This window comes from Miscanthus floridulus, chromosome 12 (genome assembly GCF_019320115.1).
Source record: "Miscanthus floridulus cultivar M001 chromosome 12, ASM1932011v1, whole genome shotgun sequence".
Lineage (NCBI taxonomy): Eukaryota > Viridiplantae > Streptophyta > Magnoliopsida > Poales > Poaceae > Miscanthus > Miscanthus floridulus.
The window spans coordinates 9,880,607-9,952,695 of NC_089591.1; the positions used below are offsets into that span (position 1 = coordinate 9,880,607).

At 42.6% G+C, this 72,089-nt stretch overlaps 1 protein-coding gene across 1 annotated transcript; it reads left to right on the top strand.

Moving 5' to 3' along the window:
- The first annotated feature begins 16,714 nt into the window (after positions 1 to 16,714).
- LOC136498494 (ribulose bisphosphate carboxylase large chain) lies at positions 16,715 to 17,647 on the top strand. The gene is given in 1 exon segment (XM_066494416.1): positions 16,715 to 17,647. A coding segment is annotated over 1 exon segment (696 nt). The 3' UTR covers positions 17,411 to 17,647.
- The last annotated feature ends 54,442 nt before the right edge of the window (positions 17,648 to 72,089 follow it).

Consider the following 72,089-nt stretch of genomic DNA (forward strand, 5'->3'; position numbering starts at 1 on the left):
TTGGACCACAACACCTTCACCATCACTTCAAAATTATGAACTAGAGATCATAATCATTGCTTGACATCTCCATCTTAAGTACAAAACCACTACTTAACTTGTGACTAACACCGGGGGTGTTACAGAAGATCTGACGCCAATTGAAAGACTCTGGAAAGCTTCCATTATTTCATTGATGCCTTCTCATGGCTTCAGAGTATTCCTAAAGAATAGACGAGGGGGTAGTTGACCAAGGCCGAATTGATAGGCCACAAAAGAGGGGTTCTAGAATTCATAAGTTGAAAGATTATCTGGGAGACAAGCACCAATAGCCATTTTGCCACGACCATGGTGAAATTCGGCAGGTAGCACGCAAGGTTTGATGATGCATCTTAAAATTACAGTAGTTGTTTCTTCTAAAAAGCCTGATTCAAACTAAAATTTAACTAGCAGAACTAGCTCATTATCTTCATCTTCATCATAAGGCAGCTAGGCCAAGATGTTTGCATCAAACCCTTTGTAAAATTTCTTAAAAAGGTGGCCTATATCAACAGCAATTGTTATGGCTGATGCAGCTTAACCATAATTCATACACTATCGAGTTCTTCCTTCTTTTCCTTTATAATCTTCAACAAAGTTGGAAGAAGGGAAGCTCAGATTCCTGAGATTGGGTCTTACAATCTTATGCATGTACAAATTCAACCATAATAGTATCAACTACCAAGGGCCACTGATGGTGTGCACTGGTTCATTTTTTAGCAATTGGGCAGCTACTTGGTGCATTAGATGATAAGTAGATCCAAGCAGATATTTTCCAAGGGGGATTTCATTACCGATTGCTAAATGCTCTGCCAAGTATTTATGATCATAGGTTGGACCATAGGAAGACCCACAAAAGATGAATTTTTCTAGCCACATATTCAAGAAAGCTACATGTTCTCTATCATCAATAGTCGATCCATCCCCAATATTAGTCAAAATGTAACTTGCCCATCCTGTGTAGTCTGATATTTTAGCTAATTTCTTGAATCCAGCACTTAAGAGATCATATGGTTGCATTGATCCTATTATAAGGCCGATTAACATGTAAATGTCGGCCAAAGCAATGGTCATTGGACCGTGACAAAAAACGAAAGCATTCAAAGTATTGGACCAAAAATAAGATGTAGAGATCAGAAGTGAATCATTTATCTCCATTCTAGACAATGAGAGTGTTAGGCATTGGTTTAAATCATAAATTTCCCAATCTCCAGCTTTCTTTTCTGATACCCTACAGAACCAATCTCTCCATCCTTTAGGTATTTTGGGCTAGTTTTTAAAAGGAGTTTTGGTGTCCTAGGAAGATAACTCTATTATAGATTGTTTGAAGGGGATTCGATTGGTTTTTTGGTTGATAAAATCAGATTGATTAGGATTGCCCATAGGTCCAACATAATAGGTATTAGGAACAACAGCTGATGGAATAAAATTTCATTCCTCATTTCCTAGAAACCAGTTGGGATGAATTTAAGAAGAAAGGAAATACAGAGTAGCGGCTAATACTTAAAAGACAGAAATCTAAAGGCATACCTCAGGAACATGATTGTTGGTCGCCATTGCAGCCAAAATGGATCTAAATCTGAGGAAGGTTGTAGAAAGGTGGCTTGAACAACAGTTTGCTAGAGCAGAAGATCAGCTAGGGTAAGGCTTTAGTGGTGGTAGTTTTAACTATTCAAAGAGAAAAGGGGAAAGTAAGTAGGCCGAGCTAGTTGGAAATGATACTGTTGGGGTATTATATAGAATTTGGCCCAAGAACTTAGGAGTCATGTGTATATTTCAGAATGAGCAGTCACAATACGATGAGCAGATAAATAGAAATTTTAGAATAAAATTATTTTTGTCCCAAAATTGGGGGGCATGTGTTTACACTAAAATTTGGGAAGAAGAATGTGGGAACTCAAAGCTTTTTAGGATTATGTCATCAAGGAATTAATTAGATGTGAATCGGTATCAGCTGATTTAAATGCGATGTCAGAATCAACTATTTTATAGATGACGCCAGCAGACGGTGTCAATGGGCTATGCTTGAATGGCGCTAGGAAGATGTGTCGGACTCTATAAATAAGGAAAATTAGGGTCCAAGTTATTATTAAGTTAATAAGTTTTCTTTTATTCCAAGAATTGTAATGAGTCATATTTGAGTAGGATTCATGTTTAGGTTCTGGGTATAAATATTAGACCATGGTTATTGTACAAAAAAATGAACACTCAATCAATACAATCTTTCTGACTTTCGCCATCGTATTAGGAGTAGGAGTACTATAGATCTCGGTGAATTCTTCATCAAATAGGGCTACATCGACTGATCGACCTCTAGCTTGCTTGTGAGTACCATCACTACTTGTATTGTGCTTGTAAAGCTGCATCAGCTGATTGATCTTTTATGAGCCATAATATAAGTTAGTTATCGATCTGTATCATTGTTTGTAAGGCTGCATCAGCTGATTGATCTCTTACGAATCATAATATAGATCAAAGTTATCAATCTTGTATTAAATAACTTGTTGTCTAATACAATATCACCAGTTATTGAATTTGCTAAGATTAGTAAGATTTTTCTTGCTATTTTTGGTTGATTAACCAGTTATGGATCTTGTTATAATTAATGTTTTATTATTTATAACAAATCACCCTATTGAGATAGAGATAGATCAGCATCATATCATCTTAATTGGTCGTCCTTTGATCTGGTCACGCTTTAAATCTTATGATTGATGGCTTAATTCCACTAGATCAGCTGTTTTATCTATATTCCAATCTAACATAGTATGCATCCAAAGTCATGTTTCAATCTTGAATAAACTCAATAGTTAATGAGATTTAATCTAATGACACTACCATAACTGCATTGATCCGATCGAACCTCACTTGTAAGACTTTAGATTAGAAATTATCGATTAGTGGTCTTGTTCATGATCAAGATATGTACTATGTTTGTTTGCTATGACTACATCGGCTATTTTAGCCGATTTGCCTATACTCTCACGCATATAGCTTGTTTTTATAAATCTGTCAACATATAGATGGTTTTATAGATTTTAGCCGATTTGCCTATACTCTATTAGTTTGTTATCATTATCATAGCTGCATCAATCTGATCAAACCTCACTGTTAATGATAATTGATTAGATTCAAACTGTTTGTAGATTCATTTATATTAGACAGTCAATTTGTTCGCATGTTGTACTCTTTTCATCAAACTTATCGGCTCAACACTTTATATCAATCATGTTCCATTTAACCAATAATCCTTGATTTAAAGGTCTTCATTTCATGGATACGCCGGATATCAACTATTTAGTCGATAGCCATATTGAATTGGCTATCTAGCCGTACATTTGGAACTATCTGGTGCAACACCGACATGTTCCACTTTAAATTACTGATAAGATTTTCTCTCCTTGTCAATTGTAGGTCAAATTGACTGGCACATCATTGGGTTTTCAGAATTGGTTGGTTCTGTGTTGAAGCCAAATAGATCTCTGGTTTCGTTCCACTCAGATCATCGGGCTTGCTATGTGTTGATCACATCACCACATTTTTGTGTCAACAATACTAAACTTCACTCCAATCTTTCTCCATTAGCAACAAGAGCTTCTCTATCTATCGGCCCTTGATGAGTAAGCTTAGGTATACTGCTTTGGTTGCAAAGCAGCAAGCACCCTTCTAATGCGTTATTAGGCTGCTTGGAGCCTTCTCACTTAGTAAGCCACCTTCGGCCTACCTATTTACTCATCTAAACTCGTCACACAATGAAGTGCTTTTGAAAACCTTCCCTGAAAAAGTGGGTATAGTCTTCTATTGCCATGTACATATCAGTGGGCAGTGGGATAAGTTGAAGCATGCCAGAACCTTCTTTAATAGTGAGCCATACCGACTAGCTCCTAGCAAGGGCTTCAAGATCACAGTAAGCCAGCCCTGACACCTTTCAACATTTAGAATGAGAAGTTCGCATTCAAATAATTTATATATTATAATTGTCATGTCAACGCAAGAGATCTATTCTATTTGATCTATGGCGGTATTCGGAATTAAGAACCCGCAAACCAATCAATGGTTAATCGTAATATAGTGGATTTATCACATAATGGAAAAAGGGGACAAAGTCTTTCTGAAACACTTCGTTCCTCGCATTTGACGGGTGGAGTTCGAACCACCAGTCCAACATCTCCGCCGACCACTCACTTTGCTCGGATTAACTCAACAAAGTCTGCTTTCACCCACCTGGGTAGGCAGCTGAGTGCCTATACAAGATGGAAATTGATTCGGTGTTACAATGCCACTACCACCGAGATTGATCCCCATGTCACCTTTCAAGAACAGTAGATCTCTCACACTTATTAGATGTACTAGAGTATAGGACTTGGTGAGAGGTTGAACTAATATGCATGTGCGCACAGTAGATGGGGAACAAAGCCTCTCTCTGTTGTTCTTTCGTACGCTCACCTAATAAGTCTTTTGGCTTAGCTATATGTAGACCCTAGCATGGATTGCTCCTTACCTAGCTCCCCATGCTAACTATCAACTCTCCCTGGCTTGCAGGGAACATAATCCGTTAATTACCTTGCTTAGGATAGCAGTCGTAAACCATATCAACTTCCCATGACGTGTGGGTCCTGATATGGAAATGTGAGCTACTTGGACTTATGGAATTTTAAGCAGCATGCTGCTTGTACATCTATTTGTAACAAAATAGCAGAGACATGATCCTTTTGCTCAGGCCTCAGGTTGGTTTGTGTCCTGCATGCAGATCGTGTACTTCTCCTTTGAATCATTGTATCTCCTCATCTGCTTATCTCTTCATTTGAATTATTTTATCTCATCAACCTGTTCAAATATAACTCTAGTAATTTTATATTGGTTGATACTACCTTCTAGTTTACAAGCCTTGGTCTAGGTCATGTAGTGGAGAATCGAGATGCCATGTAGAACAAAGAGGTGCTGGTCTGGGCATATTTACATGGGAACCAACTCTATGACAGCTATGTTACATGCACACCCCCATTTTTATGGCTTAGTTACACGTATAAGAGTCTGCTTGCTCTCATGTTTAGTTGTGTATCCATTTTGGGGCTTTACTCTTTCATGATGGAATGAGGAGCTAGAGTTGATTTGAGGTAGTGGATTAAGTAGTGATGGGTAACCTCAAGTTGACTTGTTTCATAGGGTAGAAGCTTTAGTTGATTTGCGGTAGCAGCGGCAAGCTTGTGTCGACTGCAGACAACTTGAACCCGTTAGCAACCGTAGTGCGAAGCAGCTTGAACTAACTTGTCCTAGCCATTGGTTGGCTCCTGTCGACTTGAACTAGCAAAGAGAAGCTCATGTCGACCTATGGGGGCAGTAACATGATCACGTTGACTCTTATCAGTCTCAAGCCTAAACAGCACTTATTGAAACTTCAAGAAAGCTCAAACTTGATGAGTGCTAATTAAGCATAATTCAAGTCAGGCATGCTAGTATGAAGAATCAAAAAATTGCAAATTAGCTGGCTCAAAGAAAGTTCAAACTGACCTATACAGCCTATTATCATATTTTATCAAACTTCTATGAACCAAGTCTCACAGAAACTAGAGGAATAAAGGTAAAAAGTAGGCCAAATCAACCTTCTAAAATATGAATTTGTGGCACGCAATCATTTGAGCTTCCAAAAATGTCATATTAGGTATAAAGGAACCTCGATTAGCTTTTTATAAACCTTGAAAAGAAATGAAACAAGATTGGACGTGGCTTAGGCTTTTCGTGCACTAACACATGTCAAGACTAGTACAACTTTACTACTCATGACTGGCATAGCTTTTTCTTTTCCTGTACTAACTCGTGTCACTCATGAACATGTACTAATCAGTTAAGACATTCAAATTCCAAATTGAACAGATTCAATAGAAGAACTCACAGCCAAAACAAGCGAAAGAGGAAGGGCTGCACATGGATTGCCTTTTTTCCTAACTATCAGAAGGTTGTTGCTGTCCTTTTCGCATTGGATTTCTTTCATGAGACTCAGAAATCAAGAGGATGGGAACGACTACTGCTCAAATGCATCGAACTAAAAAGGAGGTCTCAACTAGAGCCATTAGCGGAGGAAATCTTTCTGCCAGGATCTAGAAAGGTTCGTGCCAATGACTTCTGTCACAATCCTGATCTTAAAACAACATTATCCATTTCATAGGCGAGGGTAGGGGAGAAGCAAGCCAAACCTCTGATCGACCCAGACACATAAAAAATTCTCGGTGTCGAGAGAAAGATGAGATTCAGTAAGTAATTCAGTGAGTGCTTTCTTTTATAAGAAGAGCATCGGCTTGGAAGAAGGAAATGAAATACGAACAACCGCGCTGGTCGTAATAGATCGACTTGAATGTGTCTTCTTGCTCCAGCATTCAAGTTCCATTTCAAGGAAGGACGACGTACCATGATACTTTCTATTTTGTCGAGCCCTGCTTTGGTCTCTGGTTTGATGGTTGTACGTGCTAAAAATCTAGTACATTCGGTTTTGTTTCCCATCCTAGTCTTTTGCGACACTTATGGTTCACTTATTTTGTTAGGTCTTGACTTCTCCGCTATGATCTTCCTAGTAGTTCATATAGGAGCTATTGCCATTTCATTCCTATTCGTGGTTATGATGTTCAATATTCAAATAGCAGAGATTCACGAAGAAGTATTGCGCTATTTACCAGTGAGTGGTATTATTGGACTGATCTTTTGGTGGGAAATGTACTTCATTTTAGATAGTGAAACCATTCCATTACTACCAACCCATAGAAATACGACCTCCCTAGGATATACGGTTTATGCTGGAAAGGTACGAAGTTGGACTAATTTGGAAACATTGGGCAATTTACTTTATACCTACTATTCCGTCTCGGTTTTGGTTTCTAGTTTGATTTTATTAGTAGCTATGATTGGTGCTATAGTATTGACTATGCATAGGACTACAAAGGTGAAAAGATAGGCTGTATTTTGATGAAATGCCTTGGATTTTAGGAGGACTATAATGAGGAGGCTGAGAGCTAGCACGAAAACAGTGATTCTTGAACGGCTGAGAATCACAGCAAAGAACAGAACACCTCGTTCCCATTTCTCTTTTTGTATGGGGAAGTCCATGTGGACCCACTCCCAAAGTCTCTCCTCCTGGGCCAAATTTAGCGAGCTCCTACCCGTAGTGGCCCCCTACATTGAAACTGTAGTTGAAACTACGGGGAGTGTACTGATGCCACAAAGGCCTTAGGTTTGATTGGACTTCTTTTCCAATTGTTTTTATCTAAAGGCTGAATTTACTTGTTTATAGGTTGTTCCTATCCTGTAATTCAATACACTATTCTAAGGCCTGTTGCCTATACAAGATATCAAGTTTCTAGTACAATCAGCTTTGGTTATCGCTATACCCTCCCTAGACAAATGATTTGATTCAACCCACTCTACTACTGGTACAGTAGCACCCTGCCTTAGTAATCGCATAGGCACCCAGGAACCTTACTTAGTAAAGAAGGAGACTCCCCAACAAGACTACTAGCTGGTATGGAGGGACTAGCTTTGCTTGCTTCCTAGTCAAATATGCCCTATCCATCTTACTTTAATATGGAATGGTATATATATAAATATCCTTCCTGCAAAACTGAGAAGGTCTTAAGGTCTACACGTGATAAATACGTCTAATACTATGATAGGAGAACTACTAACTTCCGCCATCTGCATTAGTTATGTTAGCGTAGGTAGGCGGTTCTCATGCCAAAGGGGAAGATCTCGCTCAGCCAAGTGCACAACCTGAGTAAGTACACTTATCGAGGAGTGATAGGGCAACAAAGTTTTAGGCAAAAAAGGTTTAGGTGGCTATGGGTGATATGGGGAATCTAACAATTAATTGATAATGATTCAGCGTGGTGTGCATTGGTAGCTTCAAGACAAAGGCATTTTCCATATGTAAGCCACAATTTTCGTATCTTATTCTTCTGAACCAGGAAAAGCGTTCTGGTAAGGAGTATGAAAGAAGAGTACGAAAAAGGAAGTCAAAAGTGGTAGATCTAGGACATGCCAATTTCTTTCTCATAATTCACATCGCCGTGCATGGTTTTCTCAAGATCATATTTAATTAAAGAAGAACAAGATTGAGAAGAAGATAAAATGAACTTAAGTCCTCGTCTCAAGAGAGGGATGAGTTGAAATTCGTTCTGGACTTGTGCACGTAAAAAGGCTTTCACGTTTGTAAAGAGAAGAAATGGATAGAGCAAAAAAGAACATAGAAAAAGAATAGGCCTGATTTGACTCATCTGCTCGTGGGATTGACGATACTGCTACCCGGCTACACTAAAAGAGGGAAGCGAATATCCTAAAGATTCTTTCCTTTGTTGTCTCACTATCAGAGCATGCGAGAGAGACCAATAATACTCTCTTTGGCGGCTTAGACTTACTCATTTTGGCGATGTCTGGCACCCGCGCAGGAAGGGTTGAATTGTCTGAATTTCACTCTGTGAAATAATGGATCTAACGTTAGGGCTTAGTTACTCCATCCCTCTAGCTGGAAATACTTGAACCTGAGTAATTAGCTTCCTTAAGCCAGGTCCATGTTCATATTTATGGAGCTAAATCAAATGGTAACTAGATTCATTCCATAGCATGGGATTCTGTAAGAGGATCTCTAAATAATATCTACACATCAGTTTGAGTTCGATATTGAAAAGTCCTCTCAAGTTGACTATTTTTGGATAAATGGGTCCTGTCAAACTGTTGTGACTGGCATCAAAATATGAAAGGCTTGTTAGATTACCAATACTATGTTAGCATTATCAAGACTGCAATCTATCACAATTTTGAGATGCTCTATAATTATAGATACCAAGAAAACATGATTATCTATAAATTGAGGACTTGGTCCAGAAGTAAGAAAATAGGTGTGAAATTCTAGGCTAGGGTTAGCAAGGAATTGTTTGGGCTGACTGAGGATATAGAGCTGATGGAGCTACCTTTGCAAGGGCGCAAATTCACTTGGAACAATGCTGTGTCAGCTGCTAAGTTAGACAAATTCCTTTTTACAATAGACTAGGATTAAATGTTGTATACCCATGCTGTTGCGACAGCCCCTTCCTAGATATGGTTCAGACCATATTCCTTTGTTGCTGGAGTGTGAGACTGAACTGTTCAAAGGGTTTTTTAAGTTTGAAAGATCATGGTTTCAACAAGAAGACTTTATTCAAAGGATGGAGGTGTCATGCACTGTTGTTAAAAGGAGAATTGGGGAAGCCTTTTGAGTAATTTACAATAGATGACAAAGTGTTTTAGGGGTGGAGTGCAAATGTGAATAGAGAGATTAGGAGAACAAAGGAAGAATTGTTGACTAGTCTGGATAAGTTGGAGCTTTAGCAAGAAGAGAGGGAATTCGAGCAAGAGTGGGAGTGAGTTGATTACTGATTTCACTGGGGTTCCCCTACCATCTAGAGAGAGTTGTCGCTAGGTCCTCGAAAAAAGAATCTACCATAAAAGAGATGGTGTAGCACCTAGTTTTAAGAACAAAACCAGATACACACCATATGTGAGCCCAGGAAGTCAAATCTCACATATAGCTACAAATAAGGGTAATATCGAAAGACAATGCTCAATATATTACATGCCTAGTATAAAGGATATAACCTTAGACAATAAACAGCGGAAAGACAACTCCGATCTTTGGGTGAAGACTCCAATACCACAAGGAGAACTGACTGGTTGATCACAATCCTAATTCCTCCAAACTCGAGCAATCTGGTACCCATCTGGGATTTGTATCCAAATAAAAAATATATATAAAGCAAGCATAAGTACATGTCGTACTCAACAAATATAACATGGGGTTCATGAGGCTCAAAAGGCTAACACTGGTTTAACAATGATTATCTTTTAATGAGTCATCTTTTAGCAATTGAGTAGCAACAAGTTTATTCACAAGCCCATATAAACACATGATCAGGTAAACATGAATAATGAATAGCATAAATAGTCATCATTAATGAGCATCTTTATCATTGGTATCATTAGTGTTCATCATCTATTCCATAAGGGTCCAAGGCCACTCATGACCATAAGCACGACTGATATACCAGTTTTATAGTCTGCAGAGGTTTTATATTTTCACTGTGAGTCATGATTTACCCTTTCATCTGAGGTGATCTGCCTCTTGACCCACTACCTAGGAAGGTCGGTAGGGTTCACTATAAAGCCTTTCAAAGGTTCGTCTAACAAGTTAGGGCCGCTAAGGTTTCCCCATCAATAAGCATGAACCCCCCTCTAAGGAGTGACTAACAAAATACCAAGAAACCAAAGTGCACCCTCTTGGTAGGCTGAGATCATACCTATCGGAGCCCCTCTTGCACCATAAAGGTAACCACTAACATGCTAGAAAAGGTCCTCATACTAAGCTAAAGCCAGAGCCATGTGGCCCTCATAGCTGTAATGTAAGTCCTAGATGTTCGCTTATAGATAAGTCCTTAGGGAGAGGAATCTATAGCATCATAAATATAGCCCAATGCTCTAGCCCCCTTGTTCCATGTTGCTAAAAAGCAACTTTTAGTGTTTATTGCATATACCATTAGTTAAGTTACAAGATCATGGCTTTAGTTGAGCGCTAGCATCATACTACCCAATGCAATAACCCATAGGTGACAAGGTACAGAGTAACAAAGTACTAGGAAATCCTTAGTGGTAATTAGGGTAGACACATGTAGTATGATAAGTGATTAATAGTGAATAGGTAATAAGGATAATCCCATGCTATACTTGCCTTAAACTCTGATCCTTCTTTCAATCCAAATGTTTAAAGATCTGCTTCTTGATTCACCACGTATAGCTCACCGACTGGACATGATCATAAAGCACCACACAAGCATCCAAAAAAACATGCATAGCATTCAAACATAACTATATTAGAACAATACATTAATCAGTGAAAAAGAATTTGAAGTCAAATCTACGCGTTGGTACAATCACACAGACGCAAAAAGCACACTAATCGGAGCTATGGTGAAAAAGATACATCTACCAATATATTTGCTTTATAAAAGTGAACCAAGAGCTTTATTAATTTTAACTATATAAAAGGATGTATAAGATTTTTCAAAGAAATACCTGAGTTGTATTAAGTCAAAATTCACATTTGCATTTAGAAGACAAAAGTAGAATTAATCATATTTTATTTATAAGTCTAGTTGCATAATTATTATTCAAGTTAGAGTTTAACCCATGAAATTCCAAAGCTAGTGATATGATAAATATTTTTACTAATGTGTAGATTACGTCACAACTTGAACGGATCAAATCAGATTTAAAACATAGAAGATATGAATTAAACAAGATTTCCTTTAATAAAATAATAGATTAAATCTAACCTTGAATTTTAAAAGTTGAAATCATATCTAATAGTAGTATGAGCATGTAGATTATGGAATTACGAACCTAACGCAAGTTGAATGGGTAAAAACGGAGCTAAAACGAAGAAGCTATAAAATAATGAAGATAGTGCAAAACTGTAAATAACTAGATCTTATTTTTCCCTTTTAAACAAATAAAAACTGAATTTTACAAAAGATTGGACTACAGGTACTATTTTGAGAAAACCCAGGGGCTAGAACAAGAAAAATAAGGGCCTGGTTATAATTACTTTACACGGACACTAGACGGCGGGTTGATTTCGAGGAAACATAGGGGCCTTTGTGCTAAAGGGTGCACAGTTAGTAGGGGAGGGTGATGTGGCTACCAGGCAGCACAACGGGAGTGGGGGCAGATGGTGCACTAGCTATGGGCTCACAGAGCTAGCATCCGTGCATGTGGTCTATGGTGCATGATGGACCGGTTATGAAGGGGTATGCGGGGTTCTAATCTAGATCATTGATCGCAGATCGGGCGGTGCAGATCAAATGGGGAAATGAAAGTCACCAGAGCAGCACTATGCATGGCGGCGCCATGGTTGATAGCGAGAAGCTCGCCGGTGATTAGTGAAAGGGTGATTCTAGCTGCAAAACTCGACGGGGGAAGCACGGGAAGAAAGAGTGGGCGATGATGAACTCACCTAGGGGGTTATCATCGACAGTGAGCATAGAAGGGGCATAGGACACGGCGGAGCAGATGGCGATGGTGGTGCTAGGGTTCCACGACGATAGCATGGCTTGACGCAAGACAGCGTGATCTAGGGTTGGATGGGGTGGCACGGCGTTCAGCTTTTTAAGGGGCGGTTGGCTTGGTCCGCATGGTGAGACATAGAGACGTGGCAGCAGCAAACACTCGGTGCGGCGGGGAGAGTCCAGGAAGGAGATGTCTGAAGGCAGAAGACGACGTAGTGTTGACACGTGGGCCTGGTTTGTCGGTGAGAGAAGAGACGGGGTCGAGGTGTCAGAGGGAAAGAGGGGAAAGAGGCGCAGCGCGGGTGCGCTACTAGGCCGACTAGGCCAGGGGCGTGGGGCTGGGCCGAGCTAGGAGGGCGCTTGGATTGGCTCGGCCCACATGGGGAAATGAGGGGAAGAAGGAGAGAGCAAGCCAGGGTAGGCCTTTGGGCCAGGAATGAGAGAAGGAGATTTTTCCATTTTCCAAATCCTTTTCTATTTTGTTTTCAAAACCAAATTCTAATGTAAACCAAATCAAATTCGAATATGGTTTAAAATAAACTTTTCGATTCAAGTAAAATGTGAAATTTTGGTAAGTTTTCCAAAAACATTTTTTACAACTTTTTAAATTCTTTTATTTTCAAATTCTCTTTTTCTTTCTTTTATTTTACTTCAATGCCATTTTTTTAATTTCATTTTCAAAAGCATTTTGAGTTCATTATGAATTTTGGATTCAACCACTCATTGCAATAAATCAAATGCACTGGCATGTATGCACAAACAAGTTGCTAAACCTTATGATAAATCTTAATTTAATGAAAATTTATTATTTCCCCTTGTTTTCATGAGCATAAAAATACAAAATTAAATCACTTTAGCTCTATTTCAAGAGAAGCAAATTTTAGGGTGTTATAGATGGAGATTGACCAACCACCCTTAAATAAAAAACAATTATTTGTAGGCAGGAACATCTATAGAAGTGAACCTTGGCATGCATGTTTTCTTTGACCTTAGCGGCCTTTTTCATTGGAAAGAACATTTCTCCCTTTTTCTGCTGTGTGTTTCTCCACCAGAATCCTCATAGTACTAAGTCGTGGCTTATAAGCTAGCCCCTACTCCTTGCCCCAAACAAAAGTACTTGTTTTGACCGACCTATTACGAGCCAAAAGTAGTACACACAAGAGTGAAGTCATGGCAACAACCATACTAGATTGTATTTTGAGAATATCCTAATAATTTTAGCTTATTTCCTTGCTTTCTCAAAATACCCTATTTTACATGGATCGACTTGGTAACCTACCTCTACTGGTTTGTAATTTCCATATCTTTAGGAAAGACCGGATCATAACATGAATTTCTGGGCTTACTTAGAAGATGTTGATCGAAGTACTCTATATCCCTCTTATGGGGCTAAGCCCACAATTAGGCTGTGAGATGGAATTAATATTTTCAATTGTATCTAATAGAATTCATTTGAAGGCTTTCCTTGGAAAAACCTACGCCCACCATAAAAAAAGTATCCCTTTTTCTTTCTCTTTTCGGGAGCAGAGCTAAAAAATAAAATCAAATAAAATAGTTACTCTATGATGATGACTAGATTGAGTTCAATGGATATGAAGGATATAAATATGCTATTTGCTGCTATTCCATCTATTTGTGCATCAAGTCTGAAGAAGATCTCAATCTATAATGAAGAAATGATAGTAGCTCATTGTTTTATAGGCTTTCTCATATTCAGTTGGAATAGCTTAGGTAAGACTTTCAAAGAAACTCTCGACGGGACAATTGAGTCTATTCAGGAAGAATTGCAGCAATTTTTCAATCCCAACGAAGTCATTTCGGAGGAATCCAATGAACAACAATGGTTACTTAGGGTTAGCTTGCGAATTTGCAGCACCATAGTAGAATCATTACCAATGGCACACTGTGCGCCTAAGTGCAAAAAAATAGTGCAAGCTTTGTTATGCCGAAACCTAAATGTCAAGTCAGCAATAGTTCTAAATGCCACTTCATCCTATCACATCCGTCTTCAGGAAGATATAATCACTAGTTTTCACTTTTCAATGAGTGAAATATTTGTATCCGAGTCTATGGTAGAAGCTTCTAATGTAGAACAAATTCAAGGAGAGGCGTTCATACCCATAGACCTAATTCGAGAAGGCTTGATAGTCCTAAGAAAGGTGAGGGTGGGGGGTTCTATTTTTGAAGAATATGGAAGAGAAATAGAATCTCATTCATGTGTTCATGCTAACAGAAGAGTGGATCCAATACACATACATAAGGCATCTATTGTTCTTAACAGCGATGGCTATTCATTTAAGTCTTTGGGTAAAACCACTAGATCTTCAACAAGGTGGAATTCTCGTTTAGTATAATAGTAGTAGACGGCAGTAGATCCTACAACGATAAGCTCTTCAATGGCAAGTTCGATTGCACCCCATCTCTACTTCGAGAAAAAAGTTCTATCCTTGGATTCGCAATAGCAGCAAAGAAAAAGGAAGGGGCGGGTCCGATTAGATTATCATCCTCATCCGAATCAGAATTATCTACTTGAACAGATTCAATGTGTTCATCATGGGAAATGAGATGTTGTTGTTTAGTAGGCTGATCCCTTTCTTCGATAGACTACTCCTCGGATCCAACTATTGCGTATATGACCTTAGTATCAGGCACTACGAAATCCACTATGGAAACAACATTCTGAATCCTAATCCTAAAAGGCACTATGTATGTGAATGGTGAGTAACATTCGTCCTCCAACACTCGATTTCCTGAGATCAAGTTCACCTCGCCCGTTTTCACCACTAGCAACCCATGAAGGGGATTTTTGGTGGGTGGTGTTACCCCGCCCGATAGAGATATTATGCCGGTGAATATAACAAGCTGAGTCAGAAGAAGATTGGTCCATGGAGCATTGTCGGTCTCACTGACTTGCTAAGGCTATCTTCCTTAAAAACAATCCCTTATTAGTTCCAATAAGCAAGAAATTGACTTTCTTTATAGTATAGTGCTTTCGATTTCGAAACCAAGTTCAAAGAAAGAGGATCTTCATTGGGGACAATATAGGAAGGAGCCAGGGCCATTCTATTCGGGACTGATTATGCGAGCACTTCTCGACCTCCTGATTATACCTTTTTGAAGGTTATAGGTTGTTTATGCTTTGCTTGTCTACGTCCTTACACAAATCGCTTCAAGATCGTTACCCTGTGTTTCTCTGGGTTATTCTCCTCACGGGACACAAGTGTCTGCCCGGATGTACATCAGTCGACATGTGGTGTTCAATGAACAAGTTTTTCTCTCCCTTTGCTAAATTATCCTCTCCTGTCTCTCCTATTACCAGCTCCATTTCTTCAACCTCATCCCTTCTCCAAGTACTTATTCCTTTCACTACTCCTACTACTGATTCATCTTCCCCCACTTCTCTTGTATCTTCTACTTCCCCCTTCTCCTCCTCCTATTCATCCCATGGTGACTAGAAATCATGATAACACTCGCATTGTTAGGAAAAGCGAGAAAGTACTTTCGAAGCATCCTTCTACCTGCCTTGGCACCATATATCTGAATTAGTTAGTATATTGTAAAGATGATTTGGCTTGCAACCATAAGCCAATCATTTTTTCTAAGATCTCATGTGCGAGCCTTTCTTTCCCTACCTTGTTCAATCCAGAAATCAGATATTTTTAGCTCTGAGAGCGATGGGATGGAAAACCAATCGAAATGACTATAGATAAGATTTTGGTACCTTTATCAAGTTGGGTTGTAACATCAACGTTGGTTGGCTATTGTTGAAAAATCAAGTTAGTAAGGTGAAAAAGCATTCTCTTGAATGAGCATCGGGTTCTTTTATTCTTGCATCTTCGATTGGGCAGATCTTATTTTATGTTAGCTTTTGAAATGAAAAGTAATCCCAGTTTCGTTACTTTTGTTAAGCCGCCCGCCCAGTGCTTTAATTGATAGAGAAATCCAGAAACAGCCAAAATTAAGGTCAAAATTTCAATCCTTGGTTAGTAGTAGGGCCTACTAAAGTCTTGTGTTATGTATGACATTAGCTCTTTGAAAAGGCACATATGCACATCATGGATCCTTTCTTTATCTGGATGGAGGCCGCTAAGGTTGGGAACAGAGCCAATTAAGGTGCTACATCTGGCTAAATACTGCCTGTATGTGTACCCGTATTGCCTCTTCCTTTGCTTAGTGCACTCGCACCAGAGCTTCAATGTTGATGTGCTTTGTCAAATCTCTATAGCTTACTTGCCTTAAAAACCACTCTTGCTTCCTAGCCTCAAAGAGCACCCATGAAGCCTCTATCCGTTGTTTAGTCCCCGCCTGCCCTTCTTGCATATGAGGGAATAAAACTCACTAAAAGTGTAGCCAGGATAACTTGATTTTCTTGTCCCAGCTCTCACGGGAAACAGATTACGCTTTCACGTAGAAAATGGAAGGTCTTCGCTATATATAAAAGAGCTCTTTACCCTTGGCAATAGAGCAGCGCCTACGTACAGTACCTTTTATCCTTTTTTTTATTTAATGAGTTGATATTATATTAATTGAATATCTTTTTTTTAGATTTTGGCAAAGGTTTCATTTATGCCTAATCCATATCGAGTAGACCCTATCATTGTGAGAATTCTTAATTCATGACTTGTACGGAGGGACTTATATCACCACAAACAGAAACTAAAGCAAGTGTTGGATTTAAAGCTGGTGTTAAGGATTATAAATTGACTTACTACACCTCAGAGTACAAAACCAATGATACTAATATCTTGGCAGCATTCCGAGTAACTCCTCAGCTTGAGGTTCCACTTGAAGAAGCAGGGGCTGCAATAGCTACGGAATCTTCTACTAGTACATGGACAACTATTGGGACTGATGGACTTACTAGTCTTGATCATTACAAAGGATGTTGCTATCACATCGAGCCCATTCCTAGGGAGGCAGACCAATATATTTGTTATGTAGCTTATCCATTAGACCTATTTGAAGGGGGTTCTGTTACTAACATGTTTACTTCCATTGTGGGTAACATATTTGGTTTCAAAGTCTTACGCGCTCTACATTTGGAGGATCTACAAATTCCCCCTTATTGAAAAACTTTCCAAGGTCCGCCTCACGGTATCCAAGTTGAAAGGGATAAGTTGAACAAGTACGGTCGTCCTTTATTGGGATGTACTATTAAACCAAAATTGGGATTATCCGCAAAAAATTACGGTAGAGCGTGTTATGAGTGTCTACGCGGTGGACTTGATTTTACCAAAGATGATGAAAACGTAAACTCACAACCATTTATGCGCTGGAGAGACCGTTTTGTCTTTTGTGCCGAAGCAATTTAAAAAGCATAAGCTAAACTGGTGAAATCAAGGGGCATTACTTGAATGCGACTGCAGATGCGAAGAAATGATTAAGAGAGCTGTATTTGCAAGGGAATTAGGGGTTCCTATTGTAATGCATGACTACTTAACAGGAGGCGCAAATACTACTTTGGCTCATTATTGCCGCGACAACGGCCTACTTCTTCACATTCACCGAGCAATGCATGCAGTTATTGATAGACAGAAAAATCATGGTATGCATTTCCGTGTATTAGCTAAAGCATTGCGTATGTCGGGGGGAGATCATATCCACGACGTTATAGTAGGTAAGTTAGAAGGGGAACGCGAAATAACTTTAGGTTTTGTTGATTTATTGCGCGATGATTTTATTGAAAAAGATCGTTCTCGCGGTATCTTTTTCACTCAGGACTGGGTATCCATGCCAGGTGTTATACCGGTGGCTTCAGGGGGTATTCATGTTTGGCATATGCCAGCTCTGACCGAAATCTTTGGAGACGATTCCATATTACAATTTGGTGGAGGAACTTTAGGAGATCCTTGGGGAAATGCACCTAGTCCAGCAGCTAATCGTGTGGCTTTAGGAGCCTGTGTACAAGCTCATAACAAAGGGTGCGATCTTGCTCATGAAGGTAATGAAATTATCAAAGAAGCTTGCAAATGGAGTCCTAAACTAGGCGTAGCTTGTGAAGTATGGAAGGCGATCAAATTTGAGTTCAAGCCAAGCCAGTGGATACCATAGATTAAGTAGATAAAACTAGATATAAAGAAGGTCTAAATAAAATAAAAAACAAGAAAAATAGAAAGATAAAAAATAAATTATGAAATGAAGTAATTCTTCTTTATTCTTCTAATTGAGCCGAATTTAAATAGATCTTGATACGGTCATGAGACTTTACAAAAATTGAGATTGTGTGGGTGTTCAGTCACCCAATCTCCTCCTTTTTGGTTCTAGCTGGTTAGAGCAGAAGACTAAAAATCCCCTTTTGCTTAGCGCGTTGGACTCCAAATCCTAACAGAGTGGTTTGAATCCACCTCAGAAAGAGAGCAAGCTAGAATGAAACCTAATGAAAGTTGTGCTTGTCTAGGAAGACTGCTGCACTCCCTACGGGTAGTAGCAAGAGAGTGAAGAACAAACGATCCTCAAAACTCAAAAGTAAGCAGTGAATGAGTCCGACTCGAGTTCGTGGGTCAAAGGCGAAAGGCAGATTCGGAAAGGATAGGATCCTCCTATCATGATGATTAAGGGAAGAGTGAATTGAAAGAGATAGAGATGGTTCTTTTCTTTTGTTCGGGAGACAACCATTGTAGATTCCAGCCGAGAAGACCAGGAAAAGAGAAGGATAAAGAATGTCATATATCTCAGGAGCTAGATCACTTCCCGATGAACAAGTAAGAATTGCCTCAACAAAAATGGATGGAATTGGACCGAAAAAAGCCATTCAGCTTCGTTATCGATTAGGTATCAGTGGGAACATCAAGATTCATGAGTTAACTAAGTATCAGATCGACCAAATTGAACAAATGATAGCTCAAGATCATGTTGTTCATTGGGAATTGAAGAGGGGAGAACGAGCAGACATCGAACGATTAATTTCTATTTCTCGTTATCGTGGAATTCGTCATCAAGATGGATCGCCATTACGCGGTCAACGAACTCATACTAATGCAAGGACTGCTCGCAAGCAAATTCGGAAATGAAAGAAGGCTACCGAAAGAACAAGCAACGGATTGAGCGCTCATCCCTTGCGCCTGCGCATACGTTTTCTTGCTCCTTGGTACTTGTCATTTGAGGAAATGTTCAATAGTTCTTTTTTTCTTTTTCGTTCGATGTCTTGAACCGCTTACTAATCACGTATACGTATAGTACCCTTCGCCACTCCACGTCTGGCCCGTCTTGGTCTCGCTCACTTCGCCCGCCTATCGTATCGGTTCGGCTTCGTCCGTCAAGCGACAGCTTCACTATCGCTCATGACTGGTAGTTGTCTCTATGTAGTAGTCGGCCTTTGTTAAGCTTCGCCAGAAGCGACTAGTCGCTTCCCGAATGCCTCTTTCTTGTACTAATTAATGTGTATGGTCTAGTCTTTCCAATGCCTCTTTCCTTGCCGCCAACGCACGCTAGATGGAGAGTAAGCAAGCTACCTTGCTTGCATTCGTGAAACGGTAGCTTCCGCGCCCTTCCTGCCTGCAGAAATTGATGTGAATGATCGTGTCTTCGACATCAATTTCAGTCTGATTAGATATGTCATTGAAACAAATCTGTTTTGTCTTTGTTTTATTTTCGGATGATAAGGATGAGCCAGCCGATCCTAACATAATTTTGGAGGAGCCGGACGACGAAGCCTCAAAATCTGATAAGGATGTCTCCAACGCAACCAGACTGCAACTATATATTTTTTAGGGGTCAGGAGGGAAAAAAGATATGTTGTTTCCTATTAGTCCCAAGTGGATACCCCCTGCTTCCATGGTCTGCTTATTAAGGAAGAGATGCAGGAGGACCTAGGGCCTGAGCAAGTTGGGTTGGGGTATAGAGCCATAAGCATGGTGGGGTGATAGAGGATGTGCTCATCAGTTCATAGTTGGGTATGATATTCTCATGGATTGTTGGGAACATCCTCTATATTTGAAATATGCCTTTCTAGGAGCATTATGATCTGTAGCTCAAATGGCCTCTTATGAAGTCTCTATTGGTCTTATTCTTATTGTGCGCCTTGTGAGCATGTTTGGATCCACAAAGGCAATTGCTCGAATCTTCCCCTAACCTAGCCTAGGAACGGACCGGAGGGAACCGCAGCATGAGGAATGTCCGCATCTCGTCGCAAGGCTCGTTTTAGTTTTGGGTCATAGTGCGGGCAGTGTAGTTCGAGGCACAAGGGTCCAGGTACTACCCAGGTGCGAAGAACCCCAGAGGTGACTGCATTGAGCAAAAATGTCACTCACCAGCCTAAACGATGAGCAAACACTCGAACTTGAGAGCAAGGGATCACCCAACAAATGGACGAGCTCCAAGGAGGGAGGAGAGAGGGAGGCAAGAACCATGCTTTTAGAGAAGTGGCGGTCTGAATCCACTCTGAAAAAAGAAAATAATTGACTAAGCTATGCCTTAAGGGGGGCTCCACACAGAACAGGACCATGGCCTTCTTGTCTGGATGATAGATCGGCCATATGAGTACTCTGGGACACTCCAAACTAAGATCGGACCGTCCAATAAACATAGGCTGCTCTCTGGTTTTGGCTATAATTCAACGGACACTCCGCCAAAATGACAGATCATCCGACAAATGATGAACAACACTTGTGCAAACATATTGGGATCGATTCCTAGGGCATCCAGACTCTGAATCGAGTGTGGTTTGATCCTATGGCTTTCTAGTGACGTAGGGATACTTCTCCAAGTGTTGGATGTGCCATGCATGGGCTGTGGGGAGCTCGACCTTGTCAATGGTGGAAACCACCATGGATGAGACATGGAGCTCATGGGAAAGCTTGCTAGGGTTAGGGAGGATGAAGATGAACATCGGGGATGTTCTCACCATGCAATTGGTGAATTTTACCTACAACAGTTTGCCTTGGTATGGCCTGAGGAAGGAGATCGAGCTTCGGGACACCATGTGCTCGAGGTTGAAGATGATGGCTTGTGCTTGGGGGCCTCCTCCTCCAACTCTAGCAAGGTCTACGACACCATGGTGGAGCAGCTCGCCGACATGCTCCAGTAGCAGGGCATCCTCCTCCTCCTTTCCTTCTCTTCTTCTTCTTTCTTCTCCTCTCCTCTTCTCTTCTCTCCTTTGTCTCTTCTCTATTGGCTAAACGTGAATGAATGAGAGTGAGAGAGGGAGAGGGCTGGTGGTGGTTGTTTTGTATGTGAGTGGTGCCAATGACAAGTGGGTCCATGTGTGGTGTGTGTGTGACACCGCATCAAACAGCATGAGATAGGTGACGATCGAATTTGATGAATAGTCCACCAGAGGCATTGGACGATCTGTCGATGCCCGACCGTGTCTGATAGACTGACTAGCTATGCAAGGGTTTTAGTGGACACTCTATCATGATGGCGGACACTACATCAGTGCACAGGTTGGCCAAGATTATCCTAAGCCTGTGAGATGTCTTGATAGACAATCCGGTGGTGATGTCGGACGATCCACCAAAACTAGCAGTGCTCGGATTTGGGTTGGCCTAGGCACAAGTTGAATTCTAATTTGGACTAAGATGCACATGATGCTCAGCAAGTTCACAAGTAACATTGAAGATTTTGATTAATAGAATTGTTAGATGCATTTTTATGCTAAAGGTGCCTGTGAACTATTGTAGTGATTTTTGGGTCGTTACAACTCTTCCCCCCTTGGAAAAACCTCATCCTCAAGATTCAAGAAAGGTTGAGGTGATGGAAGACATCAAGGTAATTTAGAGTAGGATACATGTGTCAAGAATTCCAAAGTTGACAAGGTGACTTTGAGAGTAGAGTTTAGTTGGACAAGGGTGTCTCTCAAAGAAGAGTGCATTTAGCATGGACTGGTATAGGAAATGACAAGCAAGTTTATATCATCCATGCAATAAGGATAGAATGGACTAGACATCAAAGAATGATTTATTGGAGTCCCTTACTGCAGCAAGGAATATATTTGGAAGGAGCATCACTTTCAATAAGAAGGTCCATCGATGAGTTGTTACAATGGTCGTGATGATTCCTTTGATACTCGAGGGCATCCATAAGTGTTGGTATTTATTCACTTGTCACTTGTTTTAGTAGTCACCTAATGTATGTCTACATCTCTTAACAATACTTTACCAGGTTGTCATCCCTAGTGATAATTCCAGAGATGCTTGTTGGTACTACCTAGTATTACTACTAAAGTAGTTCTTTATTATTTTATGTGACTAGGAAGAATGTATACATATATATGAATGAACATAATCTACAAGCTCATAGATAATATACCATTGTAGCACTTCACCTGGGAGTATTCCAAGTATCGTTACTTACATTTTTACCACAGGGAAGGTTTGGCATGGACATTGTCGACAAAATATGGTCGGTAGTCTACCTAGGGGTATGCCCAAGGTAGTAGATTGTCAGCAGACAGATGCGCAAGCCACAAACAAGACGGTGACGCAAGACAGACACGAGGTTTTATCCAGGTTTGGCCACCAAGAAGGCGTAATACCTACGTCCCGCGTCTGATTGTATTGTTGTATGTCAATGAGAGATGTTTTTTAGAGGGGTCCCCTGCCCGCCTTATATAGTCTGGGGGTAGGGTTACAGATCTGGAAACTAATCCTAGTCAGTTATAATTGCCATAGGTGGCCAGATAAGGATTCCTATTCTAACCAACCAAGATCTTGCTTGATCGCCAAATCTGTCTTGACTCCTTGCACGGGACTCTAAACAGGTTGGCCGGGCCACGCGTCATCTTTTGGTGGACCGGACCCACTGATCCGGGCTGGCCCAAGCTTAGCCGTAAGGGTATAGGGGTTAATACCCCCACAGCTAGTCCCCGAGCACCATGTATTATGCTGTGACACGCCATTTAAACCTTCTCCAAATAGTGAGGCTTGAGTTCTTGACATCTCTGACCACCGTTGTCGCTGGAGAAGTAAGTTGTCCGAAGAATGTATGGTGCTCTTAAGAAAAAAGAAAAAGATTTCCGTCCTATGAAGTGTGCCCACTTGTATTTCTGAAAAGAAATGTAAGTGCATCTTGAAGCGTAGCATCCTTGATCATCAGAGGCGTAGGGGTCGAAAAACAAACACATTCACCGCAAGGTGAAGTGTGCCCACTTAGTCCCTGAGCCTGGTAGTAGGTGACGTAGGCACTTGGTGCTAGGGTCTAAAAGGAATCCCTAGTTAAGTTAAGAACCCAATCATCGTACAAGCAATACGAGATGCACCGACAGGTGCATCGTACTGATGTAGTCCCCGGGCTTGCTGGAAGGCGAAGTATGAGCCTTGTAGCAAGGTCTAAATAAATGTATCTCAACTATATGTGAGTACAAATCACATGTAGCCGAGGAGAACGATCTCCAAGCAATGGTCGGGACAGTTCCAGAGCATGATAGTAATCCTTACAATCAGTCAAAGCATAGGGGTCGATTAAATAAACACATTCACCACAAGGTGAAGTGTGCCCACTTAGTCCCCGAGCCTGGTAGTAGGTGACATAGGCACGTGGTGCCAGGGTCTAAAAAGAATTTCCACTGGAGTTAAGAATCCAATCGTTGTACAGGGGATATGAGATGCATCGGCAGGTGCATCATACCGATGTAGTCCCCGAGCTTGCTGGAAGGCGAAGTATGAGCCTTGTAGCAAGGTCTAAATAAATGTCTCTCAACTGTATGTGAGTACAAATCACATGTAGCCAAGGAGAGTGGTCTCCGAGTAGAGGTCAGGACAGTCCCCGAGCATGCTAGTGGTCGGCGCAGTCCCCGAGCACGGTAGTGGTCGGAGCAGTCCCCGAGCACGGCAGTGGTCAGAGTAGTCCCCGAGCATGGTAGTGGTCGGAGCAGTCCCTGAACACGGCAATGGTCTGAGCAGTCCCCGAGCACGATAATGGTCGGAGCAGTTCCCGAGCATTATAGTGGTCGGAGCAGTACCTGAGCACGGCAGTGGTCTGGGCAGTCTCCGAGCATGGTAATGGTCAGAGCAGTCCCCGAGCATGGTAGTGGTCTGGACCATCCTTTAGCACAAGACATGCAGCGAAGAAACAAATGCCGCCTGTATTATTATTTGGTATATTTATTTATCTTCTTACTCTGTCAAGTCCAATCTAACACATCTGGTCCAAAAAGCAGACGGGTATAGCATGTCATACTGTCTTGTTGCCCTTTCTAGCAAACAGTCGCTTGGCACCTGTAAGGAGGTGCGTTAGTGTGGGCCCTCTCACACTAGCAATGAAGAGGCGTGTACACTGGTAATGAAGGGGCATGTTTATTGGTGTAGATCTCAAGGTTGTGAAAACAACCATCCATGGCACGTGTGCACGTCTCCCAAGAATCTTGGGCGGACGAAACGGCGGAACTCTTGGTTATTTATAATATAGAACTGGTAAGTTACTTTTTACCGATCCCCATTATCATTCGCCAGCGCAGCCTTCTTCTTCCTCTTGCCAAACCCTATACCTTTGAAATCATCACCAATCACCCCTCCACCGTATCCACCCCTTTAGCAAGGACAGATTAATGGTGAAGAGAGACACCCAGAAGAAAGCCGGAGTCATGGTGAAGGAGTGGTGAAAGTCAAGGAGCAACGAGCAGACCATCGAAGACCTCGTCACCATGGGAGTGCTCCACAATAAGGCACTCGCAGGATGGCGCGGTCGGAAGGAGAAAGCTACCCCGATCCACAACCAGGTGAGATTGTGGTTTTTGAGGATTTCTTCAAGTGGGGTTTTGGGGTTCCAGTGCACCCTTTCCTTCAGGGGCTCTATTTGTATTATGAGATTGGGATTTGCAATCTGCATCCCAACTCGATTCTTCTTGTCTCCACCTTCATCCATCTTTGCGAAGCATATGGTGGCTTCTAGCCCCATTTCGACCTCTTTTGCCATCTGTTTTGTCTGTGAAAGAAAGGAAGCAGCGGCTCAAAGATAGCCGGAGGCGTATACCTCAATCTGCGTGACGGAATGAAGGCCTAGTACTTGCACTGCCCTTGGAACACATCGCTGGACGACTGGTACAAGAAGTGGTTTGACATCCGTGAAGAGCCGAACACGATCACCCTGTGCGACGTGGGGTTCATTCTAGAGAAGAAGAACAGCTGGTCGGAGAAGCCCGAGCACTTGGAACAGATCACAGAACTACTTGGGATGATCCTGTGGGAGAAACTGGATGGTCCAAGCGTGGCTGGGAACTTCATTAGCCGAAGGATCCAGCCCTGCTAGAGGAGGGTACATCCTGGCTATGAATACGAGGGTAGCGCAGATCCAACAAGGACCAGGAAAGAGGCGCTTGACAAGATCGAAGTCAAAGCTAGGATTGGAGAGCTATTCAACTTAGCCGATCCAAATTATGTCAGATTGAGCGACATCGAGCATGCCTTCAAGCTGGCCCAACCTCCCCCAAAGGTAAATTATGTTGCCTTGTACCCATAGAGTTATGTTGTAACAAAAACTTACTGTGTTGTCGAATGTATGTTTCTCAGAGTAATGGTCATGACAGAGCAACAGTGTTCATGTCTCCACCCCCTGGTGTGGATTGGCCTCAAGTTGTCAGCTCAACCGCCTAGACCAGCGCCAGGATCGAAGACGTCGACTAGGCTGTACTTGGGGTTGGGAAGGAGGCAATGGCCAGGGCTGCTGGCAAGCGGCCGGTGGCCAGCAAGCATCATCAGGCCATCTTCCCACTGTCAGATGATGAAACAGAGGATGCAGACATCTTCTGACTCGTCCCTCGAAAGAGGAGGAGACAACTGGAGTCGATGGAGCTAGGTGGCTCCTCCATGCCGGTGGGACTCGCATCACCGACCACTGCAATGTTGAGGACAAGCAGCAAAGGGGTTGAGCATCAAGCCTCGGCACCGGTACTGGTCATGGAAAGAGACCCGGTGGCACCCGTAGAGCACATGGAGCAAGCACAGACGAAGAGACGTGCCTTCGCCACATCATTCCATGCTTCCAAGCTATAAGTATCTATAACCTTGATGTAAGCTTTCAATTTATATTGAATACTATTGTCTTCTGAACTTATCTCTGATATATTAGGTCGGTGTCCACCGAAAATCCCGACCAGCTAGCCAGGTGTGGCTTGGCTTCACCAGCAATGGCAGAGAGAACTGCCTAGCAGCCAGCTATGGAGGAATTTATAGAAGAAAATCCACTGGAGCCTCAACAGACAAGCGGCCAGACTACAGTCCCCGAGCAGCTAGTCAAGAAGAGAGCCAAGCCAAGTACAAGTGCTCCGAGCACTAACCCTACTGAGGGGGATACTTCGGTGCTAAGGGGACCAGACCAAGCCAAGGAGCAGCAGCCGGAGGTGGCACAAAGCACGCTTGCCGATGCTACGGCTCATGGAAAAGCCATAGTGATTGTAGAGACTACAAACTCTAGACCAGCGCCGCTTCCTGAACAAGAGGCCGAAGAGGACGAAGTAGAAGAGGTCCTGGGCCATCCCTAAGACAAACGACAACATGTATATGTGTCGCGCTGGTGGAACGACCAGTGGGTTATGCATGAGGAAATCCCAGAGGTCGAAGAGACCCTAAAAGTTGAATGAGCGGCAAAACGTCTGGTGACGGAAGTCCAGGTATGTTTGGCTTGACCACTTGATCCTGTTATTCAGTCGAATTGTCTGACTTAGCTTGTTTACATGTAGGACTTGATGAAGGCCGCAAAGTACCAAAAAAAGTGCTTCGACCAGATTGAGGGGATCATAGCAAGCAATAGAGAACTGGCGGCCGAGGTGGAATGCTTGCACCACCAACTTGAAGTCGCCGACCAGGAGAGGACGGAGCAAGAGGCACAAAATCAGAACCTGGTCACCCAGCTCAGTAACAAAGAGCAGGAAAAAACAAGTAAGTTGTCATTTTATCACAGCAAGTGCATGACATGTGTTATTGCATTGTTGGTAGTAACAGCTGTAGTGCAGGCTTAGAAGCTGAAGTAGTCCATCTCCAAGAGGAAAATAGTCGTGTGGCCGCAGAGTGTGGTTGCCTGAAGGAGGACAATGAGAAACTGGCGCGCGACCAGTCTCAACTCTAGGACCGCACAACTAAGATGAAGGAGGAACTGAAAAGTAAGTGTTCTAGACCACCTTGCTCATTCTGTTGCCTGCCTTATCTTGCCGTGCCGTTACATTTTAATGTCTTGTACGGTTTGCAGTTTTAAAGTCAATGCCAAGAAACATCTAGAAGCCATGATGAAAGATCATGATGGCTAGAAGGCGCGATGCCTAGAGACCACTGAGGATCGGGACACATGGAAGAACTAGTGCCAGGAAGTGGCAACTGGCATTTTGCCCGTCCTCAACCTTATCGACCCAGCGCTTACAGAGGAAGCGCCAAGGACACCATAGCTCGGACTGGTCGAGAGATGCCATAAGGCATGGGGATGGTTCCAAGAGTTCGTGAAGGAGGCGGGTGAGTACATAGGTGCACATGTGCTAAGCATGGTGCATGCCCACTACCCCCTGATCGATCTCAAGCGCCTGGAGGCTGGATACCCGAAGGAGGTAGACCCAGACAAGGCTGAGGAGCTTCAGATGACCTAGCTAGACCTATCATCAAAGATAATTGGTGACATTAACCTGTGTGGAGGTGGGACAGCACCTGTACAGGGTATGCCATCGACAAGTTACCTATACAGCCCTAGTTTGCCATGTGGTCGGAGTGTGAGGTGCATGACCTGTGCACACATAGACGCAGACAAGTCAAACTAGGGGGGACCTACCGATCACCCGTAGCGTAGAGAGCAGATCCCATGCACGCATTGGGAGGAAACGGAGACAGGGCCTGCTCCAAAAACCATAGAAGGAATGGTGGTCGGCTTTTTCTGGCTAAGTTAGAATAGCCATAAAATTCAAAGTGACACATTAGAGTGGTCGGAGAAATCATAATAGCTTTATTGAAGTAAATTGAAAGTACAAGAGGAGTACATATCTTAGTAGTTAAGCATAGAAACATCTAGGCTTGTCGATATGCCATGAAATTGGTATGTTCATACCGTCCAGGTGAGCTAACCTATAAGACGTTGGTCGTGTGACATCCTTGATCATGAAGGGCCCCTCCCATGGGGTTGCGAGTTTATGGACACCAGCCTAATTCATCTTCCACTTCAGGACTAGGTCCCCGACCACGAAGAACCACTCTTTAACATTCTTGTTGTAGTACCTGCGCAAAACAACAAGGTATTTGGCTGTACGTACACAAGAATCGAGCCACTTCTCTTTTGCACTATTCACTTCTAGCTCCCATACTTCATTGACCTTGCCTTCATCGAAGTTCTCTACCCGTGCTGATCTGAAAGCTATATCTGCTAGGAGGACTACCTCAGCGCCATAAACCATAAAGTATGGTGAGACACCGGTGTTACGACTGGGCTGAGTTCTGAGACCCCAAACCATGGCTGGCAACTCTTTGAGCCATCTTCCGGGAGCTTTGTCATTTTCTCTATACATCCTCTTCTTCAATGAGTCCAAGATCATGCCATTTGCCTGCTCAACTTGTCCATTAGCTCTAGGGTGCGCCACCAAGACATATTTTACTACTATGCTCCTTTCATCGTAGAAGTCCCAAAAAGCATTCCTGGTGAACTGAGTACCTAGATCAGTGATGATGCTATTGGGTATGCCGAAACGGTGGATGACCTGGTCGAGGAACGTGACAGCCTTTTCTGAGGATGCTTGTACTAGAGGCATGTATTCTATCCACTTAGAAAATTTGTCGATCAGCACAAAGACGCATGTAAATTTCCCAGGAGCCGGTTTGTAGGGCCCGATCATATCCAGTCCCCAACATGCGAAGGGCCAAGAGGCTGGTATTGTCTAGATCTCATGTGCTGGTACGTGGATTCTCTTGGCGAAGAACTAATAACCCTCACAGTGGTAGACTAGCTTCTCTGTGTCGGCTACTGCTGATGGCCAATAGAACCCTACTTGGAAAGCCTTACCGACCAGCATTCTTGAGGCTGCGTGGTTGCCGTAGGAGCCAGAGTGGATTTGGTCCAGGAGATGTTCACCATCCTCCTGGGTTATACACTTCATCAAGATTTCATCCTTTGCGTTCTTGCGCCATAACTTGCCATCGACAAGCAGGTACTGCTTACTATGACACATTAGTCGCTCGTTTTCTATCCGATCAGTGTAACCGCTGCCATCTGTTAGGTACTTGATGAAAGGTATTCTCTAGTCGGGCTCATGAGTGGTCGGAGGCAGCTCGGTGGTGCTTGACGCCAGAACTGTAGCCACCAATTGCTGGTCTGGAGGCTTGTTGACTGTGGAATCGTCCTCTTCGATGGAAGGCATGAGCAGGTCTTGGACGAATATGCCATGTGGGACTTTGGCTCGGGATGATCCTAACTTTGACAGCGCATCCACTGCTTGATTTTTGTCCCAGACCACGTATATGTACTCGATGCCATAGAACCTGCCTTCTAGCTTTCTGATCGATTTGCAGTATGCATCCATCTTTTCACTGGTCGTGTCCCAGTCCTTGTTGAGTTGGTTGATGACCAGAGCCGAGTCTCCATAGACATAGAGATGTTTAACGCCGAGCTCAACTGCAATGCGCAAACCATGTAGGCATGCTTCGTACTCGACGGCATTATTAGATGCTGGGAAATAAATCCTGAGAACATACCGGAGCTGCTCCTTGGATGGTGACACGAAAAGGACTCCTGCTCCCGCACTATCAATGTTTAGAGAGCCATCGAAGTACATCATCCAATACTCGTCGGACCCTGGAGAGGCGGGCGTGCTTAAGTCTGTCCACTCGACGATGAAATCGACGAGTGCTTGAGACTTGATTGTAGTACGGCTTGCAAATTCCAAGGAGAAGGGGCATAGCTCCATTGCCCATTTGATGATGCACCTGTTCGCATCCTTGTTGCTAATGATGTCTCGCAGAGGGTACTCAGTCATGACCACCACATGATATCCGTTGAAGTAATGTTTCAACTTTCGGGATGTTATTAGTATGGCGTAGATCAACTTCTAAATCTGTGGGTACCTGGTCTTGGACTCATTGAGTACCTCACTGATGAAATAGATTGGTCGCTATACCTTGTAGATGTGGCCGGGCTCGTCACGCTCGACCACCATGGCCGTGGAGACCACTCAATTAGTAGCCGCAATGTAGAGCAAGAGTGTTTCATCTTCTCTACGAGCAGTGAGGACCGGAGGTGACATAAGGTATTGTTTCAGCTGTGTGAAGGCAGCGTCTGCTTCCTCTGACCACTCAAACTTTTCGGATGCTTTGAGCAGTTTAAAGAATGGTAATCCTTTTTCGCCTAATCTTGATATGAAACGGCTGAGGGCGGCCATGCATCTGGTAAGCTTCTGAACATCCTTCACCTTTTTGGGCGGCTTCATGTCCAAGACAGCTTTGACTTTCTCTGGGTTAGGGCGTATGCCATCATGACTGACGACGTTGCCAAGTAGTATGCCAGAAGGAACACCAAAGATGCACTTTTTTGGGTTTAATTTCCATTGGAATGTGTTAAGGGCTGCAAAGGTGCATTCTAGGTTGTCAATGAGAGTATGTGCTTCCTTGGTTTTGACAACTATATCATCAACATAAGCCTCGATGAGGTCGTCTTTTATCTCATCTTTGAGGCAGGCCTGTATAGCGTGTTGGTAGGTAGCCCCGGCGTTCTTGAGCCCGAACGACATGGTTGTGTAGCAGTAGGCGCCGAAAGGCATGATAAAAGATGTCTTGATCTGGTCGTCCTTTTTCAAAGCGATCTGGTGATAACCAGAGTAGCAATCGAGAAAGGAAAGTAGCTCGCAACCGGCGGTTGAATCTACGACCTCGTCTATGCAAGGTAAGCCGAAGGGGTCCTTAGGGCAGTGTTTGTTGAGATCAGTGTAATCAACACACATTCTCCATTCATTATTCTTTTTGCATACAAGAACCGGGTTGGCTAACCACTCCTAATGATACACTTCTTTGATAAATCCATAACTTCTACCCTAATCGCCTCCTTTTTGTCATGAGCGAACCGTCATAGCTTCTGCTTGATAGGTTTGGCCTTGCCGTTGACATTCAAGGAGTGCTCGATCAAGTTCTGAGGTACACCGGGCATGTCAGCAGGTTTCCATGCGAACACATCCATGTTGCTTCTTAAGAACCTGACGAGCGCGTCTTCCTATTTGGGATCTAGGTTGGCCCCGATAAGGGCCGTTTTACTGGGATCACCGTCGACCAGCTGGATCACCTTGTGCTCCTTGGACTTGATGTTCTTGCATGGAGCATCGAGCTCTGGGATCTCTAGGTGGTCGGCCGAGGTCTTCTTGGCGTCGAGCCATGCGAATAGAGAGGTCGTGAGCCTCTGCTATTTTGAAACTGTCATCCTCGTAGGTATAAGCTGCGTACACGTTGCCTCGGAGGGTTAGAACTCCTTTCTCGGTAGGCATCTTGAGCACAAGATACCTATAATGAGGTATGGCCATGAACTTGGTGAGCGACGGTCGACCAAGAATAGCATGGTAGGTGCCGTCGAAGTCAGCGACCATGAAGTTGACGTAGTCAGTGCGGAAGTGGTCTGGGGTCCCAAATTGCATAGGTAGCGTGATCTGCCCAAGAGGTGTAGAGCCCTATCCGGGGAGAACGCCCCAAAACTGTGCCTCGTATGGCTTGAGGTCCGCCTAGGCTATCTTCAGGGTGGGCAGACTATTTTTGAACAGTATATCGATAGAGCTGCCGCCGTCGATCAGTACTCTATCGAACTGAACCTTGTTCATACAGGGATCGAGGACCAAGGGAAAACATCCTAGCTTAGGTATTGCGGCCCATTGGTCCTATCTACTGAAGGAGATTTTGTGGTGAGACCATGGAGGGAGCCGTGGATCAGTGAGGAGGTTGTCAGTGTTGGCCACATTCAAGCAAGCATGGGCGAGCATCTTGTGTTCTTGTTTGGTCTCGATGGACACTTTGCCTCTGATGATGGTGTGCACGCGATCGGTTGGCTTGATGTACTTGTGACAAGGATCTACGTCTTCATCGTCGTTATCCTCGTTGCGCTGTTCCCCTGCGTCGTTAGGCTTGTCAGATGTATCCGGAGCCTATTGACACGTGTAGATAGACTTGAGAATGCGGCAATTCTCCATGGTATGGTTTGACTTAGGATGGAGCTGGTAGGGCCCTTTCAATGCTTTAGCGTAGTCATCTTCGTAGTTATGATGTCCGCCACCTTTTTTAATGGTGTTGACCTCGCCGTCGTCTTCCCGAGCACGCTTGCCCTTGTAATCATCATGGCGGTTACGCCACTGATTACGTTGGTCGCGGTGGTCACGGGAGTCATTGCGCTGGTTGCGGCGGTCAAAATTATCGTTCCAACCACGATTGCCGCGGTAGTCATCGTGGTGTGGGGGATGGTCGGAGCATGGAACCCTTGCTACTTCTTCAATAATTATCTTTTTAGCGTCGTCGGTGTCCGCATATTTCTTAGTGGTGGCCAGGAGCGCTGTGACCGATTCAGGTCTCTTATGGAGGACCTTGTCCCTTAGGGCATCGTGGAAGCGGAGGCCAGTGATGATAGCCTTGATTGCCTCGTTGTCAGAGATTGATGGGACCTTGATGCGCATCTCCAAGAAACACCGGATATACTCGTGCAGTGGCTCATCTTTTCGATCTCGAATCCGTTGTAGATCATATTTGTTGCCGGGTTGTTTGCAAGTAGCAATGAAGTTGTCGACGAAGGCTTGCTTGAGCTCTTGCCAAGAATCAAAGTAGTTCGCCGGCAAGCTGACCAGCCATTGGTGACCTGCATGGCCAACAGTGACTGGGAAGTAGTTAGACATGACGTGCTCATCAGCCATGGCTGATTTGCATGTAGTTTCATAGAGCATGACCCATAATTCAGGGTTCTCCTTACCGTCGTACTTCTGAAGTTTCTCGAGCTTGAAGTTCTTGGGCCATATGACTTGGCGAAGGTGTGGAGTAAACTGCTTCAAACCTGGCGGGCCATGGGCAGTGTCATATTCCATATGGCGATAACTTTCATGGGATGCTCGGTCATTGGCTCTCTGGTTGATGCGATCACGCAGATCATGTTCCCCGAGATAGCGGGGAAGATCGTTATTGCCATCACGGTGATCCTGGTTGCCATCCTGATTAACCCTGCGACCGTGGTGACCACGGCGATTATCACAGTTATCTCAGCGGTTGTCATCCCGAACGTCGCGGCGATTGTCCTCCCGATGGTGGTTGTCGTCCCGACCACCATCATGACCACTGTTTCCGCCTTGACGGTTGTCTGATGGGTTGTTGTTGCACGAGCCATGTTGGTTGGGTGGCTGTGAGTGACTTGAGTATTGGCGGCTGTGGCTTGATTCGATTGAAACGGATGGAGCCTGGGCTTGATTCACCATCTCTGCAGTCTGAGCCATAGCTACCGTCAGATAAGCTTGTATATCATCGCGAACTACCTAGGTTTTGGGGGTGTTGGGTAGCCGTTGCATTGTCACCATGGCGACGGCTACGTTGGCGCTTGGAGTCCTAAAGACCTGTTTGTCCCCCACCCTGTCGAAAGCATGGTTGAGGTCGCGTGGCTGGACCCTTATGCGTCGTGCCTCCTCTTATGCTTCAGCTTTGATTTGCCAGTGATTAAACTGGTCAATATTGCGTGCCTCACGTGCAATCCTTTCTTGTTCTATTTCGCCAACTGCTGGCGGTTCGTCATTGCTGACAACATTGATCAAATCCCCTCGCCTTGGCGGGAAAGACAGGAATTGTGGGAACCCCAGGGCATGGTCTGCGATATCTAGATCATATTCGATGCCTTCATCGTCGTGATGCTAGAGCTCGGTGTGGATGGAGGCATTAGATGCGATGTCAGACGAGGAGCTGGAGTCACCCTCTTGGACCGTGTGGATGGATCCTTCTTGGTAATCCTCAATCCGGATCATGTTGACAAGTTGCGTGGCTTCGGCCAAGGTCGATGTACAAGACACAGATCTGAGGAGCGCTGTATATTATACATGTAGTTGAAGGCAATGTTTCGCAGGCCATAGGGCTAGACCTGGTAGTTCTCTATCGAGGCTTTGCACTCAGAGAGCCGGAGTCCCATCGCGGAGGCTGGCCAGCGATGAGTGGAGCACCCTTCAGGAGTAGATATGACCACGAGATCTGTACCAAGTCATGCGGGACGACTGGCCCGAGCGGGTCGGGGTAGATCTATTGTGGGGAGCAGTTACCTGTTCATTAGGTTGACTTTGAATTGCACTTACCAGAGCTAGGGTTTTGGTAAGTTTGGTGCCGACCCGATCGATGGAGTCGAGCAGGTCGGTGTTGTCGATCTGCTTCCCTTCATAGTGGGGAAGCGGACAACAAGTGGTCGACGTGGCTGAAGATGATGTAGGCGTGGTCGGAGCCAGATGTACCGTGGTAGGAGCCCGATCCATCATGGTCAGAGCCATATCCTCCGTGGTCGGAGCCGTAGCCAATGTAGGTGAAGCAGTGGTCAGTGTAGACTGAATCCACGCCTCCTCCATGGTCATGGCGATGAAATCGTCGGAGCTGGTGGTCTAGGTGATCTGGTCGATGGTGAACATGAGGCCGTTCGGCATAGCCGTGGAGCCGGGGATGATGACCATCTTGTTTGCTTAGAGAGCAGTACGCACACCCCCTACCTGGCGTGCCACTGTCAATAAAATATGGTCGGCAGTCTACCTAGGGGTATGCCCAAGGTAGTAGATTGTCGGCAGACAGATGTGCAAGCCACAAACAAGATGGTGACGCAAGACAGACATGAGGTTTTATCCAGGTTTGGCCGCCAAGAAGGCGTAATACCTACGTCCTGTGTCTGATTGTATTACTGTATGTCAATGAGAGATGTTTTTTAGAGGGGTCCCCTACCCGCCTTATATAGTCTGGGGGGCAGGGTTACAGATCTAGAAACTAATCCTAGTCAGTTACAATTGCCATAGGTGGCCGGATAAGGATTCCTATTCTAACCGACCAAGATCTTGCTTGATCGCCAAATCTGCCTTGACTCCTTGCGCGGGACTCCGAACAGGTTGGCCGGGCCACGCATCATTTTTTGGTGGACCAGACCCACTGATCCGGGCCAGCCCAAGCTTAGCCATAAGGGTATAGGGGTTAATACCCCCACACAGTTCACCTCCTATGAACTAACCAGACGCTAGACATCAGAGTCCGATGCAGCGTCCGGTCACCCTTTTTCCAGCAAATCTTCAAAGTCCTTCATGCTGCCTGTTCCCAATCAAATCCCAACTCTAATAAGATCCAAATAAACACCAATTGGGACTGATGTGAGTGACCTCTCTCAAACACTCAAGTTTTTCAAAAATATTTTGCCTTTGGCTATAATTCTTTTTAAGAAAATAGGCAATAAGAGGGCAATTGAAGATAAACAACAAAGCAACATTCATGCATATGCAATGCAAAACTTGAAAATAAATCTAGTTGCTTGTCAAGTTTGATCCAAGGTTAAGCTTCTTCACACGCTTTACGGCGGTTATCTTAACCATGTTAGACAAGCCCTATATGCATTACCAAAAATTAAACATGTTGTATATTACAATGCAATGCAAGGGACAACACAAGCTCATTTTTTAGTGAAGTTACTAAAATCAAGAACATTGAGCTCATTCCGCAATCGACAAAAAGTCGCCTCATCTAGTGGTTTAGTGAAGATATCCGCCAATTGATCCTTGGTCCTTACACCTTCTAATGATATATCATTTTTAGCAACATGATCTCTAAGAAAGTGATGGCGGATATCTATGTGCTTGGTACGAGAGTGTTGAACTTGATTATTTGCAAGTTTTACCGCACTTTCATTGTCGCATAAAAGAGGTACTTTTTCTAGAACTACACCATAGTCTAGCAAAGTTTGCTTCATGTAAAGTATTTGTGCACAACAAGCACCCGCGGCAATGTATTCCACTTTGGCGGTGGACAAGTCCACACTATTTTGTTTCTTGGAGGACCAAGACACAAGTGATCTACCAAGCAAATGGCATCCTCCGGATATGCTTTTTCTATAAACTTTGCAACTGGCATAATTCGAATCAGAATAGCCAACTAATTCAAATATAGCTCCTTTCAGATACCAAAGGCCAATGCTTGCTGTATGCTTAAGATACCTAAGGATTCTTTTTATGGCAATTAAGTGAGTTTCCTTAGGATTAGCTTGAAATCTTGCACACATACACACACTAAACATTATGTCAGGCCTACATGTGGTTAAATATAACAAGCTACCTTTCATAGAGAGGTAGATAGTTTGATCAACTGTGTTACCTCCCTCATCTAGGCTGAGATGTCCATTAGTTAGCATTGGTGTCTTGATTGGCTTACATTCATCCATCTTGAATCTCTTGAGAAGATCATTTGTATATTTCTCTTGAGAGATGAAAATCCCTTCTCTCATTTGCTTGACTTGAAAACCAAGAAAGAATGTAAGCTCTCCAATCATTGACATCTCGAACTCCTTTTACATCAATTCACCAAACTCTTTGCAAGAATCTTCATTTGATGATCCAAAGATGATATCATCAACATACACTTAACAAATGAAGATGTGCCATCAAGCTTCTTGGTGAATAGTGTGATGTCGACCTTCCCGATGGTGAAGCCCTTCTCAATGAGGAAGTCCCGAAGGCGCTCATACCAAGCTCTTGGGGCTTGCTTAAGCCCATATAATGCCTTGGACAACCTATAAACATGATTGGGATATCTAGGGTCTTCAAACCCGAGAGGTTGATCAACATAGACTAGTTCATTAATAAAGCCATTTAAAAATGCACTTTTCATATCCATTTGATATAATTTCATTTCATGATGTGATGCATATACAAGGAGGATATGAATGGCTTCTAGTCTTGCAACCGGTGCAAAGGTCTCTCCAAAATCTAATCCTTCAACTTGAGAGAACAACTTTGCAACTAGTCTTGCCTTGTTCCTCACAACTATGCCTTGATCATCTTGCTTGTTGCAGAACACCCACTTTGTTCCAATGACTCTTGCACCTTTTGGCCGCTCTTCAAGAGTCCAAACTTCATTGCAGGTGAAGTTGTTCAACTCTTCATGCATGGCATTTGTCCAATCTGGATCTTGAAGAGCTTCTTCTACCTTGGTAGGCTCATAGCAAGAGACAAAAGAGTGATGAGCAATAATGAAGCAAGTTTTTGTGAGCGAGTCATTACACCCTTTGATGGACTCCCTATGATGAGATCTTGTAGTAGAGGTGTATTTCTTCTATTGACCACTTGAGGAGAAGGTTGTGGAGCATCAACATCTTGTGCTTGTACCACCATTTGATCATGGGAGACATGAGTATCTTCATTTTCTACTCTCCCATCTTTATCACAATCTTGTGGCACACTTGATGAAGAAGGTGGATCAATCACTTGTACATCATCTTCATCATCTTTAGGCTTGATGTCTCCAACCAGAATGTTCTTCATAGCCTCCCTTAATGGTTCATCACCTACATCATCAAGATTCTCATGTGCTCCTTGGGAGCCGTTAGATTCATCAAATTACACATCATATGTTTCTCCAACCAAGCCGGTGGCATGATTAAATACTCTATATGCTTTGGACTTTGATGAGTAACCAACAAGAAAACCAATATCACAACATCTTTGAAACTTCCCTAGGTGTTACCGCTTCTTGTAGATGTAGCATTTGCAACCAAACACCCTAAAGAAAGAGACATCTAGCTTCTTCCCATTGAGCAACTCAAAAGGTGTCTTTCCAAGGAACTTTTGAAGGAATAGGCGGTTGGATGCATAGAATGCGGTGTTGATAGCTTCCGCCCATAGAGCTTCGGGGGTGTTGTACTCATCTAGCATTGTTCTTGTAAGAGTGATCAATGTCCGGTTCTTTCTCTCAACTACACCATTTTGTTGAGGAGTATATGTTGCGGAGACCTCATGCTTGATCCCAACTTCATCACAATAGGCTTCTATGTTTGTGTCATCAAATTCCTTCCCATTGTCACTTCTAATCTTCTTGAGCTTCACTTCAAATTCATTTTGTGCTCTCTTGGCAAACTTGTTGAAGCAAGATGCAACTTCGGATTTGTCATGAAGGAAGAATACCCATGTATATCTTGAATAGTCATCAACAATCACAAGACAATAAAAATTTCCTCCCAAACTCTTGTATGTTGTTGGTCCAAATAAATCCATGTGAAGGAGTTCGAGCACTCTTGTGGTTGACATGAAAGCTTTGGTTGGATGAGTATTTGCAACTTGCTTGCCGGCTTGACATGCACTACAAAGCTTGTCCTTCTCAAACTTCACATCCTTCAACCCTCTCACCAAATCATTCTTCATTAGCTTCTTGACTGAGCTCATCCCAACATGAGCAAGTCTTCTATGCCATAGGCAAGTCTTCAAATTTGCATCTTCGGAGGTGAAATCCACTAGATATAGGTTGTTGTATCTAAATCCTTTGAATATCACTTGATCATCATCCTTCTTAGATACAACAACTTCCTTCTCGGTGAACAAGCATTGGAAGCCAAGATCACACAATTGTCCAATGGATAGCAAGTTGAAGCTCAATGAAGCAACATATAGCACATTTGAGATAGAATGATCATTTGATATTGCCACTTTGCCCAATCCTTTAACCTTGCCCTTTGAATTATCTCCAAATGTGATTCTTTCTTGTCCATCTACTTCTTCATCTAGTGAGGTGAACATACGAGGATCACCGGTCATATGTTGTGTGCAACCACTATCAATAACCCAATAACTTCCACCGGTCTTGTAGTTCACCTACACACAAGATATCAAGCTTTAGGAACCCAAACTTGTTGAGGGCCCTTCACCTTCTCAACAAGTGACTTTGCAACTCAAATTGTCTGAGGCCTATTCTTGTTGTGAGGTCCTAAGAATATGACTTTCATTTTCCCACTAGAATCCTTTCTAAGCATGTAGTGAGCATTGAAGGCAAAAGGTCTAGCATGCTTGGGCAAGGGTTGTGGTGGAGGAGTTTGGCACTCATGGGCAAAGTGACCTTCTTGACCACACTCAAAACATCTCTTTGGCTTTGGCTTTGACTTGTATTGTTGCTGAGCTTGAGCCTTCTTCTCTTGGTTTGCTAAATACCCAATGCAACTTCTATCCATCCTCATGATGGTGTTCATAAGTAGCTCACTTTGTAGATACTTGCATCTTGTGAACTTGCTCAATCCAGTCTTGAGATGCTCTTTCTCCAATTTGAGCTTCTTGTTTTCTTCCTTGATAGCATCATTGTTTTTCTCTTCCTTGAGCTTCTTGTTCTCTTCTTTGAGCTTCTCATTCTCAAGGATCAAGTCACCATCATGATCAAGAGTTTCTTGCACAATAGTGTTGTGGCTTTTGATCTCTTCAAGATCTTTCTTAAGCTTTTCATTGTCATTCTTGAGCTTGACAAACTCATCATAATCATCGGCCTCAACCACTTGCTTGCCCTTGCTACTAGAACTTTGCTCAATGCTCTCAATGATCAACTCATCACATGATGTAGCTATATCAATCTTAACAACATTGTTAGTAGCATCATGTGGCTCATTAGATAAGAATTCTTGAGCAATAACAAGATTATCATGATTGATCTTTAGAGTTGTATATTCTTCTTTTAGCTTGTTATGGCTAGTGATAAGCTCATTGTGTATCCTCTCAAGTTTATCATGTTTATCTCTAAGCTCTTTCTTAGAAGATTTGAGCTCCTTGAGTTTGGATGATATAGCATCATTTGCTTCTCTAAGCTCAATACTAGCCTTTTCTGCCATATCACATTTTGCTAAAAGTGAATCATTCTTAGCTTCTAGCTTTTCATTCTTAGCTCTAGTCTTTATAATGATCTTAGTGTATTGTTTTAGCAATCTAGCAAGATCATCATAAGAAAGTGATTCAAATTCATCATCATCACTATCGCTATCATCATTACTAGCATGTTCATCACCACTACTATCATCATCATTTGATACCTTGTGTTCACCCTTGGCCATAAGACAGGTGTGTAGAGGATGATGGCGGTGGTGGCAGTGAAGATGATGAAGAGTCAATAACAATTGCGGCCACCTTCTCGTTGTCACTGTCATCATCGGATGAGCCACTAGATGAATCAATGTTCATGAGCCAATCACCGACGATGTATGCCTTTCCACTCTTCTTCTTCTTGTGGAAGTCTTTCTTCTTGCCATCTCTCTTCTTGTATGGCTTGTTTTTCTTCTTCTCATCTTCTTCTTCATTACTTGAGTCATCTTTCTTGCCCTTGTACTTGTTCTTGAACTTGTCTTTCTTAGGCTTGGTGCATTGGTGTGCTAGATGACCAAGTTCTCCACAATTGTAGCAATCCATCTCGAAGATTGGCTTCCTTCTAGAGCTAGTGAAAAACTTCTTCTTGCCATCGAACTTGATGCCACTCTTGTTGAGCTTCTTTAGCATCTTGGTGGTTTTTCTCACCATGAGAGCAAGACTTGCATCATCAACTTCATCATCACTTGAGCTCTCATACTCAAGTCTTGCTTTGCCCTTCTCTTGGCTAGTTTTGAATGCTAAGTCCTTTTCTTTCTTCTTTGTAGAGGATGAGCCATCTTGAGGTGTGATGTACATGTACATCTCATGAGCATTGATCTTTCCCAAGATTTGTGTCGGTGTAGCGATGGAAAGATCACCTTGATGAAGCACGGTCACAATATGCCCATATTTTTCAATGGGGAGGACACTCAAGATCTTTCTTACAACATCGGATGGTTGCATTTGAGTGAGTCCAAGCCCATTGACTTCCTCTACAAGAACATTCAAGCATGAATACATTTCATTAGCACATTCTTTAGGAAGGATCTCAAAGGAGTTAAGCTTTTTCGTGACAAGATGATAGTGTTCCTCACGCTCACTCTTTGTTCCCTCATGGAGCGCACAAACGTCCGACCATAGTGCATGGGTGTCTTTGTGGTTCCTCACCCAGTTAAACACATATTTGCAAAGGCCTCTAAAGATGGTGTTTCGAGCCTTTGCATTCCATTTCTCGTAATTCACCTCATTGCCTTGTAGGTTAGTAGCATCCCATGGTTTTGGGAAGCCTTGTGAGGTGGCTCTAAGTATTCCAACATCTAGAGCTTCTAAGTATGCCTCCATGTGAATTTTCCAATATGGAAAATCACCCCCTCAAAGATAGGAGGAGGTCCATCCCATGAGACATCTTTCTCTAGGCAGTTAAGCCTAAATACGTGAGCATGAGGCTCCGATACCAATTGAAAGGATCAAGATGCCTGAGAGGAGGTGAATTGGGCTAATTCTAAATTTCTTTGCAATAATTAAATCCAATGGTTATCCCAATTAACCCCTTGTGCCTTGAAAGTGTTTCTAATGTTCTACCACACAAAAAGTCTTGCAACCTAAGTTCCAATCCTACTCTAGCAAGGCAATTCTATGAATGTAAAGACAAGTATTGAATTGCTCAAAGTAAAGAGAGAAGGAGGAACACGGCAATGTTTTACTGAGGTATCGGAGAATCCCCACTCCCCACTAGTCCTCGTTGGAGCACCCACGCAAGGGTGTAGCTCCCCCTTGATCTAGACAAGGATCAAGTGCTTTCTACGGGTTGATTCTTTGACACTCCATCGCGGTGATTCAACCACAATCGCTCACAACTTGAGTTGGGTCATCCACAAGCTTCGCTGGATGATCACCAAGCTCCCAATCACCACCAAGCCATCTAGGTGATGGCAATCACCAAGAGTAACAAGCACGAACTCTCACTTGACCACAACAAGCCTAATGAGAAGGGTGGATGCACACTTTGCTACTCTTGATCTCACTAATGAGGGCTCTCTTTGGGATTCTCAAATCTCAATCGCCTCACAAGGACCTTGCTCTTCTTGGCACTCTTAATGGTGTTTCTCAACTGTTGAAATGAGCAAAGGTGCCCCCACACACGAATGGATGAAGTATTTATAACATGGGCTAAAAAATGAACCATTATGTGCCTCTGCGGGGTGACTGGACGCTTCGGTCATGTTGACCAGATGCGCTAGTCAGTTCACCCTGAATTCTAGTGACAAATGGTGACCGGATGCTAGACAGCGTCCGGTCATCACTAACCGGATGCATTCGGTCGTGATTTCCCCTCTCTGGAACCTTACTACAGTCGACCAGACGCTGGCCCTCAATGTTTGGTCACTTCACCTCTTAGCGTTTGGTCACTTCTAGATGACTTCACCTTGATCAAATGAATAGATCGAACTTTGCGCTAGCGTCTGGTCACACCGAAGCCAGTGTCCAGTCAGTATTTGACCCTCCATTCACTTCCAATTTTCGATCGTACGTGAATGAAGTTTGATCCAATGGATCTAAGGGCTTTTAAGGAGCTACCTAGTGCTAGGTTTAGCAAGTGTGCACCACACCTAACCCACTAGACTCACCTAGGTCAAGCTACCCATCCATACCCCCCTTAATAGTATGGCCAAAGGAAAAATATAGTCCTAAACTACTCTAAGTGTCTCTTCAACACCAAACGACACTTAGAACTAGTCCATCCTTAACCTTGTCATCCATCCTTTGAAAACCAAAATGATTTCCATCGTAGGGGCATGACCACCATGATAGCCCAATCGATCTCCATTACCATGACCTAACTTAATTGTCTCTGCAAAACACACGTTAGTCATAGTAATCACGTATTGTCATTAATCACCGAAACCCAACTAGGGGCCTAGATGCTTTCACTATGTTCTTCCTCAACCACGTGGCTAAAGTGTATGATAGACAACCATATGCTCTGATACCCGATGTGGGGACCCAACACATTAATTCACTTAAATCGAGTGTCATCCACTTGACTAGCTCAATTTAAGCAAAACCAACACCATGAGGCCCCTAGGAGCGCACTTGGCAACTCCTCTTTAGGATTAGGTTGAGTATCATACCACGATAGCCTCCACATCTCAAGATTACATCTTATCATCGGAGCACATAATAATTCAGTGGAAAATATATATTACAAGTCTTATTGAACATTCTAAATTAATTATACAACCTAATACTAAATGTAGCATGAACCAAAAGACTCTCTTACTAACACCGCTATGCTATGGATCAATTATATATCTAGTAACTAGTGGTCGCCTTGCCCATGGGCATAGCCACCATAGCTTGGACGGCACATGCCATTCACCCACTTTGCCACCAATGATAGGGTGAGATGGCCACCATTGTCCTATACCTGCAAAACAACTTAACTGCAACACCATGAGTACATTGCATACTCGATGGACTTAATTCCAACATATAATATTTGGTGGATGCATAGGGTGATTATCAGGCATTTGTATAAGTGAGGAAGGCAATCATGTTCATTAAGAATATGACATGCTATGCTCAACATAGAAGTATAGGTATTTATCATTATAACAGAAGTGCTCATAGTCCATCATTCAAGCTGCCATGGGTATAGAGAGGAAGAACAACCAAATAGTTCCATCCTGAGGGACCCTAGACTTTCAAGACCCTACAGAGGTGTACAACTGTACCCACACGAAAGGATGGGACAAACCACCATACCTCGTGCATGAGAGTAAGGGTTGTCTCACGCCTTCCAACCTTTCCCTAATCTAGCCTGATTGTCACATGAAAGGTTTGACTAGATGCCTAGGTTAGGTTTCCACCATCTTCCTAGTACCTCGGGTTAGGCTTCTGTACTATAACGGGTCCCTAGTTTGTTACGTACACCATCTTCCCAACACCATCCTCCTTTCAAGTTTCATGGATAGACAGGTCACAATTAGGTACTTGGCTTCTCGACCCCATCCATGACATGTGGTCTATATAGGTGGTTGCTCGGACTTATGTATCCCGCTACATGGTCCTTACTACTCCATGAGCTATGTCATCTAAGATCCCACACTCACGGTGACCTACCCTTCGCATGAGCAAGATATCCAAATTATCATCAAGATTATCATATTAGGGATATTAGTCCTTAGCCAGATTAGTTAGGTAAATCAAGTTGTACCCTCATTGGTTTTAGTGGTTAATTATCTAGGTGTAGCATCCTACACGCGCGAGTATGAGTTCCCTTCTCATGCTTGACTTCTACCATTGACCAAGCAACTAAGCATTAAACATTCCCATTCCCATTGTTTAGGTGAGAGGCTTCTACAGATGTTTAGACTGCTCTAGGTGTAGTATAAGAGTGACCCTTATCCAAGACTACATGTAATGCATAACTCATAATGCGACTTGATAAGTATCCAAAATATGGTTCATAATAGTGGGGGCCTACCTATTGGATGAGTATGGATCCCATAGCTTGGAACATCACTTGGCGTCTCCCCGATATCATGTACCTATATATATGTCCTTGTGTGAGATACTTATGTATGCATGACATTATATTAAACATGCAAGAGGGAGTGTTTAGGTATACATTAAAGGACTATTAGTTTGTGTTATTGGATAGTCCGGCGTGAATGTCGGATGGTCTGGTGGTTCTAGGACTTAGTGGAAAAAGGACATACTGGGAACATCGGACCATCTGATCTAATATTGGACTCTCCGGTATGGAGTTTGTGCTCTTTGGTAACTCTCTGTATGTGATTTATAACTCATCGAACACTCCGATGCATGTGGCGGAGCCTCCAGTGAATTATAAGGACTTAGCCTCTTTCAGTGGTAAAAAATGAGATATGCCCTTTGGTGCCAAAGTTATGTCTAGCTGATAGAGAATATTCTACGGAGCCCAATGAAACTCAATTCACCAATTTTGGTGGTCAAATGCACCTTCTATGGATTTTACAAGTGTGGGTTGTGCGCATGTGCAAAGATTATAGGACACTCTGAACTAAGATCAAAACATCCCATAAACATAGGTTGCTCTCAGGTTTTGGCTATAATACAATGGACACTCTGCTAAAATGATGGACCATTCGATAAACAACGAACAACAGTTGTGCAAACATGTTGGGATCGATTCCTGGGGATCCGGACTCTGAATCGAGTGTGGTTTGTTCCTATGGCATTTTAGTGATGTAGGGAAGCTTCTCCAAGTGCTGGATGTGCCATGCATGGGCTATGGGGAGCTTGACCTTGTCAATGGTGGAAACCACCATGGATGAGACATGGAGCTCAAGGGAAAGCTTGCTAGGGTTTGGGAGGATGAAGATGAACTTTGGGGATGTGCTCACATGCCTTGGGTGACTTCTACCTACAATAGTTCACCTCAGTATGGCCTAAGGAAGGAGATCGAGCTTCAGGACACCATGTTCTCAAGGTTGAAGATGACAGCTTGTGCTTGGTGGAGCAACTCACCGACATGCTCCAGCAGTAGGGCATCCTCCTCCTTCTCCTTTTCCTTCTCTTCTTCTTCTTCCTTCTCCTCTCCTCTTCTCTTCTCTCCTTTCTCTCTTCTCTGTTGGTTGAACATGAATGAATGAGAGTGAGACAGGGAGAGGGCTGCTGGTGGTGATTTGTGTGTGAGTGGTGCCAATGACAAGTGGGGCCATGTGTGTTGTGTGTGTGACACCGCATCAAACTACATGAGACAGGTGTTGGTCGAATTTGACGGATAGTCCACTAGAGGCGTCGAACGATCTGCCAATGCCTGACTATGTCTGACAAACTGACTGGCTATGTAACACCCCTAGTGTTTGGCTTCCAAATTTGCACTTGCATTTCATAAACATGAGCATCATTCATCCATTCATGAGCTTAGATTATTTGGAACATGCTTCTGAAACATTGCAACATATGTTCATTTTCCACGTGTGTTTGTTTTATGAAATGGATAGTGTGCAACACTCAAGTGCAATATGTGCAACTCACTCTTGAAACATGTGACATACTTTAGATAAACATGGTTAGTTAGTACTATGCAACAAACTCATGAAACATGGCTTTAAAACAAAAGTAGCAATTCACTTGTTTTTCCTTATTTCAATGCATGTGATGCTTGATTTTGGTGTGATAAATGTGTGGTGTGGTTGATTATTCCCTAAAACACCTTAACTACACTTAGGGTACATAGTGGAGCAATTTTCTTGTTAATGACTTTGCCTAATTATGCTTCTAGGGTTTTGTTTGACTAGGTGCTCCTCTTGAGTGCTTTGGTTGGACTGAACTAGAATAGTGCCATAGAGTATTTGTATGTCTAAGAAACCTAAAGCAAAGTTGTAGCAAATTATATATGGAACAAACTTTGTTTAGAGGCCAAGTCATGAAAATGTGTGGAACAGTCCCAAACATGGCCCACAAGTCAGATTTGGGTGCTGATTCAGCACTTAGAATTTTTCTAAGTCAAAAATCGAATTCTAGTTTCATCGGCTCAACTTTGGCATGATTTTACTCTGCATTGGTTGAGAATTAGACTATGATCCTTTAATAGGAATTTTAGCTAGTATATAGGGCTTCAATTGTTGTTAAGACTGTTTGCACTGAAGAGCCACGGTTTAGGAGTTCGAACGCTGTGAAATCACGTCATCAGGCGGTTGATCGCGGGCCTGATGGCCATCTCCGTCAGGCTATGTGGCCGACCAGTGTTAGGCCGGGCTTGCCATGTGGTGGCTGTACATCGGCACTGCAACGCTCGTCAGGCCATCCCTACCATGAGGACGCCACGCGCCTACTGGTTCGCTTACTTGCTTCATTCGCGTCGCCTCGCCTCGCCAGTTCGCCCAGAAGCAAAGCGCCGCGCTGCACCATTTCCGCTGAGCAAGCGTCGCCATCGCATAGCTCCTCCGCTAGCCAGTCATCGCGCAATTGCTTGCACCAACAAACTCACCTGGCCCTGCTCTACTCCCTTGACCTCTTCGCAGTTTTAGTTGAGCCTAGGTGAGGGCCCTTTGGCCAATTCCATCGCCGTCGCCATGACTGCCACCTCGCCGTGGCCCGAGCTAACCACCGCTCCTCAATGCCCCCTTTCCTTCACATTGTGTTCCACATGCCTCGTAGTGACTCTAACCCTATCCAATCTAACCGCTTCTGCCCGAACATCGCCGGCGGGTGAGCTTCGCCGGAGTAAGATCCGTTGCCCACGGACCTCTCCGTGGCCAGGTGTCACTAGAGCATCTCCTAACCCTAGGCTAGCATGAATAGTTCGCCTGAGCACCGTGGTGCCATAGAGCCTTTTGCCTGGACCTGCCGTGGCCGAAGCTAGCCGACGCACCATCGTGCCGCGCCACCATACCGCCATTGCCAGCGATGAGCCACCTCCTGTGCGCCTCAACCCTAACCACTTACCTCTATAGATGAGGGAGAGTGAGGAGAGCACCATGGTGGGGTCGGTTTTGCTAGTGGATTCACCGTCGGTGAGTTACTGTCATTTAACCGCCGTCCTATGCTCTGGTTAGACTGACCGGCAGGGTCCACTGACCTGTGGGTCCCGAGCGTCAGTGACTGTGAAGTGAAAAGATAGTTCATTTATTTCCAGATTTGCATGCATATTTGGAAAATCATAAGTGGAGTTTGAGAGATCCAATTTTGGTGAACCAAATTTTGTGGTGTTCCTCATGAAGTGTAGTATTTAGGAAAAATATAACATTAACACTTGTAGTAAAGTTTCTGGAAGAATTAAATAGCAACTTAAAATGTGTTTTTAAATGAATGCAAACTTGTTTAACTCATATCTAGAGTTCTATTGCTCCAAAAATTATGAAATTTGTATGGTGAGCTGTTCTTGATGAGTAGAAGCTCTGGTAAAAATTTGAGAGTCATTGCATGAATAGTTTTTGAGTTATTAATTTCCCTTTTATAATTAGGTGATCCTTGTGTGAATTTAAATAATTAATCTATGAATCCAATGCTCATGAAATTTATTGGAGGTTGTCCTGATACCTTAAGGACGCTAAGAAAAATATTTCTTCTATTGTTTGACACTTTTCACTAGGGTTTCCTATTTATGGTATTTTAATCCTTGCTGGCTTGTCATTTTTGTGTAGGATGTTGTGATTGCTCAAATGATGTGAAATTTGAACAGTGGTCTACTGGGGACATGTATAATCTACTATATTTTTTGTGGAATGGTCTATACACTTTGTCTAGATGTTTATTATTTAACCTAAGTATCTAAATAAATTAATAAAGACATGAAAGGAATTTATTTAGGAATGGCCACTATGTTTTCTAGTGTTCATTGATGTATGTTAATTGTTGGTAACATTGGTAGTGCTCGTAGTACTATTCTTGTATGTAATGAAATATTATTTCAGTATAATTCACTTATAGTGACTTTCTGGACAGATTTTAGAGTTAAGCAAATTAACTAGTGAAGATGAGATTTGCTAGGAATCTTATCTAAAACAAAGTTGTATATAACTTATCTAGCTTGTGTTAAATTTTCATGGCATTTGGCCAAGTAGTTTTTGAGTTATGCATGTTCAAAGTTGGCATTCAAAAATTGTAGCTCTCTGGAATTTCTGGACCAGATTTGATAAATGTGCCTGTTTGACCTTGTTAACTTGGGAATCATGCTGAGAGGTTTAAATATGAATTGTAGACAATTTCATAAGCTTTGTAGATTGTCTTGGTACATGTCTTTTGGATCAGTACAACTCTAGTTATGAGTAAAACTAGTTGCTGTTGTTTGCAGCCTTGACTCTGTGATTGCAGTGAATAATTTGTTTGCTTGCTTTGAGTTGATGCGATGATTTAGATGCTAGGCTAATTAACATAACTTGTTAGTTGCAGGTGCTAGACCTCTTACTGAAGATGAACAACCTTATCTTAGGTTGTTAGAGCTTGGTGAGTGTGTAGTTCTTGTTGTCTAGAAGAGATATGCGCCTACTCAGTAAAATAGGTGTTAATCTCGTATCATCGTGTCTTTCATGCGTCCATCTATACATGACTGCACATTTCATCATCACCTTCCATCTCTTGTGCATGCATGATTCTTATACTATGCATATGCATGCAATAGGTGTTCTGGAGAGAGTCACACTTCTAGAATTCGAGCAAGGACTCTCGGAGGAACAGCAGCAAGCTCAGGAGCAGGAGGTGCAGGCCCCCAAAGAAGGAGCCAACGAAGAAGTTCTTGAGTGTCCCGATCACCAACCTTCATCTTTTCTGAAAGGCAAGCCTCGGAGCATTCTAAGTCTCCTATGTTTTGAAAATGGTTACTTTGAGTATCTTTATTTGTGGATGCATTAAGTGATAGGAATTGGATGCAAACACTTGTTGCATATATATCTATTCCTTGTCCAGTAAACGTACCCTGAATCCTATTTAGGTCCAGGAGCAAATCAAAGCTTAGCCTTGCTTAGACCGATAAAAGTCAGGTGATTTCCTGTCACCTACAAGTTAGGATGATGTCTAGTCATGGTTGGCTATATTTGCTATCGTGGAAATAACCATGTGTTAATAATGAATGGAGACCGAGCGGGATGTCGATAGAGAAGCAACAAGGCAAGGAGGTCTTGGGTGTGGATCTATCCCCATCTGTGTCATTTAAGAACCGATTCATTATACGTCCTCATGTCTTGTTGAATGCAGCCTAACACTTAGCTGGCCGGATAAGTCGTTCCGACGGCAAAGCCTAGTAGTTCAACTCAGGTCGGGAACCAGGGGTCATGCGCATTCTAGAGGCAGTAAGGATGTGCTTGGGGACATTGGCATGAGTCCAAGGGGTTAGGTGCTTAAAATTCTTGCACTTCCTGGTAGAGTGTCGCCCTCGAGGATGCGGCGCTGTCCGGACCCGTGACTCCAGAGTTTTACCAAAGGTGACTTGATTGCGACCCCAATGGGGGAAGCAGGGTTTATGTTAGGAATGCCCCTCTAGCTGGATAGGAATCGATTCAAATCGCTGTCTCTCCCAGATAGTGAGAACTTGACTAAGCAGCGGCAACGTAGATTCACTAAAATTAAAGATATGGTTAAATGATGACGATGATTATGATAATGATAATGAGCCATGAAATACCTGATATGGTTATTATTGTTTGCAACTTAATCAAGTGATTGATTATTACATGTATTAATATAAATGGTAGGTAATGGCTAAAAGTCACTGCTAATACAGGTGAACAATGATAATGATTACTCAAGCTTTTATGCAAAAAGGTTGTCTAGCAAGATCCACTGATAAAGCCTTGCATACTCCTTGGTGTCATTTATTTTTGGTTTATGACAGGTAAGTCTAGCTGAGTGCATTCTCGTACTTAGGGTTTATTCCCCCTTGTTGCAGATGACGTGCTTCGTAATGGCTACTGCAAGTATTGTCTCCACCCTGCAGGGAATGAAGACTAGATCATGGGGCATGATCGTCTATGTTATCTTATCATGTTGCTTTTGCTGGATATGACTATGGAACTGGCTTGTATTTGAACTAAGTGTGTGAGGGTCTCAAACTACTTTGCTTCCGCTATTTATGAACTTGTGTTGTAATAACTATATGAACTCCGATGTATAAGGTAATTGTGAACTACTTGTGAAATGGATGTAACATGTGGCTTGTTATGTGAATCACTACGATCTTGGTTGTATGTAAGTTGGTTTGAAATCCTTCATGGTTTCAGTTGACTACCTAGTTTATACGGGTTCAAGTGTTATGGTTTGATCACTCCAATGATTGCTTTCATACTTGTGCTCTTATAATTTGGTCGGTTCTGTTACAGCTAGTATCAGACCTAGATTCAACATTAAACATGTCATATGTGTATTTAAAACAAAGGTTTTTGTTTGCAAAAATCAGTTTTGACAACTTATAGCTACTTATATATAGGTGTGTTCAAATCTGAAATTTTACTTAAGTGTGCCAGTGGTCATATCCTCTATGCCCAAATAAGGACTTTTAGGTGGCTTATTTAAGTAATGCCTTTGGTGGGTAATTGCTTGCATTTTATTTCATCGTCCATATGGCGTGCTATTGTATGGATGTCATCCGCTTGGGTGGTAATGTATGGATCAATTGCCTCTATGCCTAGGTAAGTGTGAGTTGTGAGAGCATGACCGTCCAACTATCGGTCTAGGGGAGAGTTAGTTGTGGTTACCGGAATATTTACATGTTGCACACATGTACATATGAAGGTACTTAATTGTGGGTATATCTGTCGGGTAGTTTTGGATACCGAAGTATATACATCCAGGGATGTATATATGAAGAGTATCTTAGTTTATTGCTTTCATTGTGTGTTATTTCTCTTTTGTTGGGATGGGCTACAATGAATTTGTCTGCAGGTACACTAACAATGCAACGTGTAGCTCGACTAGATACGTATATGAGAGAGCGTATGTATGCCATCATCTATGTCGTTAGCATTTTAAATTTTTCTTAAGATTCGTGAGGACCTACGGAACATGCATGCATCATGTTCACTCATGCCATTATATTTTTGCATCACTCCCTCCCTTATCTTTAATTATTCTGTTATATATTTCTCATCCTGTAAGATAATCCTCTCACACCCAAATTGCAAAGTTACTACAGATGGCCACACCAGCACTACTGCCTAGGAGCAGCACATTCCTACACATGTTTGGTACTCCAACCCTATTGTGGAGGGTACTACATTTAGTGGGATATGCGGAGCTGCCGTGTTATACTTGGAAACAAGGGAAGACTAAAGGAGGGATGTTGTGGTATGACGTTGAGGTGGTTGTCCCACCTCATGCAAACAGACCCCAGTGGCTTAGTTGGAGCATAGAAGTTGATGGACAACCCCCTTGGGAAGGCGCATAGGTGACAGCTTTGGAAGTGCTAGTTGATATTTGTCAGGAGTTCGGTGATGAGTTGATCAACGGACTAGCTGAGTCCATTCCTCGAGTAGCCCTGTCTATGGTAGAGTGGCTGAATTTTGAGGCTGATCCCTTGGTAATGACTGAGGCAGAAAGGGCATAGAGCTTAGGGCTAGCCATGAGTGCTATGATGGCTGTCCTGAAGATGTTTTAGGATCGCTAGGGCACTTATGTTAGTGCCTTGACAGCCCTTCGGTAGGCGTTGAATGAATAACTCAAGTGGAAGAAGCATGCGTGCAAGAATGATAAGGAGCTTAGGACAGCTCAAAATGATATAGGTGGTCTTATGAGTGCTTTGGAAAACTGCAGGCAGCAGTTTGTATGTGCTATCAGGGAAAGAGATGCTAACCATGAGCAGATCCTGCAGTTGACTCATGAGCGAGATGACGCACTCCGTCTGGCTCAAACCAGGGACAATGCTAGGATCATGATAGGAATTTGAGCTAAAGTCAGAGAGAATGAACTCTACCACATGTACCCTATGGTGGGAGGACCACAGGTGATCTTCACTAATGATGATGGCATGGACTTAGATGCCAATGAAGATGAAGAAGAGGAGGAACTCGATCCTATTGAGGATGAAGATGGTGAAGGAGTGATCGATGCTGACACTGATGAAGATGTTAGTTTAGCTGTAGCACTAAGCTAGATGCACTAGTGCTTATCTTTTGCTTTCTTTTGGAAGAACATGTAACTTAATTTCAGTTAGAGACTTGGATGTAATCTCTAGAACTATGCATGTATTACTTGTTCCCGTGTTTGCTCGCATGTTTCGTGGTTGTCCTGCTCCTGTGTGGGAGGACCCTACTCTAAAGTCCTTGTTAGACCTCATTGCTCCTTCTTCTACAAATGATCTGGTGCAATGCTACTCGCTATCTACCCTGGCTTTGGAACCTTTTCCTTGTAGATTATGTTTTTGCTTTTATCAACTAATTCTTAGCCAGTGCATTGGCTCTATCCCTCGAATCCTATGAATTTTGTCTCCAACTCTTTCAAGTCTCTAGGTGTTTATCAGTCTTGATCTCATGTTGCTGCTCAGTGAGATCAAATCTCATGTGAATCTTTACCTGGGAATCACCTGGGTGGACACAAGGTGTGTATGGAAATAATGCAAGAGTCCCCTACTCAGTTGTCTTTGGCAATTAGGCTATGTTCTCTTACGCTGTGTTCTGATCTTCAGATCACCTCCTCATTGACTCCTAACCTTGTGACTGACTTTACTTGCTATCCCTCCTTTGCACAGTGCTTGTTCTTACGACTAAATCTATGCACTTGAAGTTTCACTTTTGGTGTGTGATCAGTAATGGTGTTATGAGTAGCAACTACGGTGCCGCGATGAAACCGAGAGCCTCCTATGGCACGCGACACAAGGTTGTGCTGCTCGGCACGCGCTGGTATCAAGATTTCTAATTATGATCCATTATAGAACTACACCAATGTGTTATTTTCATGTGAGCTCTTCCTTGATGATCTCTCCATATCTACTCTAAAGATACTTATATCTGACCTAATAGAGTAGTGTTTCCTTCTGAAATTACAAAGAAGATAACCTTTGAAGAGTAGGTCACCGACATGAACATTGGTAGACTATAAGAGGTGGTAGACAAGTGACTCTTCGTAACTGTTCCTGTAAGGATGTCGGTCCTCTAGGGAGCAACTTATGTCATCCCCGTTGGATTAGAAGACTACACAACATTTAAAAGTTGGACAAGTTATCAGTCGGCTAATAAATGGACCAGGATATTATGTCCTATGATGGGTCACCTAGTGCATATGAGCTTTCTATCTTAGCCTTGATCTTTAGGTGCAAGATGATCAACCGATCTTCTTCGGTGTGACCTCTTTAGCTGACTTCAATGGCAACCATCCATTATGCATCAGCCGTGATGATGGCTGTTAGCAGAATTGAAGATTCAATTGCATGAACTTTTAGAGAAGGACCTCATTTGCCTAGTTCATCACCGTGGGGTTGTCTAGCTATATTCATGAAAAGAAGGACAAGTCGCTGTGCATGTGTGTGGATTATCATCCACTCAATGCCGTGACAATCAAGAACAAGTACCCATTGCCCTGCATTGACATTTTGTTTGATCAGTTGTCTAAAGCAAATGTGTTCTCCAAGATTGATTTGAGGTCAGGTTACCACCAAATCAAGATTTGCTGAGAGGCGTACCTAAGACAACTTTTTCCACTAGGTATGGCCTTTATAAGTAGTTAGTCATGTCCTTTGGATTGACCAATGCTCCTGCCTACTTCATGTACTTGATGAACTAGGTGTTCATGCCTGAACTTGACAAGTTCGTGGTTGTGTTCATCGATGATATCTTGATTTATTCTGAGATGGCAGAAGAACATGTTGAGCATCTAAGAGTTGTTTTATCTAGGCTACAAGAACATAAGCTTTATGCCAAGTTCAGTAAATGTGAGTTTTGGCTTAAGAAAGTACCTTTCTTGGGTCATGTGTTGTCTGATGAAGGAATTTCGGTTGATCCATCCAAGGTGCAAGAAGTATTGGATTGGAAAGCACCAACTTTAGTGCATGAGGTTAGAAGTTTCCTTGGTTTGGCTGGCTATTATCGTCCCTTCATTTTGGATTTCTCTAAGATAGCCAAGCCCATGACCAGACTGCTTCAAAAAGACGTGAAGTTTTTTTGGACTCCAGAGTGTGAGATTGTTTTTTGCACTTTACGGAATTTGTTAATCTTAGCTCCTATTTTGGCACAACCTGATATCGAGAAACCTTTTGATGTGTTTTGTGATGCATCAAGTATTAGTTTAGGATGCATCCTTATGCAGGAAGGTTGGGTTGCTGCTTATGCATCATGTTAGCTAAGAAAGCATGAAGCTAATTATCCAACTCATGATCTAGAGTTAGCTGTTGTTGTTCATGCCTTGAAGATTTGGAGGCATTACCTGCTCATTAACATGTGTCATATATATACCGATCATAAAAGTCTCAAGTATATCTTCACTCAACTAAAATTGAGCATGAGACAGAGAAAATGGCTAAAGTTGATCCAAGATTATAATTTAGAAGTCCATTATCATCCGGGTAAAGCAAATGTTGTTGCCAATGCTTCGAGTAGAAAATCTCATTGCAATTCTCTCTAGGAAGCAGATTATCATTTGGCACATCTATTGCACCCTGCTATATTGCACAATGATACTCTTAGTTGCTCGTTGGAAAGCAAAATCATCAAGCTTTCGAAGACCAATGTGGGTGTGTTCCACCTAAAAAAAAGAAATCGCAGCTTATGTTGCAAGGTGTGACAATTGTTGTAGAGTCAAAGCAATTCACTTGAAGCATGCTAGACTTCTTCAACCATTGTCTATACTAGGATGGAAATGGGAAGAGATTAGTATGGGTTTCATTGTTGGACTTTCCCCTACTCAAAAGAATTTTAATTCTATATGGGTAATAGTGGATCATTTAACGAAGTTTGCTCATTTCATACTAGTTAGAACTGACTATCGACCAAGTGACTATGCTGAGTTTTATTTTAATCAGATAGTATGTCTCCATGGTGTTCCTAGAACCATTGTATCTGACAAAGAACCTCAGTTCACTGCTCATTTTTGGGAATATCTGCTCAAGATGTTAGGCACCAACTTAGTCAGAAGTTTTGCTTATCATCCTTAAACCTCCAAACAGACAGAGCAGGTGAATCGAATATTGGAAGACATGTTAAGAGCTTGTGTCATATCTTCCAAAGGTTCATGGGATAAGTGGTTACCCTTAGCTGAATTTTTCCTATAATAATAGTTATCAAGAAAGTATCAAGATGGCTCCGATCGAAGTGTTGTATGGCTGCAAGTGTAGAACTCCTTTGAACTGGGTTGAATCTAGAGAAAGGAGATACTATAGCATTGATTTCATCGAAGAGGCTGAACAACAAGTCCATACTATCCAGAAACATGTGGAAGCCGCTCAAGCTAGGCAAAAAAGCTATGCGGATAAGAGAAGGAAGCCCATTGAGTTTGCAGTGGGTGATCACATTTATCTAAAAGTATCACCGATGAAAGGTGTGCAACGATTCAAAGTAAAGAGGAAGCTTGCACCTAGATATGTAGGCCCATACCCGATCTTGAAGAAGAGTGGGAGAGTAGCCTACAAGATAGAGCTACCTTATGAGATGAGAGCCATCTTTAATGTTTTTCATGTCTCTCAATTAAAGGAATGTCTCCGCGTTCCCAAAGAAAGAGTTTCACTTAGAAATATCAAGTTGATATCAGATCTATCCTATGAAGAAAGGCTGGTGCAGGTTATCGATACCAGAGAGAGTAACCCGGAACTATGTGGTCAAGTTTACAAGGTTATGTGGCGTAATCGGGGTAGTGAGATCGATGCAACATCGGAACGGGAAGATTATTTAAAGGATGTATACCCTACCTTTTATTGAAAATGGTACGCTTTTCAAATATTGGGACGAGATTTTTTATAAGGGGCTAGGGCTGTAACACCCCTGGTGTTTGGCTTCCACATTTGCACTTGTATTTCATAAACATGAGCATCATTTATCCATTCATGAGCTTAGATTGTTTGGAACATGCTTTTGAAACATTGCAACATATGTTTATTTTCCATGTTTGTTTGTTTTATGAAATGGATAGTGTGCAACACTCAAGTGCAACATGTGCAACTCACTCTTGAAACATGTCACATACTTTAGTGAAACATGGTTAGTTAGTACCATGCAACAAACTCATGAAACATATGAAACATGGCTTTGAAACAAAAGTAGCAATCCACATGTTTTTCCTTGTTTCAATGCATGTGATGCTTGATTTTGGTGTGATCAATGTGTGGTGTGGTTAATTGTTCCCTAAAACACCTTAACTACACTTAGGTTACATAGTGGAGCAATGTTCATGTTAATGACTTTGCCTAATTATGCTTCTAGGGTTTAGTTTGACTAGGTGCTCCTCTTGAGTGCTTTGGTTTGACTAAACTAGAATAGTGCCATAAATTGTTTGCATGTGTGAGCAACCTCAAGCAAAGTTGTAGCAAATTATATATGGAACAAACTTTGTTTAGAGGCTAAGTCATGAAAATATGTGGAACAGTCCCAAACATAGCCCACAAGTTAGATTTTAGTGCTGATTCAGCACTTAGAATGTTTCTAAGTCAAAAATCGAATTCTAGTTTCATCATCTCAACTTTGGCATGATTTTACTCTGCATTGGTTGAGAATTAGACTAAGATCCTTTAATAGGAATTTTAGCTGGTATATAGGGCTTCAATTGTTGTTAAGACCATTTGCACTGAAGAGCCACGGTTTAGGAGTTTGAACGCTGTGAAATCACGCCGTCAAGTGGTTGATCGTGGGCCTGATGGCCATCTCCGTTAGGCCAATCGGCGTCAGGCCAGGCTTGCCATGTGGTGGCCGTACATCAGCGCTACCCCCGCTTGTCAGGCCATCACTGCCATGATGACGCCACGTGCTCGCTGGTTCGCTTACTTGCTTCATCCTTGTCGCCTTGCCTCGCTAGTTTGCCCAGAAGCAAAGTGCCACGCTGCACCATTTCTGCCGCACAACCATCGCCGTCGCATAGCTCCTCTACCAGCCAGCCACCATGCAATTGCTTGCACCCATAGACTTGCCTAGGCATGCTCTACTCCCTTGACCTCTTCATAGTTTCAGTCGAGCCTAGGTGAGGGCCCTTTGGCCAAGTCCGTCGCCGTTGCCATGACTATCACCTCGCCGGAGCACGAGCTCGCTGTGGCCTAAGCTGACCACCGCTCCTCCATGCCCCTTTCCTCCACATTGTGTTCCACATGCCTCATAGTGACTCTAACCCTATCCAATATAACTGCTTCCGTCCAGACGTCGTCGATGGGTGAGCTTCGTCAGAGTAAGCTCCATCGCCACACGGACCTCTCCGTGGCCAGGTGTCCCTAGAGCATCTCCTAACCCTAGGGTCGCACAAATAGTTTCACCTAAGCACTATGGTGCCGTAGAGCCTTTTTCCTAGAGCCGCTATGGACGAAGCTGGCCGGCGCACTGTCGTGTCACGCTGTCGTACCGCCATGGCCGGCGACGAGCTGCCTCCTATGCGCCTCAACCCTAACCACTTACCTCTATAGATGCGAGAGAGTGAGGAGAGCACCATGGTGGGGTCGGCTCCACCGGTGGATTCACCATCGGCAAGCTACCGCCGTCCCCTACTCTAGTTAGACTGACCGGCGGGGTCTAGTGACCTGTGGGTCCCAAGCATTAGTGATTGTGAAGTGAAAAGATAGTTAATTTATTTCTCGATTTGCATGCATATTTGGAAAATCATAAGTGGAGTTTTAGAGATCCAATTTTGGTGAACCAAATTTTGTGGTGTTCCTCATGAAGTGTAGTATTTAGGAAAAATATAACATGAACACTAGTAGTAAAGTTTCTAGAAGAATTAAATTGCAACTTAAAATGTGTTTGTAAATGAATGCAAAAGTGTTTAACTCATATCTATAGTTCTAGTGCTCCAAAAATTATGAAATTTGTATGGTGAGCTATTCTTGATGAGTAGAAGCTCTGGTAAAAATTTGAGAGTCATTGCATGAATAGTTTTTGAGTTATTTATTTCCCTTTTATAATTAGGTGATCCTTGTGTGAATTTTAATAATTAATCTATGAATCCAATGCTCATGAAATTTATTGGAGGTTGTCCTGATACCATAAGGATGCTAAGAAAAATATTTCTTCTATTGTTTGACACTTTTCACTAGGGTTTCCTATTTATGGTATTTTATGCTGGCTTGTCATTTTTGTGTAGGATGTTTTGATTATTCAAATGATGTGAAATTTATACAGTGGCCTACTGGGGTTATGTATAAACTACTGTAATGTTTGTAGAATTTTTTGTATAGTTTGTCTAGGTGTTTATTATTTAACCTAAGTATCTAAATAAATTAACAAAGGCATGAAAAGAATTTGTTTAGAATGGCCACTATGTTTTCTAGTGTTCATTTGATGTATGTTAACTATTGGTAACATTAGTAGTGCTCTTAGTACTATTCTTGTATGTAATGAAATATTATTTCACTATAATTCAGTTATAGTGACTTTCTAGACAGATTCTAGAGTTAAGCAAATTAACTGGTGAAGATGAGATTTGCTAGGAATCTTGTCTAAAACAAAGTTGTATATAACTCACTTAACTAGCTTGTATTAAATTTGCATGGCATTTAGCCCAATAGTTTTTGAGTTATCCCTGTTCAAAGTTGGCCTTCAGAAATTGTAGCTCCCTGGAATTTCTAGACCAGATTTGATAAATGTGCCTGTTTGACCTTGTTAGCTTGGGAATCATGCTGAGAGGTTTAAATATGAATTGTAGACAATTTCATAAGCTTTCCAGATTGTCTTGTTGCGTATCTTTTGTATTAGTACAACTCTAGTTATGAGTAAAACTAGTTTCTGTTTTTTGCAGCCTTGACTCTGTGATTGCAGTGAATAATTTGTTTGCTTGCTGTGAGTTGATGTGATGATTTAGATGCTAGGCTAATTAACATAACTTGTTAGTTGCAGGTGCTAGACCTCTTATTGAAGATGAACAACCTTATCTTAGGTTGTTAGAGCTTGGTGAGTGTGTAGTTCTTGTTGTCTAGAAGAGATATGCACCTACTTAGTAAAATAGGTGTTAATCTTGTATCATCATGTCTTTCATGGGTCCATCTATACATGACTGCACATTTCATCATCACCTTCCATCTCTTGTGCATGCATGATTCTTATACTATGCATATGCATGCAATAGGTGTTTCGGAGAGAGTCACGCTTCTAGAATTCAAGCAAGGACTCCCGGAGGAACAACAACAATTTCAGGAGCAGGAGGTGCAGGCCCCCAAAGAAGGAGCCAACGAAGAAGTTCTTGAGTGTCTCAATCACCAACCTTCATCTTTTCTAAAAGGCAAGCCCCAGAGCATTCTAAGTCTCCTATGTTTTGAAAATGGTTACTTTGAGTATCTTTATTTGTGGATGCATTAAGTGATAGGAATTAGATGCAAACATTTGTTGCACATATATCTATTCCTTGTCCAGCAAATGTACCCTGAATCCTATTTAGGTCCAGGAGCGAATCAAAGTTTAGCCTTGCTTAGAATGGTAAAAGTTAGGTGATTTCCTGTCACCTGCAAGTTAGGATGATGTCTGGTCAAGGTTGGCAATATTTGCTATCGTGGAAATAACCATGTGTTAATAATGAATGGAGACCGGGCGGGATGTTGATAGAGAAGCAACAAGGCAAGGAGGTCTTGGGTGTGGATCTATCCCTGTCTATGTCGTTTAAGGACCAATTCATTGTACATCCTCATATCATGTTGAACGCAACCTAACACTTAGCTGGCCGGATAAGTCATCCTGACCATGAAGCCTAGTAGTTCGACTTAGGCCGGGAACCGGAGGGGTCATGCGCATTCTAGAGGCAGTAATGATGTGCTTGGGGACATTGGCGTGAGTCCAAGGGGTCAGGTGCTTAAAATTCTTGCACTTCCTAGTAGAGTGTCGCCCTTAAGGATGCGACGTTGTCTGGACCCACGACTTCGGAGTTGTACCAAAGGTGACTTGATTGCGACCCCGACGAGGGAAGCAGGGTTTGTATTAGGAATACCCCTCCAGCTAGATAGGAATCAATTTGAATCGCTGTCTCTCCCAAATAGTGAGAACTTGACTGAGCAGCGGCAATGTAGATTCACTAAAATTAAAGATATGGTTAAATGATGATGATGATGATGATAATGGTAATGAGCCATGAAATACCTGATATGGTGATTATTATTTGTAACTTAATCAAGTGATTGATTAGTATAGGTGCTAATATAGATGGTAGGTAATGGCTAAATGTCACTGCTAGTATAGGTGAATAATGATAATGATTACTCAAGCTTTTATGCAAAAAGGTTGTCTAGCAAGATCCACTGATAAAGCCTTGCATACTCCTAGGTGTCATTTATTTTTAGTTTATGATAGGTAAGTCTAGCTGAGTACATTCTCATACTCAGGGTTTATTCCCCCTTGTTGCAGATGACATGCTCTATAACGACTACTGCAAGTATTGTCTCCACCCTGCGGGGATTGAAGACTAGATCATGGGGCATGATCGTCTATGTTATGTTATCATGTTGCTTTTGCTGGATATGACTATGGAACTAGCTTGTATTTGAACTAATTGTGTGTGAGGGTCTCAAACTACTTTGCTTCCGCTATTTATGAACTCATGTTGTAATAACTTGTGAACTCCGATGTATAAGGTAATTGTGAACTACTTGTGAAATGGATGTAACATGTGGCTTGTTATGTGAATCACTACGATCTTGGTTGTATGCAAGTTGGTTTGAAATCCTTCGTGGTTCTAGTTGACTACCGGGTTTATATGGGTTCAAGTATTACGGTTTGATCACTCTAGTGATTGCTTTCATACTTGTGCTCTTATAAATTGGTCGGTTCTGTTATAGGCTATGCAAGGGTTTCGACGGACACTCTGCCGTGACGGTGAACACTTCATCAGTGCATAGGTTGGCCAAGATTATCCTAAGCCTGTGAGATGTCTTGATGGACAATCCAGTGGTGATGTCGAAGGATCTGCCAAAACTATTAGTGCATGGTTTTGGGTTGGCCTAGGCACAAGTTGAATTTTAATTTGGACTAAGATGCACATGATGCTGAACAAGTTTACAAGTAAAGGCAAGATTTTGGTTAATGGAATTGTTAGATTCATTTTTATGCTCAAGGTGCCAGTGAACTATTGTAGCGATTTTTGGGTCGTTACAGCTACCACCACCCGTCCATCTGTGATAGTCTATTTTGGATCGTCGGGTGTTGGACGGCATCAACACTCTCCTCGGAGGATTGGAAATCTACACAGGTGAAATTCAAGATACACTTAACACTCTTGTGCAAGATACGAGACAATGGCACCTACAGTAGCAACAATAGTTCACAGACATCAACGCACTACTGAGGCAACAACAAGAAACACATATGGCCTATTGGCGGTCCATGGGATATAATCCCGGACCATAGGCCTAGAGCTAGCTTGGGGGAGGACCCCCGTAGAGGTACCTTGTATCTTTTTCATATTTTTAAATTTTTGCATTTATTTTTAGCATTTATTTATTTATTAGCATATAAAAAATCCAAAAATTGAAAACCCTCCAAAAAAATATGATAAAAATACCAAAAATATGAATTCCACTCTCATATGTGTTTAAGGAATGTTTAGTTTCTCCCATGTTAAAATGATGAATAGTTGCTATGTCTATAATTCATCTGTACCTAGGTTATAACTTAGTATTCCCCAAGATTTAATTTTGTTGGCTAAAAAAATGTCTCATCCTAAAAACTTGAAAACTTGTGAGTTTGCACATGCATACTCCTTTTCTAAGTTGTTGTGAGTTATCATATGGTACAAATAGAATTTGCTATGATTTTGTTATAAGAGAAACTTGACATCTAGAGATTTCTTTATCAAAAATGCTAAAATCCAAAGTTCCTCGATGATTATGAATACCTACCAAGGTCATATGACATAATTCAAAATTCAAACCTTAGTCATATGCTACTTGTTTGTGCATTGAGCTTTGTCAAATTGTTATGACCCTTGTTGAGATTCTCGTCATGTGCCCATGATCAAGACTCACGTACACCCACAAATAAACTGCTGACTCTTACACTGAGAGTTACGTAAAACATATTTTTTTCATCCACCAAATAATAACTCCATTCATTTATCATATGTCTCTCTCTCAAAAATTTCATATGCCAAAAAAGAATAGTATGGGCTATGCTAAAAAAGAAAGAAAAGAAAAATGTCCATGCCAAAAGGCATGAGATAAAAAAATGCATGCCAAAGAGCATGAAGAAAAGAAAAGAAAGAAATAAAGAAGATAACCCATACTTTCAAATAAAAGGCATTCATCCAAAAAGAGAGAGTCATGATTCAAAGAAGTACCAAAAATATTTAGAATTAGGAATTTATGAAAAATTCCACACGCTTGCACGTCTTTTATCAAAGTGTATGTCTTGCATCTCCTTGAGGTCTAGTTTTTGACATAGCAAAATATGTGATGCAAGTATGCCCCAATTTCATACCTACCCAAAACTCCACTCAAAAAGCCTTAGTGGTAGGATTTGAAAAAGAAGGCAAAATATCAAATTCCTTTGGTGAGGTTTCATATAGTTTGAGCGATTGAGACAATCATTTGAGGAACTTATATTTATTTTACAAAACATATAAAACCTCTAGATAGATGGTTAATCAAAGAATGAATGATTGGTGATTCTGTTAACTATTCTATCTTGCAACCGCCTAAGAACATGGAAAAGCTATACGCCCCATAGGGATCAAGGTAAAGGGTGGATAAAATGCCAACTTATTTGAATTGTGGAAGAATATTTTGTTATAGACATGGCACTTGTGAATTGTTTTGGCATAGTAGCAACTCCTAATCAACCACCAAGTACTTAGCTATTTGCTCAGGACGAGCAAATGTTAAGCTTGAAGGGATTTGTTGGTGGTCACTAACAACAACATTCAATCGCCAATTATTATCCAAAATGTGAGAAATAAACAAGTGGCCCTACCATGTCATCGATCCGTGGGAGCTGCTCTAGAGCCAATCACAAGCTTCCATTCAAATCAGTTTGATTAACGGACAAGATTTGATGTTGGTGGATTTGGGAGCCTCCACCAACTTACCAACCACCATACCTGCCAAATTTCACCATGTGCTGGCTTGACAACCAACTTGGAGGAGCAACTAGCACCCTTGGTTGCAAAGGCAGTGCATCCAAGGGTCAGCCAATGCACCCCTACCGCTACCTAGCACCCTCGGTCCTCCACCGACCCCCCCCCATTGCCTACAAGTACCCCCATGCCTCTCTGCACTAAAATAGAGGTTGTGAAGCTCAGTGGAAAGGGGCCCCCATTCATTTCCAAGCTCTCCAAGTTTCTCTTAGCTTTCTAGCTTAGCATTAGCTATAGAGTAGTAGTCTAGTAGAGGAGTAGAGCAAGAGCGGAGCTGCTCTTAGAGTCCGAAAGAGTCTTCTGGGTCTAGTATAGCTTGATTGTAATTCTTTCATTTTAGCATTTACTTTATTCAGTATTTATTTAAGTAATTTATTCTAGTATTATTGTTTTGCTTCTCGACCATGGTGTTTGGTACAGATGGTGCTGGGGTGACGGGTCCGGTTGCTGGTGGAGGAGCAGATAGAGGATCGACATGAGGTTGGGCCTTCTTTAGGAATGACTCCGGATTCTTGGTGAATGTTGTTGGCAAGTCAAAACCATCATACACTATCCAGTTTTCATCCACAATAGGAGAAAACAAGCAAAATTATCATGTTATGAGCAATGACTATTACACATGCATATTATCATGAACATGTCCTAATAGATTCTTTTAACCAATGCCTTCCCCGGCAACGACGCTAGAAATGCTTGTTGGAATTTCTTAGCGCAATCACTAGGATTGGTGTTTCCTAGCAATGGCACCAGAAACGCCATGACGATATTTCTAAACACCTGCAGAAATATTCCGCAAGCCCATGGATATATCATTGTAGTATTTCACCCGGAAGTATTCAGGTATCATACATTTATATTTTCCCAAAGGAAGGCGTGGTGTAAAAGTCTCTAATAAGGATATGGATAAGATAACATGACTGCATAGTAAACCAAAGTCTATAATAGGGGTAATCCAAGATAGATATTGGATTGTGTGACACATACAATCATGCCAAACTCAAGGATAAAGATAAAAGAAAGAATAAAGAATAAACCTAAACTAGAGTAGGCTTATCTTGTTTAGCTATGCTAAGATGAGTAGATGATCATATAAATACATGAATTTCTAGGGGTAGAGATCCTAAGTTAAGATAGCTTTGGTCACTATAAACTTACTTTGGGCACTAGATTGCAACTACTCTGCCAGTTGATGCCGATCTATAGCTCTATGTCGTATCCGAATGTGGGGGATTATGAAGGATGGCTAGGGTTATCACCACCTGCTGCCTACCTGATGTGACCACGCCAGCATCGGGGACCTCTCCGACCACCTCGGCAATCTCTCCGACCACCTTGATGATCCCTCCGACCACCTCGGTGAGCTCTCCGACCACCTCAGCGATCTCTCTGACCACCTCAGCGAGCTCTCAGACCACCTTGGCGACCTCTTCAACCACTTCACTGACCTCAGTGACCTCTTTGACCACCTCACCAGCTGATACACCACTCCAAGTCCCTACTAGACCAATCACCTATAGCTGCGGAGTTATGACCAAAGCATTAAAGACTGCATAGAAGTCCAGAAGACGTGCAGAAACTGAAGACCACTTCGTGAATGCTCTAGGCCATTGACCTTCCACATCCCAACCTACTTCTTCAGTTCACATCTATCTTAGATACTTCTCGTAGTATAAATATTACCTCTAGGCTACTAGAAAAGGACCTTTTTTGATGAATTGATAATTCCAGTGATATTGCAGCTGAGCTGCCGAGTGCTTACTCAAACCCTTGTTCTTCCTTGTTCTTCCTGGACTTGTGAAGAGATTCCTCTAGAATCCACTAGTTCATGCTTTGTGGGTTCCAGTACGGCTGTCTCACCTTGTGTGGATTAGCTCCGGTTGTGGTTCTATGGTCGTTCGGAGATCGAGTCGAAGTCTTCATGGTTTCAGTGTCTCTCTCCCAGTCGTCTAGTCACATCCAACCTTGGTCAGGTATAAAGCTAGTTACTCCATTGTTCTCCAGCAAGTTACCCTTTTATCCCTGCTGCCTTGTTGCAAGTTATCTTGATCGTGACCTACTATTGTGAAGATCGGGCTAACTCCCGTACTGAAATAGTTCAGTACCTATCATCTGGTATCAGAGCTTCGGATTGACACGGTAGGTCTTGCCGTCATCCACATCATTATCCTTATTTAATCTACTTCATATATTTGTGTTTTTATCATATCCTATAGTCCAAAGCCACACAAAAAATACCTATAACCATTTTGCGGAACTGTTACGTGTGTTTTGTGTTCATCGAATTGCTAGTCACCACCGTTTATATATATTGAGTTGTTTTGTTCGTTACCAATGTCAGTGTTATAAAAAAAGAGAAAATATATATATATATAGATAAAAAAAAGGAAGAAGAGAAAAGAATTTGAAGGATCTGTGTTGCGGTGTACTGCTGAAAATTTTAGTTTGCATATTTTTGAGTTGGTGGTAATCTTGTTAGTAGCAACGTCGTATCTTTGAGCACATCAGACCACGCGGTTGGCAGTACCGTAGCCCTCCTTGTTAGCCACCTATAGCTCCACCAAAAACCTAAACCGGGACATTCATTTCGTAATCCTTATGACCTCTCTACCACCTCTGTTGAAGCTACCACACCAGCACTATCACGGTCCTTGAGATCAGGAAAGAACTTGGGTAAGTAAAAGGTGAGATCGAGTGTTTTCACAAATTTACCTATTCCACTTTTTCTTGCAACTAGTCTAACATGGTAGGATCCAATTTGAGTATTCATGGTGGAAACCATGGAGATGGGGAGCCCCCTGTCTCACGGGCTAAGGTGCGCCACATGGCAAACTCGCTAATGGAGGCGATGGAGAGGATGCTTGACGCTCATCTTCCCGTGGAGGGAGGCCGAGGGCCACATCATCGTCATGAAGAAAATCACCGGGAGGAGTCTGGTGATGAGAATTCTGGTTTTGGCCATGGATTTGATCGCTTCGGCGATGGCCATGGAGGACATGGTGGTGGTCGCCATGCTGGTTTTGATAATCAGTGTGGTGGCCGTCATGCACATGGACATCATGTACGATTTGAAGATGAAGATGAGGTTCATGATGAGTATGAGGCGGGATTTGATGATAATGAAAATCCTTTTGGTCACCATGAGTGTTTTGGACAGCCACATGAATATCGCCTTGGTGCTAGTCCTGAAGGGGAAAATCATCGTGGTCGTCGCAATAGAGATGATCCGGATGGCATTGCTCGTGTAAAGTTGAGTGTTCCAAAAGTTTCAGGGAAAGAAAATGCTGATGCTTATCTTGAATGGGAGGAGCAATGTGATCAGATTTTTAGAGTGCACAATCTTTCTGATCAGAGGCGTGTCAACCTTGCTTCTGTTAAGTTTTTAGGTTACGCTCTCACATGGTGGAACCAAGTTCAAGAAAATCAACGTGTGTTGGGACGTGATCACATCAACACATGGGATGAGATGAAGAGAGTGATGAGAAGATGCTTTGTGCCATCAAGCTATCAGCGTGACCTCCATAATAGGTTATAAACATTGAAATAAGGATCAAAATCTGTTGATGACTACTTCAAGGAGATGGAGTACCATGAACCATTGTTTCTGATCGTGACACCAAATTTTTGAGTTACTTCTAGAAAACTTTGTGGGGAAAACTTGGAACACGGTTGTTGTTCTCTACGACGTGTTATCCACAAACGGATGGACAAACTAAAGTTGTGAACCATACTCTATCAATGCTACTGTGAGCTTTCCTCAAGAAGAACTTGAAACTTTGGGAAGAAAGTTTGCCACATGTCGAGTTTGCATACAAAAGGGTGGTACACTCGACCACTAAATTTTGTCCATTTGAAATTGTATATGGGTTTAAACCCACTGCTCCCATAGATCTTTTGCCTTTACCTATGCAGGAACGTGTAAACTTCAATGCAAGCAAGCAAGCTGAGTTTGTCAAGAACCTTCATGATAGAGCTCGGACAAACATTGAAAAGATGACAAAGTTGTATGAGAAGCACGCCAATAAAGGTCGAAAGAAGGTGTTACTTGAACTAGGAGACTTGGTTTGGGTGCATCTACACAAGGAAAGATTTCCTAAACAACGCAAAAGTAAGTTGCAAGCCCGAGCTGATGGTCCATTCAAAGTGCTATGCAAGATCAATGACAATGCTTATGAAATTGATCTGCCTAGTACTTATGGTGTGAGTACCAGTTTTAATGTGGCCGACCTATCTCCATTTTTTGGATTGGAAGAGTCGAGGATGACTCTTTTTCAAGGGGGGGGAGGATGATGTGACCATGCCAGCGTCGAGGACCTCTCCGACCACCTTGAAGATCTCTCCGACCACCTCAGCGATTCGTCCGACCACCTCGGCGAGCTCTCCGACCACCTCGGCGATCTCTCCAGCCACCTTAGTGAGCTCTTAGACCACCTCGGCGACCTCTCCAACCACTTCACCAACCTCAGTGACCTCTTCGACCACCTCACCAGCTGATACACCACTCCAAGTCCCTACTGGACCAATCACCCATAGCCGTAGAGTTATGACCAAAGCATTAAAGACTGCATAGAAGTCCAGAAGACGTGCGGAAACTGAAGACCACTTCATGAATGCTCTAGGCCATTGACCTTCCATCTCCCAACCTGCTTCTTCAGTTCACATCTATCTTAGAGACTTCTCGTAGTATAAATATTACCTCTAGGCTACTAGAAAAGGACCTTTTTGATCAATTGATAATTCCAGTGATATTGCAGCCAAGCTGCCGAGTGCTTACTCAAACCCTTGTTCTTCCTAGACTTGTGAAGAGATTCCTCTAGAATCCACTAGTTTGTGCTTTGTGGGTTCTAGTACGGCTACCCTGCCTTGTGTGGATTAGCTCCGGTTGTGGTTCTATGGTCGTTTGGAGATCGAGTTGAAGTCTTCGTGGTTTCGGTGTCTCTCTCCTCATCGTCTAGTCACATCCAACCTTGGTCAGGTATAAAGCTAGTTACTCCACTGTTCTCCAGCAAGTTACCCTTTTATCCCCACTGCCTTGTTGCAAGTTATCTTGATCGTGACCTACTGTTGTGAAGATCGGGCCAACTCCTGTATAGAAATAGTTCAGTACCTATCACTACCCCTCAACCGTAGGTTATGAGGCAAATGAAGGTAACTTCTAACATAGACACTGTGTCTACACTATCGGTTACTACTCCATCAGTGCCTAGGAACTTTTGTCTTTATCAGGAGTCCTCTTAGTAGAGCATCCACCACGGGGACGGACGATGAACCCGAAAGAATATAATGACCAAAACTAATCTTAAAGTATGACTCACTACCTCAATTTAGGTTTTGGTCTAAAAGAGGCGGTGGCAGGGGTGTGGGCGCAACCCTAGTGTAGCTGCACTATGGCTGGCTCCCCTCACCATCATGCTTCTCTGGTCGGTTTTTGGGTCGGCCTAGGCCATGTCTACGCTGGTGCTTGGCCAAGAATTGGTATTTGGATGGGCCTTCTTCTCCTTCGTTGCTTTGCGCTTTGATGTATGGCATACATTGATTATAATTCCCTTGTATTCAAGTATGAGTCCTACAAAATAGTAATCTTGCAATGCAAGTGGAACTATATTAATAGCAAAGGTATATGCGTGTAAAAATATGTGGTTTCCTCATTTTTAGACCATAGTTGGTGGTTGGATTTTGTCGATAAGAACTGCGAACAGTGGGCTATGTTTCGTTGTCACCATCGGCATAGGTGCGCGGCAATCTTCCATGCGTAGGCGGCGCTTGCTGCGATGCAGATGGATGGGAAGGAAGGGCTATGTATTGCAGCAAGGACCGTAGACTTAGCCATGAATTTGAGTTGTTCGCATGGGAACTTGGAATATGAAACTTGTAATTCACTCCTTACGTGTGAGAGTGAATTACTCCCTCCATCCTGAAATATAGTGTATGCTGGCTTCAATAGTACTTTTCAGCAAACGCACAATGGTTTCCTCTCACAACAAATTAGCATAAGCCAAATTTCAACGAAACGTTGTGAGAGGAAAACATTGTCCATTCGCTGAAAAGTACTACTAAAGTAGTTCAAGCTCCTCAAATATAGTTTATTCTACAGCTTTTGATTTTCTGTTGTTTTGTTTTAATTTTATTTGTTTCCTTTAGGGATTCAATGAAAGTAGTCATACAAAATAGCTTTCCTGTATAACATGAGATGTGTTTGATCGGTCAAATTTATTATGCTCGGACTTTCTTGCGTGTGCAGTAAAATTTGAATGGCTATGTGGCTCCTCCTTTAGGCATTAGATTGACAAGAGACTTGACTAGATGAATTTTGTTATGCATGTTTACCATACTATAGATCAGAAAGAGAACCAGAAAGAAACCTATAGGCAAAACCATCCAATAGGGGATAGAAATCGGCTACCAAATGACCAAAGGACCTGATCTACACCATGCTCAACAGGGTTTAACCCACCTAATACAAAGTTGAACAAAAGTAAACACAAACATGCAGAGGGACAAAAAAGACACCCTTGCCCCTCAATACTATGCAGCAGCAAAGATAGTAGGCAATTAATATGGGTGTTCTGGTCTTTTTTAACTGCGTTAGTCTCTTTTAGTCACCTAAACTAAACACCCTATGATCTTTGCTATTAAACTTTAGTCCTATGTTCCCTTGTTCTCGGAGTCATTAGCAGAGGAGTAAATAAAATTCCATTTGATGTTAGGTCATGTTGTATTTGATGTATCTTCCTTATGTTGGGAGTTGGGAGTTTCTTACGTGTAAGACGCGTCCAAATGAGGAAAAAACTATGGAGGATACTATCAGACGTGACCAAATGTATAGAGGTCAAACTTTCTTACATCTGCAATAACATTTCAACATTAATGGCTACTCAGCCCTACATTATACTAAGGCGAGACATGCTGCTCGCTGCAAGGTTCTTGCAAGTTCAACAAAGATTGACAAAGACACCAAGGCAACAAGAAAAACAAACAGAAACCAAACAACCTGAGCTACACCATGCTCAACAGAGTTCAACCCACCTAATACAAAGTATCACCCCATGACCAATGAGCAATGAGACATTTGCATGGTTTGGTGGTACAGCTTGGCCATGTCACGTCAATGCGATGGGCCACGAGGTGACATCCCTACTATAACAAGCTGCTGACGCCACACACACATGCACATCTGTGTGGAAATGTAGGAGCACGCAAGCAGTCATGATAGTCGAGGGGAAGACTAAAGGCTAAAGACTGATGAGTTATAGACTGGAGATCGAAGCATCCATGAAAATAGGACGAGTTGGGTTCAATACAAATTAAAGTCACTCATGACTACTACTACTAAACCAGGGGTCATTTGGTAGTCGGTTTCTAGCCCCTATTGGTTGGTTTTGCCTGTAGGTTTCTTTCTGGTTCTCTTTTTGATCTATAGTGTGGTAAACATGCATAGCGGAATTCTTCCAATCTAATCTCGTGTCGATCTAATGCCTAACGAAGGAGCCACATAGCTATTCAAATTTTAATGCGCATGCAAGAAAGTCTAAGCATTGTAAATCTAACTGGGCCGAACACATCACACATTATACAGGGAAACCTATTTCATACTACTACTTTCGTTGAATGCCTAAAGGAAACAAATATAATTAAAACAAAACAGTAGAAAAGCAAAAGCAATAGAAAATCAAAAGCTACAGAATACACTATATTTGAGGACAAATTTCAAATGCTAGAATACACTTTATTTGATGGAGGGAGTAATTCACTCTCGCACATAAAGAGTGAATTACTAGTCTCTTATTCCAAATTCTCGTTCGAAAAAATGGATTTCTTGATGAAGCCTATAGTCCTCACTGCAATATAGAGCCCTTCTTTCCCATTTGTCTACAATATTGCCATAGACGCCACCTGTGCAAGAAAGATCGCCACACACCTATGCCAGCGGCGGCAGCGACAACTATCTCTATGTCATATTGTAGAACACCTTGATGGCCGGACGGCGGCACAGCGCACACCCCTTGTTGCTTAGCCACCTACTCGTTGGTTCATGGCCACCATCGTTGCCCATGATTCATCATCGCCCTCGACCCGTCTCATGTACCACCTCACAGTGTTATCATCACCCGCACCACCATTGTGCCTATGGAGCAATACGGTAACTAGATATGCTACCAGATTGTGCCCACCATTGGTAGCACTAGCGAGATCATCGAGGCATGGCCGGAGGCTCTGCTTTTGCAAGAATACGGTTTGTATCTAGGTGAGGAAGCAAGCCTTTGGGTTGCCGACTTGGGTTCGGTTAGCAAGGAGGGCATAGTAGTCAATGGGGTTAGCCCCCATCCTCCCATGTTTGAACCCATCTAGTGCCAGACGCCGATGGATGGTGGGGTCACCACAGAGGCGGTGCTTGGACAAGTAGGTCACCCATAGGCTATGGAGCTCATCCATTTGCTAATCCGAGGTTGTAGCGAGGTGGCCAGCGATCTCAATTTGCATGTCGATAGGGAGCGCCATTAGCGACATGATTGCCGGCATGGATGGAGCTATGGCGTGTGGATGGCAGTAGGCCAGAGGGCTAAATAGGTAGTGTGGTGCGATGTGCATTTATTGATGGGGAGGTGGTGGAGGCAGCCGAGCGG